Source organism: Peromyscus maniculatus, chromosome 19 (genome assembly GCF_049852395.1).
Source record: "Peromyscus maniculatus bairdii isolate BWxNUB_F1_BW_parent chromosome 19, HU_Pman_BW_mat_3.1, whole genome shotgun sequence".
NCBI lineage: Eukaryota > Metazoa > Chordata > Mammalia > Rodentia > Cricetidae > Peromyscus > Peromyscus maniculatus.
The window spans coordinates 39,560,537-39,632,625 of NC_134870.1; positions in this window are offsets into that span (position 1 = coordinate 39,560,537).

Below are 72,089 nucleotides of genomic sequence, written 5' to 3' on the forward strand. Positions count from 1 at the left end.
TGTGTGTGTGTGTGTGTGTGAATGTGTGTGCCTGTGTTGTGTCTGATATGTGTGAGTGTGGGCACACATGTGCCACAGTGTCAGTGTGGAGGCCAGAGGATAATTTGCAGAGATATTTCTCCCCTTCTACTGTAGACTCAAGCACAGAACTCAGATCACCAGATTTGAGATGGCTTACCCACTGAGCCATCTCAACAGCCTCATTTTTTGTAGTGGACTACGAATGATTGTTCTCATCACTGTAGCAATACTGTACAGCGATCAGTTACCTTATTAACTAAACTTAACATATTTTAATATGTGTCCATTCCAACTATCTAATTATCCTCTTAATTGCAACCTGGGTTAGAAGTAGCCTTTGTCCTTCAGTGCATACTGCAAAATCTATTCTGAAATCAGATGAGGTGATTTTTTTTTTTTTTTTGGTGGTGTGTTACAGCCAGTACCACTGAGAGTGCATTTTTGCACATTTCTGTTCCACTTCATATTAACAGTGTTCTGGCAACTTGAAATTGACCACAGTGGGAATATTTTCATCATAGAAACAGGCAAATACTATGAATGAGACATTTCTGTTCTTGATGGCCAGTTTTCAAAATTATACCAATTGACCACTGATTTTCCTTTCTCTTTTCTTGACAGGCAACTTGGTGTCCTCCTAGCTCTTCCCTTTGCTATTGAGGAAAGGCATGGGCATGTGGTGTCTACATTAACATAACCTTATAAACATAAGATGTTCACAGTGTCAGATAAGCCTCCTGAGACACAGAGATGTAGAACACAAACGACATGGTTTTATACTTTCATACTAGATGAAAGGAAACTAAAAATTTGTAGGGATGTATATTTCTCTCCCTATTCAATATCTGATGGTGTCTACAACCAGTAATAACTCAAAATATACAAAACCTCTTTCCCTATGTGGGCCTATAGGGTTGTCCATTTGGAATTAGCTCTTTCCTCCTATTATTCCTACCTGCTAAGTTGTTCTTTTACACTTGTCTCCAAAATGCTAGGTTATAGCAAATCAATGATTAAAACAGTCTTAGTGTTAAATTGTAGTGAGCATATTTAACCATTAATGTTTATTCACTTCACTTTAGTGATTTCTTTTTAATTTTCCAAGTGGTACCAAAAGTTACACTCCATTTTCCCTCTCCTCCTTAATTTAAATAGAATTATGAAATAAGTAGGAATTTCTCATGGGATTGCTTCCCCTTTGCTCCATTATGCATGTCAGAATACATATGATTTATACTTTTCTCCTTAAGTCAAACAACATTAGCTTTTTTTTTTTTTTAACATCTGGCTGGCATCTGGGAGATCTACTCCGTGCACTATTAATCAGAATATCACTGTGAAGTATGGGTAATGAGCGATGTGAATAGAATGTATTTATATGGAGAAAAGTCGCTTTATTGATTTAATACCACTCAGCATCCTGGATCTCCTCAGTTTTCAACACTGTTTAAACACATTGCCAAAGCTTTATTTATTTAGAACTTAACATGGTATTTTTCTTTCAAAGTACTGGTGCTCTATGGTAATGGCAACCAGGAAATTTTGAAAAGGCCACTTTGTCTTCTGTCTTTAGACATTTACTCTGAGCACTTTCTTAGGAGCTGACTTCAATGCCTGAAAGCTGTCTGGTTTAAGGTTTACTATATTCTAACCTCCCCGCTGTCTTTCCTAATAGTTTGTGTGTTTGCTCAAAAGTCTGGCATTGTCCAATCCCTGTTTTCTCTGTTTCTGTCCTCCCTTTCTGTGGCTGTACCCCCTCCTCTCTTCTCTTCTTAGCCTACATAGATAAAGGAAGGCACTCTTTAGAGCTATGTTGTCTCAATTTAAGAATGAGAACATATAGTAACATTAAGAAACTATAGCAAATATGTATTTAAATTCACATAAAGCTAAGGGCCTTTGGTGTTTAAATTATTTGGCATTTAAATTCATTTTATACTGGGAGACAGACATATTTAGTCTTGGCACTGAGGTAGCTGAAGCGGGAGGAACACTTGACCTCAGGAGTCAAAACCAGCTTAGGCAGCACAGCAAGACCCCAGCTAAAAACAAAGGAAAGATTTAAAAGCTATTATTTAAACTGAAATGCTCACCTTAAAATTGAGAAACATACCTAAACGTTCTATCATCCTCAATTTCCATAGCTTTCCTATTTCTTGGCTCTCCCTCTACTCCTTAGCTGTTAATCTCCAAGTGGGCAGGGAAGTGTTTATACCAATTTAGGAAAAAAAAAAAAAACCACTGTGCAAGATGGACAATTTATGTTTCTGCAATTATTAAAATAAGTATCACATGTTAAATAGTTTTGTTATTATATTCGTTTTACTTAAAATCTCAGCAGGATGAGCAGCAACTAGAGAGAATTCCTAGCTTCAGTTACATGACGTATCTCTAACAGCCAAGAATCCATTTGTGTGTGTGTGTAAAATTCTGATTCTAAGTGTAGAACCAGTAGCTTCTACTAATTCCCCGACTCCATGGCCTGGAGCCACCAGTGAGCACTGCTTTCTCTGCTTCGGAGATCAGTCATTTTCTCAATAGCCTGGAAAATAGAATGGTGACTGCCATAGTTTGTTTTTTATTTTATTATTTAATTTAATTTTACCTATCAGCCACGCATTCCCTTGTCCTCCCCCCTCCCGCCCCCCTTTCCTCCAACCCACCCCCCATTCCCATCTCTTCCAGGGCAAAGACTCCCCTGGGGATTGAGTTCAACCAGTGCCCTCCTCCCAGGCTGAGCTAAGTGTCCCTGCATAAGCCCCATGTTCCAAACAGCCAGCTCATGCACTGAGGACAGGTCCTGGTCCCACTGCCTGGATGCCTCCCAAACAGTTCGAGTTAATCAACTGTCTGACTTATCCAGAGGCCCTGATCCAGCTGGGGGCTCCTCAGCTATTGGTTCATAGTTCATGTGTTTCCATTTGTTTGGCTATTTGTCCCTGTGCTTTTTCCAACCTTGGTCTCAACAATTCTCGCTCATACAAACCCTTCTCATTCTAGCCAATTGGACTCCTGAAGCTCCCCCTGGGGCCTGGCCATGGATCTCTGCATCCAGTTTTCTTAGTGATTGGATGAGATTTCTAGCATGACAGTTAGGGTGTTTGGCCATCCTATCACCAGAGTAGGTCAGTTTGGGCTGTCTCTCGACCATTGCCAGTAGTCTATCGTAGAGATGTCTTTGTGGATTTCTGTGGACCTCTCTAGCACTTTGCTTCTTCCTATTCTCATGTGGTCTTCACTTACCATCGTCTCTTATTTCTTGTTTTCCCTCTCTGTTCTTGATCCAGCTGGGATTTCCTGCTTCCCTAAACTCTCATTCCCTCGAACCTTGCCCCTCATTACTCCTACTCACCCTGAAAAAAGAAATTGAAGAAGATGTCAGAAAATGCAAAGATCTCCCATGCTCATGGATAGGCAGGATTAACATAGTAAAAATGGCAGTCTTACCAAAAGCAATCTACAGATTCAATGCAATCTCCATCAAAATACCAACACAATTCTTCACAGACCTGGAAAGAATAATACTCAACTGGAAAAACAAAAAACCCAGGATAGCCAAAAGAATACTGTACAATAGGACTGCCATGGTTTTAAACAGAATATACTACCCATTTCTATGAATTGTCTATAAAAATAAAAACTTAGTGTTTCTGTCCAATTTCTGTCTAACTTTCCAAGTGACTTTGCCCTATGATGCCCAAGATTGTCCTGGGGTGTGGCTGCATGTACCGCTGCCTTCAGAATTCCTTTATAGGGGTCTGGGAAGTGCCCTGGAAGTTGGCACCATAAAAGGTGCTTACTTCTATGTTGGCTCTGTAGATGAGACTCCAGATTCAGGTACAAGAGGCCTAATGAGCTGAACGTGAGTGCCAGGTGAAGGCACGCTATGCACTTCGCATCCTACGCATCTGTAATGAGAGAGCAGCTGCGGATCCTGCAGACTGGAAGCAATGGAGCAGTCCGTTTTATCACTTTCTATCATTGTTTTAACAATTGAGTTTAGCACTTAGGAGGTCACGAAGCCGTTCTGTAGCTAACAGCTGCCATCTAGTAAAGTAATTTAAACAGGCAGTTCTTCTTTATAAGCAAAACCAAGGCAGTCTCATGCAAAGAATTTATCTTACAGATAACGACTTAGAGAATTCAAATAAAGAAGAGAGATGCAAAGGCACAAACTGGGGCTGACCTTTGCTTTTTCTCTAAAAAAGCCCCACAGTGCCTATTCTCTGGTAGTCACTTGGGCCATTATGATGCCTGAGAGGAGGCGTATCTTCAGGTTTCTATTACTGTGATAAAATGCCATGACCAAAAGCAACTTGGGAATAAACAAGTTTATTTCGCTTATACTTCCATATCACAGTTAATGTTCATCACCTAAGGTAGATGGGGCAGGAAACCAAGCAGGGCAGGGCCCTTGAGCCAGGAATTGATGCAGAAGCCACGGAGAAGTGTTCTGCCCTTCAGGTTTGCTTAACGTGCTTTCCTATGGTACCCTGCTGAGATGAAGCCATATATACACAGCCAAGAAGAATGGACAGCTGAATTAAAAAACTGTCAACAATTTCCAGAATTTAAAATCCTGAATCATGACAGGACACTAGTGGAATTCAGGTGTTTCTGGTACGTGGACTGCTCTCACCCAATGTGAGGTTGAACTGTTGACCTTGTGTACATCCTACTTCACAAATGAGTCTGTCAGATACACTAAGCCTATAGGCTGAAGATGATGCCCCAACACTGCGGAGAAACCTCAGGTGACTGCCCAGGCAGCTGGCTGTTTCTGTCAACTCACAAAATTTTTTGGAAGTTGCTTGCATGCACTTCCTGTTTTTATTTTTGTTAGCTAATATTATTCCCTTCTTGGGTCTCTGAGGGAGTTGAAGATTAGTTAGTTATGGTTGAAGATTAGTTAGTTATAGTTGAAAATTAATTAGGATAGAAAGTACATTAGATACATCTTGGAATTATCAAAATAGGATAGATAATGGAATTATTTTCTCTGATTCGTCAAATACCTGTTTAGGTATTTATTACTTGTATATATTGTATATAGTTATTGTACTTTTGTATATAGTTTTTCTTTTGTTAGTCATAACCTTTTGCTTTTTTTCTTTTTATTAAAATAGAAAAGGGGAAATGTGGTAATCTAATTGTATTGAAATATTATTTTGATTTGTACTGAAATATTAATTTGATTGTATGTTAATAAATAAAGTTGTCTGGGGGTCAGAGCTATTAGAGCCATAGCAAGAGTGTGGCGGTGGTGGCACACGCCTTTAATCCCATAGATATCTGTGTGTTCAGGGTCAGAGCTATTAGAGCCATAGCAAGAGTGTGGCGGTGGTGGCACACGCCTTTAATCCCATAAGATCTCTGTGTGTTCAGGGATACAGCCAGCATTGGAGACATATGCCTTTAAGACCTAGGGGGCTGTACATTCAGACAGTGACGAGGCAGTCATGTGTTTGGGTTTACAACCAATGAGAAGGCAGAACAACATACTTTAAAAATACGAACCGAGAGGAAGTAGGTCTTTTTTCGCGAAGCTGGGACAGCAGGAGGAAGGGTGAGATTTTAGCTCTGAGCTCTGACCTCTCGGCTTTCTCTTTTACATTGTTTCTGTGTTTCTTATTTAATAAGACGGTTGGTTACATCTACAGTACCCAGAACCAGCAGCCCAGGAATGGCATCACCCAAAATTAGCTGGGCCTTCCCACATTAATCATGAATAAAGAAAATATACTACAGAGTGGGCCACAGGCCAGTCTTATGGAGGTATTGTCTCTTTTGACATTCCTTCTTCCCAAATGTCTGTAGACTGTGTCAAGTTGACATAAATTGAGCCAGAACAAGGGGGCAATATGGACAGATTATTTTTCTCTCTTCTATGTTGAGACACATTTTTTCCTGCACATGTACACTTCTGAATATACACATAGACTTTCTTCTTGCCTATGTTTTTTTTTTCTGGAAAATTCTACTCCTGGGATGAAAATACTAAAAGCAAATTCCAGAAAGAAATGCAACATGAATTTTTGAACTTTGCAGGAAATACCCACTCCCATTCTGAGAGAGTTCCAAAATCTGATTCTCTTGGGGTAGTAGGGGTCGTGCTGATTTAGTGACTTAACTCACTTCACAAGCATTTATTTGAGTTAAAGACTTAAAGAAAGACAGAGTCAGGAGATGAGGAAAAGAGAAAAAAAATCCGAAGTATTTATAAAACTGTACTATGTGATTTTCAGAACAGGAAGATGGATGGAAGTGGCAAGAAATAAAAATATTTTGGGGAAATGAAACCTTACCACTATTCTATCAATCAAAGTTGGATCAGGCCCACACATCTGTGAGCAATACAATGGGACACACACAGATATAGACACAATACCAATGTGTGAATGTCACTCTTCTTTGCTCCAGCTTCATCACTTGGGTCCAAAATCACTGCTGTGACTGTTGTGACTCCATACCAAATACTCAAGGGGGTGTGGTGGGAAGGAGAGAATCATTGCCAAATCATGCATTCTTGGTCTGAGTTCACCAGCATACTCTTGTATTCCCCAGAGAGCTGAGTTGGCTAACAAGGGGGCGGGGGCACACCTCATCTTGATCCTTTGTTGTGAGCTGTGGACAGTCATGAACTTTTCATTTTATGGGGTCTCTGGATCTCATGGGAAAGGGAAACACACACCTGCTTGACTCACACTAAACTGTACTTTTTCAAACCTCTAAATACATAACAGATGTACCAGTGAATTTCATTCGAAGAGGAATTTACTTATAAATTCAGACAGTTAACACATCCCCCCTAGTCACAGCCCTGTCCCTTTGCTACAATTATGGTAGCGATCAGGGAGAATGGCACTGTGTGTTCCTTGTAGAAATGAATCCAATATATTTTCTACATACTTGTTAGATATGCTCAATAAAATGCACTGCATGTCAATTTAAAATATGAGGCAGTTTTATATATGGTACTGGAAATACAACCTGGTTAAATATTTCTGACAGCAGAAATGCTGAGCAGGTGAGATTCTCCTTGCAAGTCTTTCCAGCACTTTCCATCTAGGGCAACCAAATCCTTCAGAGCAGTCTGAAAATCCACTTCTTCCAGGAAATTTCCCTTAACTGATGAGAGAGTGGTGTTGAATCTCTCACTCAAGGAGACTCCACCAATCCTCTGTCCCAACCATCCTGTGAATATACTTGGTCCTACCTAGTCCAAACTTCTGTGTGCTTTCTGCCTGTTCTCTGGGCTTTTTGCGGGTAATTATTCTGTACTATTGCCCATTTTTGAGACAGTATGTTCCTCAATACAAATTCCCTAAACTTCCGGGTAGTATATTGTTAATAAAAGGCTCACCACATACACATACCAACTGCAAGGCAATTTATGAAATTCACAAAATGACTTACTTTTATATTACAAGGTATTCAAAAAGTGTTGTGTTGCTACTATCAATGCACAACCAGCATTTTCATAAATAGGAGATAGATGTAATGGTAAATAAATAAAAAAGAAAATAATGTAATTAAATTTTAGCTTTGGAAATTTGGCGTCTGAAGCCAGTTCAATGCCAAATTTCCACTCGATTTTAAGGGAAATAAATGCATATTAGATACCAAGTACTTAATTGTACCAAGCTGAGACTTTTCTCGGATGTATGCAGAGTGAATATAAAAATTAGAAATTGTTATTAGAATAAGAATTAAAGTAGAGTATCAGAGAATAATTAAAAAGTGCACTAAAGCACATCAGCTCATTGAACAGTCTTATGTACCACCAATGTGTTCAGTCACACACATAGGGACGCTGCCTTGTTCGTGTGTGATATTACATGCCTTGTAAGGCATGCAGTATTGTGTCTTGACAAGTCTCTAAACAGTAAAATTCATTTGAAATTTTCGTTTCTGTGAACTTAACACTTTAATGCTCGGTGATGGGAGACAAACGTGTTTACGATTACAGGTTACAAATGCTTGTGGCTTTGCAAAGGCTTCTGGGGGATTGATAATGTTAGTAGTTAGACGTGTGGGTATTCTCACTCTGTGAAATACATCAGGCTTTATATGTAAAATATCTTCATGTTCTTGTGCTGTTGTATGCTTCAACAGAATATCATGGCATATAACTGTCAAAAGTGCAATTTGTCACTTGCAGGAAGGATGGCTTGATGGTAACTTGATTCTAGAATATACTGAGATGGCTCATACTTGCTTGGGAGGGCCAATAGCTGGCTAGAGCTGGCTCTTAGACAAAGAATTGCTAATCCGATTATCAAAACTTGTAACCAAATAACATACCTTTAAAAAGAACAGCAAACCTGTCGTTTCCTACTAATTTTGCTATCATCTCTACTCTTGTAACTGCTCACATTTTTAAAACATTCCACAATATAGAGACTAGCTAATGTTGAACAACTTTCTGTCTCTTCCCAAGTATTTATTAACCATCTTGCTTTCTTGATTCATTAGGATGGAATTATTTATACCACAGAAAAGCAAGACATACTAGAGTAATTGATGACCACCCTTAACACTAGAAAGACCATAGGCAAGCACTCATAGCACAGACCTAGCAAACTCAGTCTTGGCCAAAATATTAGAACAAAAAGATGTCTGTAACAAACACACCTGAAAAATGACTATTAAAACACAGAAATACCTTCAAATTAGTAAAAAATTAATATCCAAACAAAATGTGCAAGAAAGTAAATAGAAGAGATAAAAGTGATTTTATGGAATGTCTGGATGTTGGTATATCTACAAAAGAAAAAAATCAATTAAAATTAGCTCTCAAGTCAAAGAACTAGAAAAGAAATATATTTTAGAAGAAAATATATAAATTTAGAATTAAAATAAAGACTACAAAGCAATAAAGCATACAATGAAAGTAAAGTAAGATTATTTTTTTGGAGAGGATAACATCTGCAAGACCTTAGATAGACTAAGGGACAAGAAAATAAGACGACTCAAAAAGAAAGTTTATTAATAGCATCCTAACGATTGCAAAGGAGAGCCACACACACAACAGGGTGGATTTTGGTTGGAGAAACCACCATTGCCCATAAGACAGAAGGACCTCTCAATTTCACCTTTACTGTTCTGCATAGTTCACCAGATGAACTTGCAATACCCAAACTTTAGAAATGAGGACAGTCGCCTCAATGATACAAATAAGAGTGGTCTCATTATTCATGATAAACCTGCCATGATTAGGCCAGTGAGATATCACAGTGAGTAAAGGCCCAGACTGCTAAACCTGATGACCTGAGCTCATTCGCCAGGAACCACAGGGAGGAAGAAGAGACCTGATTTCTGCACATCATCACTTCTTGACCTTCATTGGCATGACCTGGCACATGCATACCCACCCACATACATACACATATTACATAAATAAGTAGACAACTAAAAATAGTTTTAAAATCCACCAAAAGTGAAAGAGAAGGTATTCTAATGGGTGTCAGATACAAAAGGGATCATAAAGACTGCTATGGACTATCATGTACCAACAAATGAAAAAATCTTGAAGAAATGAACAAAGCTCCAAGAAAGCAACTATCTATTAATACTCAACAATTACCAATAGAAAACAGAATAGAGAAAACAAACTAAAAAAAAAAAACCAAAAGAATAATCATAATATTCCAACAAATATTCTGACAAATCATGGCTGAGATTTGTGACTTAGTTTATCACACATTAAACATTAACCTTCTGTAAGTTCTTCTAACAAGACAGAAGTTGGCCACCTTCAATCTTATTTTATCTTTCTAGATTTACCCTACTTCCAAAGTCAGTTAAAGACAACACAGAGAAGGAACAGCTAACTACAAGGCAATAACTCTGGTGGTCATGGATATGCATCCAGGCTAACTGTACTCAACAGCATGGTAGAAGGAGGGTGTACAATGAGTGAATAGACTTTCAGATCAAGGACTGCTTAGACATATGAAAATTAGTCATTGTTGCATACCAAACTAACAGGGTAAAAGACAAAAGGCATGTGATAAAACAATAGTTGGAATAAAAAAATATATTTAAGAAAATTAAATTCATGATTTTAAAAAAGGCTCAATGAACTAGATTTTATAATGAAATCATAAAGTACTTTAAAAGATATGTATGGTTTTCATTTTTGTTTTTGTCATTTGATATATGGTTTCTCTGTGTAGCCCTGATTGTCCTGGAACTCACTCTGTAGACCAGACTGGCCTTGAACTCATAGAGATCCATCTGCCTCTGCCTCCAGAATGCTGGGATTAAAGCTGTGTGCCACCACTACCCTAATGCAGGAAAAGGAAATCCATGGATTACAGATAATGAATCTATTTATTAAGGGATTATATGGGTATCAACTCACTAATACAGGATATGGCAATTTCAGACACAGAGTCCCTGAAAGCCTGAGAATTGATCCTATGCTGTTTCATACCACCTGGCCCAGTCTTCACCATCCAAGAGTGCAAGTGAGAGGTGCTCCCATATGAGCTTCACAGGTCTTAAGCTAGCCAAGAGGACATACCCTAGGGGCTGGTACCCTAAGGTCATTAAGTGGGTGGAATACCCCCTACATCACCTGGTATTAAAAGATATTTTAAAAGAAAGAAGCAACTGGAATCTGCCCCATGTTCATTAGATTGAGAAAAATAATAGTGTCAAAATATGTTGTTCTCAACAGTGTCCAGAACAATGAAGAAATGCTGGCTTCTTCAATAAAAAAACACCAAGAAACTAGACACACATACAGAAAATGAGCATGGACCCCAGTATCATGTTGTAAGTGAAAATTAACTCAAAATAGTTGAAGATAGAGCAGAAAACTAAAAAAACTACAGAACGTTCAGAAGCAAGAGAAAACTTTCTCACCGTTGCCTTGACAATGATTGTTCGAGTCTGACACCAAGCATTACAGGTAGCAAAAGAAAAACCAGACAAATAACATAGCAGAGCAACACAGAATGAAAAATCAACATGCATGATGAGGAAATACATCCCAGAATGTTGGTGAACACCTATAACCCTAGCATTTTGGAGAAGAAAACAGCCAGGCTAGGACTTATAGTCCAGCCACAACTAAGAGGCCACCTGGGCTACTTGAGATGCTGTGTCAATCAATCAATCAACAAACAAACAAACAAACAAACAAACAACAAACTAATGGAAAATATTTACAAACTATTTATCTAATAACAGATTAATATTTGCATTGTACTAGGAACACTTGAAACTAAATAGAAACTTCTCAAAAGAAAAAATTGAGAATGAAACAAAGAACTTACAGTTTGAAATCATTATTGAGATGCACATCAAATCATAGATGCCACTTCTCATGTGTCAGAAGGGCTGTTAACATGCCAACAAAGACACCATGTCTTGGAATGCAAAGAAAAGAGAGCCACTATACATAGAATGGAAAAGTCAATTAATACAATTATTATAAAAACAGTATGGAGGTTTCTCAAAATATGAAAAATAGAATTATCATATGATCCATCCATCCCCCTGTGGTATGTACATTCCAAGGTAATAATATCACTTTCCCAAAGTGACCATGGCATTCTCACATTCACTGTAGCATGATAAAGATATAGAAACAATATAAATTGTTTTATGAATAAAAGCATACAAAAGCAAACCTACAATTTACTACAACATGGCACGAGGTAGAAAATATTATGGTAACCCAAGAAAGTAAGACACAGACAGAGAAATGATACATAATCTCAATTGTATGTAGATTCCAATACAGTTCTTCAGGGTAGAAAGTGGAATTGTATATTTCAGAACCAGGGAATGGGAGAAGTTTTTAGTAATGGTACTTGACTAAGTTCTGGTGATAATATCCATGCATGGTGACAATACTTTATAACACTCTAGAAATGAGAGAGTAGGGTTTAAATATCCCTAAACACACGAATGGCAAATGTAAAAGTGATAGAAATATTAATTAGCTGCCATATGGGGATCATTTCATAATGTATATGTATATCAACGAATAAATTTCACAACACCTTTACCTAATCTTCACACACTAGTTTTAAAATTTCAAATAACTTTAATAGATAAAATGTATTATATAATACATTTTAAAAATTAAAATATGCAGGAATAAATATATTAGTTGACACAATAACATAATTGGATGCTGGTGAACATTTTGTAATGCATTCAGCTTTATTTAGGAGAAAGAAAATAATGCTCAATTATTTAGACTTTTTCCTACTTAATATTTTAATATGAGCACCAAATGTGTACATTACTACAACAGACTGATATAGGCAATTAAGTGATTTCGGGAAGTTAAATAACACAAGTCACCATACCATGAGCAAAGAGATCTGTAAAATCATGATAGTTCTTGGGAGCTTTCCAAACAAAACAGGTTACAGTATTTCCTGATTTTTACAGAGGTTGCATGTCTGGAAAATTCAATATATATTAAAGCTTACTCCCAAAGAAATAAACCTTTCCAGCCCTGTCTCTTTATATGCAAGATAGAGTTAAACTTGGGGTTCGTAAAGTAAAAGATAGGGTAGTTTCTACGATAATCACTAGGAAAGATTCCAAAAGTCACACAGAATGCAAGTTGTTTCCATATTGTGCTCTGCGGTTTTAGTGTTAGAAGTATTAACCCTATCCCAGACCCCAGCCTAGGGCTAAACAGTTAAACTCAACAGTGACTTTCAATACTCTTGGTAACCAGAAACATCTCCCAAGGACCTCCAGAACATTTCCAAAAGAATCTGTAATAGGCATATAACTGTATCAGGGATTGCTAGGCTGGAAACACATGGCTTTGATTCTCCCTTCTCTCTTCTATTAATTGTGTGGCTGACTGATGTTAATTCATGGCATTGGTTGTCTTTTCTGAAGCAAGAAACAGCACTACATGGTATTATTTATTTTTATTTATGTATTTTTAAATGATGTAGTTATTAAGTATGGGATAGATGCCCCCAATCATTGTTTGCTTCCTGCCCTTCATTTCTTCTCTTGCTTTCTGAATTATTTCACAGTGCTCTTTACATAATCTTTATTTCCCAAGATTATTGCCACAAAGGGAAATAATACATAAAAATAAGCTTGAGTCCAGTGTTGATAACAGCAACCATATATAAAAACACAAAAAGATATAGTCAATGATATTTTATTTCTTACAAAGGACTAGTGGAATAAGTCAATTTGATTACTCTGATTTCTAAATATTAATTCATTCTTTAGTTCTTAATATTTGTAAACCTAACTAAAAATTTCATTTGCATCAAACTGAAAATTATTCAGACCACATAACTATCACTTGTCCTTACTATCTGTAGAATATTGTTGCAGGATGAGTTTTCAAAATAATAATGATGGAGCCTGGAACATGGCTCAGTGGGTAAGAACAATGCCTCACATGCATAAGGGTTTGAGTTCAGATCTCAGCAGCTATGTAGAAAGCTGTGCATATCTGTTTGCACACCTGTAACCCGGGGGCTTAGGAGAATGGAGACTGGAGGATTGCTGGAACTAAACTTGCTGTTCAAAAGCATAGGTCTGGGTTCAGTGAGAGTTTGTGTTTTAAAGAAGTTGTTCTCAACCTGTGGGTTGCAACCCCTTTGGGGATTTACTTACCCTTTCACAGGGGTCTCATATCAGATATCCTGCATACCTGATATTTACATTATGATTCATATCAAAAGCAAAATTATAGTTATGATGCAGAAACAAAAATAATTTTATTGTTGGGACTCCCTACACTATGAGGAACTATATTCAAGGGCTGCAGCATTAAGACAGTTGAGAACCACTGTTTTAAAGGTGGTTCTTTATAGTAGAGAGCAATAGAGCAGGATGCCTTATGCCCTCCTCCAGTGCTTTTGTTCATTGATTCATGCACCTGTGTGCACACACATGGGCATACACTATACTACACACACACACAAATACACACAAATAACAATCTCAACATTAAAAAAATTGGATAAGAGCAGGCAAGCAGGCTAGAGATATACCTGCCAGCACCGACACCCCCAACACCCACTAGATTCTATTCCCCAGAGGCCCAATCCACCACCCAACCCCACCCATTCCATCATCCTCCCTGTGGCCAGCTCTTCCCCTCGACTCCAGCAGACTCCATAGCCACACATACAGCCCATACCAGATGAGTGACTGGCTACCCACCTGAGCTGCCCAAATCTCCAGACCCTAAGCCCCAGGAAACATCCCATGGCCCTCCCTTCCTAGCTCAACACCAGGAAGGCAGCTGGCCTTGCGCCCAACTCTGGTGGAATTCCACTGCTCTCATGCAGTCCCCCAAAGCCAGGAAGCAGGACTGCTGGTACCCACTGGACTCTGTTTCCCCAAGACCTACCCTGCATCCCAACCACACCTACCTCATCATCCTCCCCGTGGCCAGACCTTCCCCATAACTCCAGAAGATTCCATAGGCCGATGCGGCCAGGCTAGATCTAGGCAAATCCCCTCAAACCTCAGCTGAGATACTGTACTGGACATGAAGACCTGTCAGACACCAGAACCCTTGGCCATTTAGGCCAGAAAACAATAAAGGAGACAGAAAACAAAGGGAGAAAACACCCATCCAACAAAGACAAACACAAAAATCAACACCCAGACCTATAGTCTTCCCAACTTCTGATGCCTAAACACCACTGTAAAAACACATTCAAATAACAGAAAGGGCAATATGGCACCACCAGAACCCAGTTATCCTATGACAGGAAGACATGAATACTCCATTGCAGCTGAAGCATAAGAAAATGACCTTAAAAATGATTTTATGAAGATGATAGAGGACCTTAAAAAGGAAATGAAAAGTTCTCTCAAAGAAATCAAGGAACTGACAAACAAAATAATTGAAGGAAACCAATAAATCCCCTAAAGAATGCCAAGAAAAAAACTATCAAATGGGTCAAGGAAAAGGTTCACAATCTGAAAATTGAAACAGAAACAATAAAGAAAAGACAAGTTGCAGGAATTTGGGAAATGGAAAATCTAGGAAAGTGAACAGGACCTACAGATGTAGGCATCACCAACAGACTAGAAGAGATGGAAGAGAGAATCTCAGGCATTAAGATACCATAGAGGTAATAGATTCATCAGTCAAAGAAAATGTCAAATCTAAAAGATTTCTAAGACAAAACATCCAGAAAATTGGGGATACCATGAAAAGACCAAACTTAAAAATAACAGGAATAGAAGGAGGAGAATAATACCAGGTCAAAGGCACAGAAAATATATTCAACAAAATCACAGATAAAAACTTCCCAACCTAGAGAAGGACATACCTATAAAGGTACAAGAAGTTCACAAAACACCAAATGGACTGGACCAAAACCACAACTTCCCTTACCACATAACATTCAAAGCACTAAAAATATGGTATGTACTCACTCATAGGAGGATACTAGAGGTAGAACAAGGGTGACTGGACTGCTACTCACATCACCAAGAAAGACATGAGGATCACCCAATGATGGAGAAATGGCAGAGATCTACATGAACAATTTGGACATGAGTGGTAGTAATGAAGGGCAAGGGTCAAGGGAAAGAGAGCCTGTGGGAGCGGGAGATCCCAGCTGGATCAAGAACAGAGAGGGAGAACAAGGAATTGGAGACCATGGTAAATGAAGACCACATGAGAAAAGGAAGAAACAAAGTGCTAAAGAGGCCCACAGAAATCCACAAAGACACCCCCACAAAAGATTGCTGGCAATGGTCGAGAGATAGCCGGGACTGACCACTCTGGTGATGGGATGGCCAAACACCCTAATAGTTGTGCCAGAAACCCCATCCAAGGACTGAGGAATCTGGATGCAGAGATCCATGGCTAGGCCCCGGGTGGAGCTCCGGGAGTCTAATTAGTGAGAAAGAGGAGGGTGTATATGAGCGAGAATTGTTGAAACCAAGGTTGGATAAAGCACAGGGACAAATAGCCAAACGAATGGAAACACATGAACTATGAACCAAAAGCTGAGGGGCCCCCAACTGGATCAGACCCTCTGAATAGGTGAAACAGTTGATTGGCTTGATCTGTTTGGGAGGCATCTAGGCAGTGGTACCAGGTCCTGTGCTCATTGCATGAGTTGGCTGTTTTAAACCTGGGACTTATGCAGGGACACTTGGCTCAATCTGGGAGGAGGGGACTAGACCTGCCTGGACTGAGTCTATCAGGTCGATCTCAGTCCTCGGGGGAGGCTTTGCCCTGGAGGAGGTAGGAATGAGGGGTGGGCTGGGGGGGAGGGGAGGGACGCAGGAGGGGGGAGAACAAGGGAATTCGTTGCTGATATGCAGAACTGAATGGTATTGTAAAATAAAATAAAAGGAAAAAAATACAGAAAAAAAAAGAATATTAAGAGCTACAAAAGAAAATGTCTAAGTAACATATAAAAGCAGTTTTTTTCAGAATTATACCCAAGTTCTCAATGGGTACTCTAAAAGCCAGAAGGGCTTGGACAAACATTTTACAAATACTAAGAGACCATGGATGCCATCCCAGACTACAATACCCAGCAAAAGTTACAATCACAATAGATGGAGAAAACAAGACATCTCATGACAAAACCCAAATTTAAACAATACCTCTCTAGAAATCCAGCCCTACAGAATTTACTACAAGGAAAACCCCAACCCAAGGAAGTTAGCTGCACTCAGGAAATTACAGGCAATAGATATTCTCACACCAACAAAACCCAAAAAAGGGAAACACATACACACACACACACACACACACACACACACACACACACACACACACACACACTACCATCATGAACAAAAATAACAGGAATTAACAATCACTGGTCATAAATATTTTTAATATCAATGGACTCAATTCACCAATAAAAAGACACAGGCTAACAGAATAGATGTAAAAACAGGATCCACCCTTCTACTGCATACAAGAAAAACACCTCAACATCAAAGACAGATATTACCTCAGAGTAAAGGATTAGAAAAATATTTTCCAATCAAATGGACATGAGAAGCAAACTGGTATAGATATTTTAATATCTAACGTAGATTTCAAATTAAATCAGTCAAAAGAGATGGAGAAGGACATTTCATATGTATCATGATGAGGTCTCAATTGTGAACATCTATTCCTTAAATACAAAGGAACTCACATTTGTAAAAGAAACATTACTAAAACTTAAATCACACAATGAATCCCATACATTAATATTGGGAAATTCCAATATTCTGCTTTTACCAATGGAAAAGTATTCCAGACAGAAACTAAACAGAGAAAAAGGGAACTAAAAGATGTCATGACTCAAATGGATTTAACAGATATCTTCAGAACATTTCATCTGAAAACAATATAATATACCTTCCTCTCAGCATTTCATGAAACCTTCTCTAAATTTGAACACATAGTTGGCTACAAAGCAAATCTCAACAGACACAAAAAAATTGAAATAACTCGTATCTTATTAGATCACCATGGGATAAAGTTGGAGTTCAACAACAACACAAATTGTAATAAGCCGGAAAACTCATGGAAACTGAGCAACTCTCCATTGAATTACCAATGGGTCAAAGGAAGAAGTAAAGAAAGAAATTTAAGACTTCCCAGAATTCAATGAAAATGAACCAACAGCATACTGAAACTTACAGGACACAATGAAAGCAATGCTAAGAGGAAATTTGATAGCACTAAATAACTACAAAAATAATTTGAAGAAAACTTACACTAGAGACTTAACAGAGAACCTGAAAGCTCTAGAACAAAAAGAAGCAAATGCACACAAGAGGAGTAGATGACAGGAAATAATCAAAACTAGGGTTGAAATCAATAAAATAGAAACAAAGAGAAAAGTACAAAGAATCAATGAAACAAAGAATTTGTTCTTTGAGAAAATCAACAAGGTAGACAAACCCTTATCCAATCTAACTAAAAGGCAGAGAAAGAATATCCAAATTAACAAAATCAGAAACAAAAAAGGGGGATATAACAGCAGACACTGAGGACATCCAGAGAATCATCAGGCCACACTTCAAAAGCCTGTACTCTGACTAGGTTCTGGTGATGCTGTATTGTCTTCATTTTATAGGCAAATGGATGGATCTAGAAAAAAATCATCCTGAGTGAGGTAACCCAGACTCAGAAAGACAAATATGGTATGTACTCACTCATAGGAGGATACTAGATGTGGAACAAGCATGACTGGACTGCTACTCACATCACAAGGGAGGCTACCTGGAAAACAGGACCCCAAGAAAGACACAAGGATCGCCCAATGATGGAGAAATGGCTGAGATCTACATGAACAACCTGGACATGAGTGGGAGCAATGAAGGGTGAGGGTTGAGGGAAAGAGAGCGGGAGATCCCAGCTGGATCAAGAACAGAGAGGGAGAACAAGGAATTGGAGACCATGGTAAATGAAGACCATATGAGAAAAGGAAGAAACAAAGTGCTAAAGAGGCCCACAGAAATCCACAAAGACACTCCCACAATAGACAGCTGGCAATGGTCGAGAGACAGCCGGGACTGACCACTCTGGTGATGGGATGGCCAAACACCCTAATAGTTGTGCCAGAAACCCCATCCAAGGACTGAGGAATCTGGATGCAGAGAATCCATGGCTAGGCCCCGGGTGGAGCTCCGGGAGTCTAATTAGTGAGAAAGAGGAGGGTGTATATGAGCGAGAATTGTTGAAACCAAGGTTGGATAAAGCACAGGGACAAATAGCTAAATGAATAGAAACACATGAACTATGAAGCAAAAGCTGAGGGGCCCCCAACTGGATCAGGCCCTCTGAATAAGTGAAACAGTTGATTGGCTTGATCTGTTTGGGAGGCATCTAGGCAGTGGTACCAGGTCCTGTGCTCATTGCATGAGTTGGTTGTTTGAAACCTGGGACTTATGCAGGGACACTTGGCTCAATCTGGGAGGAGGGGACTAGACCTGCCTGGACTGAGTCTATCAGGTCGATCTCAGTCATCCGGGGAGGCTTTGCCCTGGAGGAGGTGGGAATGGGGGGGTAGGCTCGGGGAAGAGGAAGGGGAGGGGGGCAGGAAAGGGAAGAACAAGAGAATCTGTGGCTGTTATGTAGAACTGAATAGTATTGTAAAATAAAATAAAAACAAAACAAAACTAAAACCTGTACTCCACAAAATCAAAAAATCAAAAAGAAATGATAAATTTCTTGGGAGGTACCATATACTAAAATTAAACCAAGACCAGATAAACAATTTTAATAGACCTATAACCCTAAAGGAAATAGTGGCAGTCATTAAAAGTCTCCCAACCAAAACAAACAAACAAACAAACAAAAAACAAAAAACAAACAAACAAACAAAAACAACTAGGGCCAGATGGTTTCAATGTAGAATTCTACCAGACTTTCAAAGAAGAGCTGATACCAATAGACTTCAAATTGTTCCACACAATAGGAACAGAAGGAAGATTGAAAAATTCCTCTTTACAGGTTACAGTTATCCTGGTATGAAGCTACACAAAGAGGCAACAAAGAAAGAGAATTACAGACCAATTTCCCTCACAGACATTGATGAAAAATACATAATAAAATACTGGCAAACTGAATCCAAGAACACATCAAAAATATTATCTACCATGATTAAGTAGGCTTCATCCTAGAGATACAGGAATGGTTCAATGTATGAAAATCTGTAATGTAATCCACCATATAAACAAACCAAAAGGAAAAAAAAACATGATAATCTCATTAGATGCTTAAAATGCCTTTGACAAAATCCAACCTGCTTCACAATAAAAGTCTTGGAAATATTAGGGATCCAAGGAACATACCTAAACATAATAAAAGCAATATATAGAAATCCCACAACCAATATCAAATTAAACAGAGAGAAACTCAAAGCAATTCCACTAAAATCTGGAACAAGACAAGGCTGTCCATTTTGTCCATACCTATTCAATATAGTACTCATAAGTTCTAGCTAGAGCAATAATACAACAAAAGGAGATCAAATCAGTTTGGAAAGGAAGAAGTCAAAGTATTGCTATTTGCAGATGATATGATAGTATCTATAAGTACATGTAAATATTTCAACAGGAAACTCCTATAGCTCATAAACACCTTCAGTGATGTGGCTGGATACAAGATTAACTCAAAAAGTTCTGTAGCCCTCCTATATACAAACGATAAATGGGCTGAGAATGAAATCAGGAAAACAATACCTTTCATAATAGTCAGAAATAATATAAAATACCTTGGGGTAACTCTAAACAAAAAAGTGAAAGACCTGTATAACAAGAACTTCAAGTCTTTGAAGAAAGAAATTGAGGGAGATATCAGAAGATGGAAAGCTCTCCCATGCTCATGGATCTATAGGATTAAAATAGTAAAAATGGCCATCTTACTAAAAGCAATCTACAGATTCAATGCAATTTCCATCAAAATTCCAAAACTATTTTTGCAGCTCTTAAAAGAACAATACTCAACTTCATATGTAAAAACAAAAAATCCAGCATAGCTAAAGCAATCCTATACAATAAAAGAATTGCCAGAGATATCACTATCTCTGATTTCAAGCTCTAATACCGAGCTGTAGTAACAAAAACAGCATGGTATTGACATAAAAACAGACACATAGATCAATGGAATCCAATCAAAAACCCTGACCAAATCCACACACCTATGAACACCTAATTTGTAATACAGAAGCCAAAATTATAAAATGGAAAAAAGAGAGAATCTTCAATAAATGCTGCTGGCATAACTGGATGACTGCATCAGAAGAATGCAAATAGATAAATATCTGTCTTCCTGCACAAAACTCAAGTCCAAGAGGATCAAATACCTCAACATAAATCCATTACACTGAATCTCACAAAAGAGAAAGTGGAAATAGGAAGTAGCCTCAAATTCATTGGCACAGGAGACAACTTCCTGAACAGAACACCAATAGTGCCAACACTCAGATCAACAATAAATGGGATCTCATGTAACTGAAAAGCTTCTCTAAGGCAAAGAACACTGTCAATAAAACAAAAAAGACAGCCTAAAGAATGGGAAAAGATATTTTCCAACCCCACATCTGACAGAGCGCTGGTCTCCAAAATATATAAAGAACTCAAGAAATTAGATATTAAAAAACCAAATAATCCAATTAAAAATGAGATACATATCTAAACAGAGAAATCTCAACAGAAGAATCTCAAGTGGCCAAAAGTTACTTAAAGAATTGTTCCACAACTTAAGTAAAATATAGCTCTCCGAACAGATGAAGATAGGTTTCTTCTGTATCCCAGAATCGAATCAATATTTATATGGATAATTCAGCTATTATTTGGCTTAAAAGTGCTTTTTGGGAAATGTTATCATTTTTAGTATTTTCTACAGAGAAAATATTTTCCACTTTCAAATAACTCTGGACTTTTGAATTATAACTTGCTTTTATGTTCAAGCTATCTCTATGTTATTTCCCCTGCAGTTGTAAATAAAATGATTTTACATTCAAAAAAAGGACAAATACTATAGAATTGTATTACATAAAATACATAGAATATACAAATTCATAGAGACAGAAAGATTAGATTTTATCTCAAGCTGGAGAAGAAAGAAATATAGAGTAATGATTTCCTACGTACAGAGTTTCTGTTTTGTGTGATGGAAAAGGCCCACAAACGGACAGTAGTATCAGGACATAATATCATGAATGTAATTAATCAATACAATTAATGTAATTAATGAATATCATAAATATAGTTATTGAATGAATACTGCAAATGTAATCAATGAATACCACAAATATAATTAATATCAAGAATATAATTAATGAATATCGTGAGTGTAATTAATATCTTGAATGTAATTCATGCCCCTGAAATGTGAAGTTAAAAATGGTTACAATTGCAAATGTTATGTTCATTAAAAAAAAGAAGGTGAAATGTAATTGCTGTACATTATATGTGTGTATGAAATTGAAGACAGCAATGTTCTAAAATAGAAAGTAGTGATGGTGTCATGGGCCTATGAGGATGCTAGACTAAAGTCTATCAAATGGTGCAAACAGGCAAATTGTATCCTTTGTGACTTATTTAGTAAAGGTTTTATAAAATGTAAAAAAAAGTTCTATATCCTTAGCCATTAGGAAAATGCAAATCAAAATGACTCTGAGATTCCATCTTACATCTGTCACAATGGATAAGATCAAAAACACTAGTGACAAATTCATTAAAGAGCAAGGGGTACACTCCTCCACTGTTGATAGGAGAGCAAACGTACAGCCACTTTGGAAATTAATATGGTGATTTCTCAGACAATCTGCCTCAAGACCCAGCTATACCAAATCTTGGGCATATTCCCAAAGGATGCTCAATCATACCAAAAGGACCCTTGCTCAGCTATGTTCATAGCAGTGTTATTTATAGTAGCCAGATTCTGGAAACAGATAGATGTTCCTCAACTGAAGAATGGATAAAGAAAATGTGGTACATTTACACAACGAAGTGTTACTCAACTGTTAAAAATAATGACATCAGAGAATTTGAAGGCAAATAGATCGAACTACAAAAATCACTCTGAGTGATGTAACCCAGACCCAAAAATACAAACATGGTATGTACTCACTTCTAAGTGGGTATTACTTATAAAGTAAAGGATAACCATGCTATAATCCACAGCCCTAGAGAAACTAAGAAAAAAGGAGGACCCTAAGAGAGATGCATGGATTGCTGTGGGAAGGGGAAATAGATGAGATCTCCTGGGTAAATTGGGGGTGGGTGGGAATGGGAACATGAGGAATAGGGTGGGAAGCAGAATAGAGGGTGAGTGTAATGAAAGAGACGTTTCAATAGGGGGTGAATTTCGGGGTCAGACATATATGCCAGGCAATCTCTCACAAATCTATAAGGATGACCCCAGCTAAGACTCCTAGCAATAGTGGATAGGTTGCCTGGAACTGGCCATCTGTAATCAGATTGATGACTACTAAAATTTGTCAGAGGGCTTCCCTCCAGTAACTAATGAAAACAGATGTGGAGATCCACAGCCAAGCACTGTGCCCAGCTCTGGAAATACTGTCAAGGAGAGCAAAGAAGGATTGTATGAGCCAGGGGTTTAAGGACATCACAAGGAAACCCACAGAGACAACTAACCTGGGCTCATAGGAGCTCACAGACTTGGGACTGAAAGCTAATCAACCCACATGAGACTGACCTAGGCCCTCTACATATGTGTTATGGTTCTATAACTTGGTCTACTTATGGGACTTTTATCTATAACTGAGAGCTGTGTCTGTCCCTGATGATTTGTGAACCTATTCCTCATACTGGGCTGTCCTACCAAGCCTTAATATGAGGGGAGGAGCTTAGTCCTACCTCAACTTGATATGCCATGCTTTATTGACACCTATGGGGGGCCTTCCCTTTTCTGAACAGAAACGGGAGGAGTGCATTGGGAAGGGGATGCAGAGGGAGATGTGGGGGAGGGAACGGGAGGAGAGAAGGGAGTGGAAACTTCAGTTCAGATGTAAAATAAATGAATAAATTTAATTTAAAAAATGAAAAGAAAATTGACTAAGAGAACTACCCAAACTCTCCTGAAAAAAAAAATTGCATTGATTATTTCAGTGATTGTACATGGAGCTATTAATTCTTAAGCATCATTTTATTGACAGCTGTTAATTTCAAATCGTGCAAGCATGAAGATATTGCGTACAATTTCTTTTTACGTTCCTTAGTTGAAAAATCAAGATTGGATAAGATAAATAAGATTCCTTTTTGAAAAAGATGGAACACCTCCTGTGTTGCCACATGGTGAGGCCGTCTGTGATTTGTTGCATTTACCTTAGGTCTTCTCCATGGATGGCTATCACACTTGCAGGCCTGAAAGATGTGAGTGTATCATACCTTTTCAAAGTTACCAATAAGTCCCAAAACACTTTTGATTCTAAATATTATCAGTAGTCACATCAGAAAATTTCCAATTATTCCTTCATTTCCTCAATTATTTTAACTTAGACAGTTTGTTCTTGTGTTTTATAAAATCCAAGCCAGGCGGTGGTGGCGCACGCCTTTAATCCCAGCACTCGGGAGGCAGAGGCAGGCAGATCTCTGTGAGTTCGAGGCCAGCCTGGGCTACCAAGTGAGTCCCAGGAAAGGCGCAAAACTACACAGAGAAACCCTGTCTCGAAAAAAAAAAAACCAAAAAAAAACAACCAAACAAAATAAAATCCTACATATAAAATATATTAATTATATATTAAGTACAATATGACCAATTTTAGAAGGCTATATTCCTAACCATGGCATCATTACTAATATTTCTAGTAATCTATCCTTAATAATGGTGAGCTAGTTTCAGCAATCCAAATGTTCTTACATTTTTTGTATGTTTTAATAAAATTCTGCTTATCTGATAGAGTAATGAAAGATTAGTTTTCTTGCTTTTAAGGCTTATTTTGAATAAACTGTTTAATATCAAAATATTAAAATTATATTCATTATATAAGAGCTCTTCAGTCAGTGAAAGAAACCGCAATATGAGGCTCAATAGAGAAACAATAGATTTATAGTTCTTTAGAAATGAATTTGAATAAAAATGCATAAAATGATGTTGATATGTACATAAAACATTTTTGAATCACAGAAAAATATGATATTCTAATAGATGGAAAAATATTACCACTTCAGTAAATGTTCTAATGTTCATCTTTAGAAATTAACAGATTTGTTCTAAAATTTATATCGAAGTATAAACATTCCCAATTAGCCAAGAACATATTAAACTGAGAAAAGAACATTGTTTTATACATATCAATTATGTTTAAAGCTGGATAATTAAAATTATGCTGTACTGAAGAGAAAAAGAAGAGTAGATCAACAATACAGAGAATTCAGAAATGTAGTCATATACAACATACATAGAAATAGAAGAGCAACCATTACCAGTCACGGCTGACAGCTCCTGGGCCATATCATCCTCCTGCCTCCTCATCCTCTGGCATCCTCATCTTCCACATCACCACAGTTTTAAACATAGAACTGCCATCACTGATCCCTTATAAGCATTTCATGTATTTTTGCTAAGCATCAATGCAGTTTAAATGAATGAACTAATTAAATCAATATATTAGTTTGAATGGTTCTCAAAACCAGAGTGCTTGCATTTTTAAAAAACCCATAAATGGAAAGATATAGCCACAATACTAGAGTTTACATAATACTTTGAAATAATCAAACTATATTGAGTGTGTGAGTGTGTACTTATAACTGTAAAAATGGCCTAAAAGACTTCATTCACCGCTTGCTACATTTGTTACTGCTCAGAGAAGGAATGATCAAGGCAGGGAAACTCTCAACTAATCCATTATGCTTTATTTCCTTTCCAAACCAGACTAGTACATTCCAGCAATGGTACATATCAATTATCATATGTTTTAGGCATCTGTTCTTTATTATTTCAGAAACACAAAGTTGTCACTAGTGAGGATTCCTTCCAAGCAGCTCTAGTGACCATGATTTTCATAACATTAAAAAGCTAAACAGTATCACTTACAGAAAATGGTGTTCAGAGGACACATATAGAAAAGTAGTTGTGGGAGTAAGGATTTAGGATCTGCAAATGGCCACAGGCCACTGTGTCACTCATAGTACACAGACCAGGATGGAGACCTGAAGTTGTGCTCATCCCCTTTTTAATTGTGGTGCTTTCCCAGAGCATAGGAGGGGGCATTATTAAAATTAAACGCAGAAAATTTCATGACAGTAATTTACACTTTTACTATAACTTAGAGAATTGATTTCCAGATTTGGTATTTCTCATCATAAACTCCAGTAGGTGGTATTCTTTAAAAGTTATATTCTGTGAACCAGTAAATTAAAAGATTATAATTTATCATATATATATATATATATATATATATATATATTCCTAAAAACTATTGACCAGTCAAATGTTTTAGATCATAAAACTCTCTTCACTAACACATCTGTACTTACCAAAAGTTAAAATATTGTATACTTGGTTGTCAAAAAATACAGATGCTTCTGAACTGACAGATTACATCACTCACAGACTCTGGCTAAACTGTTGGCATTTGATTTAGGCACAGAAGAATTTCTTTTCATTAGATACTTTTAAAGAGAAAAAAAAAGAAAAGAGTTTCATGTTTAGGCTTCTAACAGTTGTAAATCTCAGTAGCATTCACCTTGTAAATCTCCAGTGCATATGAAATTTCATTTGTCAAACATAGCGTTTGTGATACCCCACCGCAGTGCATGATGATCTGCACACAGCATGTCTAGTTCACTTGGCAAAAGAATCCTATCTCTTAGCCTGTCACAGTCACTGAATGTCAGGGCCATCTGAGTCCTCAATTAAGCCTTTGCTTTCTTCATCAAGAGCTATAAAACAGACGAGAATGGCTAGGGTGAGGAGAATTAGGAAGAAGAGGTGGAGGAGGGTGAGAATGAGGAGGAAGCAAGAAAGAAAAAGGGGCTGGGGCAACAATATTTAAAGGGATAACAAGTGAGTGTGGGAAAAAGAGAATGTCTTACACTTTGTGTCACTTGGAAGGAGACAATGTTTGGAGAGCTCTGAAGGTGTGATTTGATTCTCACATCTACTCTCTGAGGATAGATGTTTATCCAAGATCACAAAGCTGGAAATTAATCTCTAGGTCTGGGCACCATAACTCTATCGTCTGTAGTTTTAATTGTTATACTGAATTGTTAGCACCACCACTCCAAGTTGTAAAAGGGTGCTTATGATTTCACACCAATGTTTCTCTAGAGGAATTTGAAATATTTTATAGCAGTTTTATTTTTTTTCCTCACCAATACTTCAGATTTCAGTTTTGACTTCTCATTGCTTGGTTTAGTAAATGTGACTAGAATTTGTGCATTAAAGTCAGAAAATCTAGATTCATTCCATGTTAACACTTATAAAAGAATTTCTGTTGCTTAACCACGGGTCAAATCCCACATTTTTAATTAACATTTTTAATATGCAGACTAATTTCACTGTGACATTTCTATACTATGTATTCTCTTACTTTGCTCATATTTGTCAACCCCATTTTCCTCACTGTAGCTTGCTGATTTCTTTTTCTCAAAAGTTATCAACTTTCATGTGCATATATATGTATACACACACACACACACACACACACACACACACACATACATATTTCACTGCTTTCTCACTTGCCCAGAGTACTGCTATTCCACCATGGCATGCAACTAATTAAAGTGCATACCAATAAAATAAAGTGTAGGCAGATCTCTGAATGCATATCAGTGTTTCTGCATTTATGTATTCAATTTTACTTTCTGTGGTTACAGTTGACCTATTTTTTTTGTAGTAGAACTGTGATCTCAATTCAGACACTGATACTTGGTGTAATGTTCCCTTCACCCCTCTAGCCCTTACAGTACTCTGAGCTCTCTGTCTCTCTGTGTACATAATCTTATGAATGGCTCTGCTGCAATCCTTGGCTTTATTCTCTCTGTGTATTATCAGAAGTTTTAGGATACAGTTTTGAAGAAGACTATGTTATTCTCAAGTCTTCAAACATTAGCAAAAACTGAGCTATATTCCTGGGACGCTTTAGTTAAGTCAGTACACAGGCACTGAGGTGGCACCTAAGAATTCCAACTGAATAGCGTGTAGTGAGACATACAACTATTTTCAAAGCTGCCTGCAAATGAAGAGCTTTGAGAGAGCTTTACAAGTTAATTTGTCTCCTTTTGAAAATGCATTCTTTCTAACTTCTGAAGATACGCAGGAAAATGTTGGATAAAATGTTTAAAGTGCGGTTGGTAGATGAAGATATTTCCCCTCTGTGAGAAGTTCTCAAAAAGCAAATGTATGTGCACTTTCATCTGAATATCAAATTTCTGTAATTAAATTAATTAGATCTTCCTGTTAATAGCACTTCCAGTCACATGGGCGTAGGAGGAAAGCAGAGAATAACATATGCAGGGCACACTGCAGAGGTGACAGGGTGGTGCTTGTCCAGAAAGCCCAAGAGCAGAGTGATGGGGTATTGGTTAAAATATTAAGGCCATTCCATGTAGTTAAAAGGGAGGTTTATTTTGTGGGGTAACTTACAAGTGAAGGGATAGATTACAGGGTCTGGGAAAGGTATAACGCAGTCCGGCGGTGTTGTCTGGAGAACTCTGCTTGGGTCTACCTCCAGCGTCCAGGGTCCAGGAACCAAGAGAGCTCCCACATCTGGATCTCGGGTCTGCAGGGGTCCTCATCTCTTGGCTCTGCCTTGTAGGCGTGATAGTTATAGAAGCCTCAAAGGGGGTGGTATTTCCAGGTAAAAGCTGGAACAGCTATCCACTACAGTGTGGTATACAAGAGAACTAGGAAGTACCAGGAGCAGAAGGGGCTGTGTGTTGACCCCCGAAGATTCGCTACTGTTTTGAAAATACTGGAATCCATTAGAGGGGGGTTCATGCAGAGAATGCTGTGAATGGATTACAATTTTCAGCCAGTTATTGGAACATCAAGGAGATAGCTTACATAGAAGGCTCCACTGCATGAGGCCATTACAGGGGCAACTAAAGAAAACAGCCTGACCAATGGCCCTGAAGTCCAAGTGTGGAAGATTCAATGTCAGGGAAAGGAATGAATAGGATGACACATGTTTTCACAGGAATTGGAGTCATGATTACCTTCATTTGCTATTGCTACTATTATAAATTTCTACAAGCTTACTGGTTTAAAATAATACAAGTTTGAATGGTTTCAGCTCTGGAGATGAGTGTGTAGAGCTGTGCTCCTTCTGCAGGCTCTATGGCATATTTGTTCATCTGCCTTTTCCCATTGTTGGCAGTCACCTGCACTCCCTGCCTGTTTTCATTTCCTAATCTACCTGCACAGCATCTTTTATTTTTCTTTTCTTCCTGACCTCTGTTTCTTGACATGGCTTCCCTCTTATACTCAATATTATTTATTATAATGGACCAAAGTAGATTATTCAGAATAACCTTCCCATCTCAAGAGAGGAATTTAAAGACATCTTCAAATCCTTCTTGTTCCAAAAGACAGTGCATTCAGAGGTTCCAGGGACCAGCATATGTCATCTAGGAGAGGGCATTATTCTGCCTACCACAGTGATGAGTTTAAGGCTGAGCTGTAAACTGCCCTTCATGCATTTATCTTGGGAAGAGATAGTTGAGGATACTATTTACTGATATAAAGAATGAAAGGGAAAAATATTGAGGTGAAAAATGAATCTATTTGTGTGGAAAATTAAGTTTAGCTAACTCAAGAGGCACAATATAAAGTAAACCATTAAAAAGTTGATTATAATACTAAAAAGCTTAGGTGAGGGGGTATTATGCTAACATAATCTATTAATTTCAGGATTATCAGAATCCAACTGAAAGAATTCTACTTCAGGCTATGAAGGATTAGTTGGTTCTTGCTATGGATATCATTTTGTATAAATAAAACATCGATTGGCCAGTGGCCAGGCAGGAAGTATAGGTGGGACGAGGAAAGAGGAAAATTCTGGGAAGTGGAAGGCTGAGTAAGAGAGAGACAGTGCCAGTTGCCACCATGACAAGCAGCATGTGAAGATGCCGGTAAGCCACTAGCCACGTGGCAAAGTATAGATTAATAGAAATGGGCTAAATATAAGATTAAGAACTAGACAATGATAGGCCTGAGCTAATGGCCAAGCAGTTTAAATAATGTAAGAGTCTGTGTGTTTATTTTATAAGTGGGCTCCGGGACTGGTGGGACTTGACAGGAGCTGGAGAGAAATTCTCCAGCTATAGGTTCTGAACAAACTTTCTTCCTACGAGCATCAGTAGAACTTGGCATACATGCCAGGTAGTTTTTTTTTTCCAGAAAGTACATAATGGAAGTGCAAATTTATAGTCCTTGGGCACTAGAAGCCTTGCTCAGTTATTTCAGGTCGTTGTATAGGTACAGTATCCTAACAATATAGCAAGGAAGTCTTCCATAAGCAAAACATGCTGATCTCATTCAATGAAAATATAGAAGTTACAATTCAGAGACAAGTACAAGGGAGGACAAGAGTAAGTACATGAGGTTCTTGAAAGCTATATGGAGGTTCTCTTACACTCAGTGTCTGTAGCATTGGCTATGTAACTGAGGAGTAAATTTTCCCGGGAGCCAGGGTCCTTAGAGTGGAGAGAAAACCAAAATGGTGTCAATAACACAAGAAGGCACTGATGTTCTTTTCCATCCAGACAATGTTTCCTAAACTATCTGAGGATCTCCCCTTAGAAATAGGGAAGATGCCCCTATTCTATGGAGAAGGTGATGATTAGGCAGGGAAAAGGGGCAAGTGCAGAGAGAGAACTAAAAATAAAGGGCATTTGAAAAGCCAAATGGAAACCTACTGCTGTAGAAGCTTTCTAAAATATGTATATATATATATAAAGGAACTTAAGTGGAATCACCATATAATGGGGAGATAATGCCACAATTGACATCTTAGGCCACCAAGTAAAACATCCAGTGCCAGGAATGGCTTACATTTTGATAAGTCATTAGCCAAAGGGGCTTGTACACTCCCAAACATCACAAGATATTGCCAAGGCTATTGGTTACTCTCCCTAGCCTGGTAGTAAGCGCCTTATTGTTGAAGACACAACTTACTTATGTGACCAAACATGAAGAAATTAAGTTCGTACCCAACTGGAAGCTTTACCTCTACTGATTAGTGTTCATGGTGCTGGATGATACATTGCATGCTACCAGGGGACAAAGTATTTAGCAGCATTCCCTACTACAAACTCTGAGACCTACAACAGTGATCTGCCTTCAAGATATGTTGACATAGCCGGGCGGTGGTGGTGCATGCCTTTAATCCCAGCACTCGGGAGGCAGAGCCAGGTGGATCATTGTGAGTTCGAGGCCAGCCTGGACTACCAAGTGAGTTCCAGGAAAGGCGCAAAGTTACACAGAAAAACCCTGTCTCGGAAAAAAAAAAAAGATATGTTGACATATCTGATGCAAAGTTGGCACAAACTTTATGGGAGTAACCAACAACTTTCTAATGGGACTTAAGGTCCACTCCATGAAAGGGAACCTGTCACTGCTAAGATGATCAAGAACCCAAGAATAGGTCATGGACCTAGGGGAAAATCTATCTAATAGTATCATTATGCCAAAGGAACACATTAATAAAATGACTCCTAATGCCATACTGCTATACCCATAGATCAGTGCCTTGCCCAACCCATATCAGACCATATTTTTGTGGTATATGGGAATTAACACAGAGACCCACAACTAAATGATGTGCAAAGAGTGAGAAACTTTGGAGCTCTCTGTCTTAAATGGGATGTTTCCCTTTCAACCCATCAAGGTTCAGAGACCTGTGGAGAAGAGAAGAGGTGGAGAGATTGAAAGAACCATAGATAATGGTTGACAAAGAAACAGTATCTTCTAGACACAATTTGCCTGATACATATATGAACTCACAGAGATTGTGACAGCATATACAAGATCTGCACTGATGGTGTCCCAGCACTGAGAACAGAAGTGGACACAGGGTTCTACCTCTAACCAAAAAACTATCTAAAATTGATACCTGATAGATAAAGGGGAAATCAGTTTTCTCCAATGGGGTGCCACTAAGTATATCAACCACACTTCAGGTCTGGCCCATGCCCAGAAGGAGTTAACTAACACAAAAGGAAGTCAGCGGAATTTTATGAATATTTTGTTTCATTTAGCTTTGTTTTGTTTTCTCATAGGTCATTTGTGGCTTGTTTGTTTCAATTCTTGTTTTGTGAGTTTTTTGTTTCTTTTTGTTTGTTTGATGTTTCTTTTATTTTAAGAGGAAGAAAGAGAACATAAAATTGGGTGGGTAGAAAGATGAAGAGAATCTAGAAGGAAATGGGGGAGGGGAAAGCAAGATCAAAATATATTGTATGAAAAAAATAATGAAAAAGAAAAATCTTCAAATTATGGCAAATTTACTATGTATTAATTCAAATGAGAATAGAGAAACTAAAGAATAAAATAAAAGACAATATGGTAGATGAAAGTTCATATACACATCTAAAGCAGTGAAATAATTTTATAGTGTTTAATGCATGTTAAAGAGAACAAATTATTTAGTGTTAACTAGTAATGGGAATTGATAATAAAAACTAAACTAGGGAAAGAAGATAACAGTGAGGTGTGAGTCTTACCATTTTGCATCAAACAGCTCTTTAGGGAAGACTTCAACAAACTACAGCCTGATAAATTGAAGAGCAAGTGACTATAAAAAAATGCTGATAATAAATAAAGGAGAGGTTTATGTGGTTGATGTTCTGTATACCCACTGAATTCCTGGGGAAAGAGAACAAATTAAAGTGAGGATAAGTATTTACAAAAGTATGTATTGGCAAAATTCATGTAAGAGATCATATAGACATTGGAGGACAACAGCAAATTAAAAAGTGAGTTGACTGAAAACATGCATAAAATTGATAAAACCCTAGCACAATTTATACTAAGGAAAGAGATAAAAATATAACAAGCCTTGCCTGGGTTACAGATCAGTGTTACAGAGATTGCCTAGTATTCTTAAGGCCTTGAGTTAGTCTATGGTCAGAAATAAAAACAAAACTAAAATCTACAAAAATAACCATTATAAGAACTAAAAATGAGCATTTTATATCTGCTGGACATAGGAATGAAACATAAACAACAATAGTTTTTGTCTTAATATTTTTCTTATCCTGAGATTTAGATTAAAATAAAATAAGCTGACTCTCCATAGGAGGTCATACCTTTTTGGAGGAGGGTTGGGGGAAGGGCTGGGGGGAAGGCTGGGGGATGAGAGCGGGAGGAGGGATGGGGGGATCTGCAGTTGGTATGTGGAATGAATAAAATTTTTTTAATAAAAAAGGAAATAGATAACATTTGAGTAGAAGGCATTTTAGAATAAATACTCTACACTCATTTTCACATGAAGCAATATGATCAGGGCTTTTTTCAGCCTTGTGTATATGTATGCCTGTAATAGGATAGGATCTCAAAACTATGAATTTGGATCATATATATCTTTCACCATTGCTTTTGCCATCCTTGTCTTGTTTAACTTCTGAAATATTTGGTCTGTGGTAATTTCCTCCATTTTCAAAGCATATGCCTCCAGCCTCAGTTCTGTCCTCATCAATTCCCATGCTAGCTTGGATCCTTCCTTCAACTTCCTCTTGTAAGGAAGCAGTCATGTCTCCACTGGTCTGCCTGGATAACCTCAGGCAGCTTTCCCATCTCAAGAGCCTTAGTTTGTTCACCTCTGCAAAGTAGGTTTTGGTAGGTTAAAGGAAAAGTCTTCACAGTTGTCAGGAATTGAGAATCACTGGAGAGAAACCATTCAATAAAATACCATAAACAGAGGGCTGGAGATAGTGCAGTGATTAAGAGTGCTTAGTGCCTTTGCAACAGTACCAAGTTTGGTTCCTAGTACCCATACTGGGTGTTTCACTACTACCTGTAACCCTCTTCCAGGAAAACTGCTCTCTTTTGTCCTTTACAAGTACCTCTGAGAACCTGTTAGTCATATGCACACCCAGGCACACATACATATACATAAAATAAGTAAACAAATAAATAATACAACAAACAACACAAATAAAACAGGCTACAGTGGGAGTTACATCCATCATTTTCTAAGACTGGGAGTAGGGGAATGCTCAGTATGGTGTTCTGAAGGCAGTCATGCATCTTATAGGCAATCTCATGGTCCCCCGTGAGATTCTTGGTCTTGATGATAAAAGCCACACAAGCATCACTACATCTTTCAGCATCATTTTTCAAGTTCTCTGGACTGTGTCAACTCAGATCAGGTAAAAGAAAAATACCTTAATCTTTCAACTGAAAACATACTAAAGTAGATAAATAAATAAAATATTTCTATCTATAATCTACTATACTACTCACCATCTTCAACTTGATATATTCTTCATAATTTTAGTAAAAATCATAGAAGATATTTGATACTTTTATAGAATCAGCAAAATGATTCTAAGGCTCAAAATAGAACTGTTCAATTTGGAGGACATACACTCATTTCAGAATGTGGGGAAACTCTAGTGGAAGACTACAGGGTATTTCAAAACAAAGGACAGAAATGCAGGCTTCTGTTTGTATGGCTTATTGGTTTTCAAATGGAGCATTAGCATGATGGAGGAAAATAGTATTACAAACAAATGGTGGAAGAAATCCTGGGCAATAGTGCAAAACCATGCACTGGGTAGATCAAAGCTCAGCACAGACTAAATGCAAATTCACAAGCATGACCCTTGTGAAAGAAACAGAAGATCTCGTTCTGGCTTTCAGAAACAATCATGGAGCATTAAAAAGTAAAAGCAGACTTGACTCATCTCAATAAAAACCTACTACAAGTGACATTTGAAAGAAAACTAAACTAAATGGTATAACGCATACAGTGAGTAAATGTTGAAAGATATATGCTGCACAATTTATTTGTCTCTAGAATACAACTTGATATTAGTAAGGAACACAATTACAATGAGCAGACAATGTTTGAATCAACAATCAACAATGATCACCAAGCACATGAGAATTCCCATAGATCACGTTCATTTGGAAAATGAAAATTAAAACTTTGATGAGATGCAGCTTCATAGTCACCAGAATTTTAAAAAATTAGAGAAAAATAGTGATTTGTCATTGAAAATGCAACTGGAGGAGATATAAAAGACAATATTTTGGTGATATCTTTTTCTTTCCTGATAAACTCCTACAGATAGGTCAATCCATTGTTTTTTTTTTTTTTTTCTCCTAGGAATTTAGAATACAAGTGTGTTATGTTTACAGCTGCTTTATTCATAACATGAAACATCCAACTGATGTTCATTTAATGAATGCATTGAATGTGTATTTTCAACTATATAACAATAAAGTAGAAGAATCTAATAAAAGACACATAACATAAATATATCTAGAAAGTGTACTGAAAATAGTGGAAATGAGTGAGTATTTTTTGTATAATTTCCTATATATTAACTGTTAGAAAATGCAAAATGATGAGATATTTAGTACAATAAACCAAGCTAATAAACTGCAAAACATTGTAATCAGATAAAATTTTTCTGGCTTAAATGTAATTAAAGTATGAACAAGAATATGGAGGAAAATGCCTAAAAACATAGAAATCAAGTAATACTTTTAAGCAATCCATGAGCTAAAAATGACCTTAGAGGAGACAGTATTATCAATGGAGTGATAATGAAACCACAACACTCCCAGATATATTGAATGGTGATAAAAATGATTCTTAGAGAAAAACTCATAGGTTTAAAGCTCCGACGAGAAAAGGTTGTCAATCAATGATTACATTTCCACCTTAAGAAGCTTGAGAAGGAGAACAAAAGAGAAAAAAGGAAAGAGAAGGAGGAGGAGGAGGAAGAAGGCACAAGGGTGAGGGGAGGGAGGACTAGGAGGGGTATAAAGAACCAAATTAATAGAAAGGAAACAAAAGCCAAAGGACACCAATCAATATCATAAAAAACATAAGTGAAAAAGCATGGACCAAGCCTTAATATCATAGCTATTCTCTGCTCACATCCCTTTCCAGATGAGCCACTTATCCATCCTCATCTGTAATCATAATAATATAGTTGTAATCTGCATGTGTCTATGGGTCTTATGTTTTTAACTTGCAAGTGCTGCTAACATATATGGCTATTGAACAACTATTATTTCATTCTTATGTTCATGTCTGTATCTGGCCGATACATGTACAGATTCATGTGGGAAAGTTTTAAGAAACCAATTCAGTTCTGCATAAGTATTGGTATATTTGGTGTTTCTTTTGTTTCCCAACAGTTCCAGAAACTTCTATGTTTTAAAGAATTGACTTCCTAATCACTCATAGTGATATTTGTCCTACTTTTCCTGTTGTTTACTTATTATTTTAATGTCTGGTACATACTGTTAATTGCCTATTATCTCAATCTTTCTCAAATTTACTTTATAATTGATGCACAAAAATATAAAAATTAAACAGGAATAGGGTACTGTGTATTGCTTTGACACATACATACATTACATAGTTTTTAAATCATATTAAACATGCCAACATCCTTAAGCATTTATAATTCCTTTGTGAGACATGTGCATACTGTGATTATTCAGAATAACCAGTGAATGTGAAGTGGTACACCAGGACCACTTGTTCCTCTTTTTGTTATTGATCCATTTAACTTATATTTAGAAGTAGATAGATAAACTTTCTTTTAATATAATAGCTTGGAGGTGATTTAGAAAAGTCCTTAGGGTATGCACTTGAAGATTACTTTCCCATCAATAATCAAGATTATCAGCACGAGATAACATATTACCTTTCAAATCCTCTGTCACTATTGAACTAGTAAAGACTGAAATGAATTCAGTGCAGCAGTTCATTGGATAAGCCTGTGTCCATTCCTCATCTCTTTATGTCAGATGCACCACACACATGCTGATCCCTCACTGGCCTTTGAGGATGAAGATTGGATTGATGGTGCTTGACAGTCAAAGTTCTTCTGGTTGATGCAAGTTGAAGATGTTAAATTTTGTAAATGTAAAGCCAAAATGAAAATTCAGCAAAATAACCTCAGTAGATAGTATTTCCTGTCAAGTAGGAATGCAGCTCCTTGTGCCAAAAAGCCTTTCCTAATCCAGCATCACTTTATCCTTGTAAGTTCCATTTTTTGTAATAATGTTTTAGTGAATTCCATGCAACCACTGTTAATGGTACATGGCTTCTAATTCCACAACATCTGCATTGGAGAGGACACTTTCACTGTTACATGTATAACTTTGAACATGATCTAACAAAAAATAAGAAAAGGTTAAGACATTGTTCTAGCAGGTTAGTAAGCAAAGCATTAATACTGATTGTTTTCAACTATGACAAGAGGATAGTTAACAAGAGCAGAGAGTCCATCACAGAGGTTATGATTTGTGAGGAAAATACAAACCACAGAGAGGTGGGATTGAGGAGAGGAAACAAAACTGGTCGGAGTGAAAGTAAAGATAGAAAAATGTCACAGGATATAAAAAAAACAATATGCACACAGATAGGAGGTGACAGAAAGACCTCTAAATGAATAAAACACTGATATGAAATACAGAGACCATTTTTTAAAATGCTAAATTTGCATAATTTATATGTCAAAAATAGAGTTGGACAAAAGTCATGTTTTTAATTTTATCTTTTCTTAAATATAATATTTAGGATACACCTACTTGATAATATTTAAGAAGCCTTAAAATATTGGCTAATTTTCAACAGAACAATAAATGATTATGAAATACCATAATAGATAATTTAAAGTTGTTTAAACTATTAAAATGCATAAGAGAGCAATGATGGATATTTTTAATAGTATTTTATCTATTATTTTTCTGGATTATATGATTTTAAAACATATTCGATATAGCAGACAATAGGATCAGTCTTAAACATTGTCTATATGTGAATAATTTTACTCACAGAATAAGTTCAAGCCATAATGACCTATGTTATGTATTTTTTATAACTTTTCATGTTAGTATTTAAGCTGTCTGAAAACAAGTCATTTTCTCTCAAGTCTGTCCAGACTTTCTGTCTATTGTCCCTTCCTAACCTTCATTTCTATTTGTTACCCAGTGCTTCTGACAATCCTTTTCCACTTTGGGCTTTATTTTCATGGACTGGTACCAGAGCAAAACAAAACAAAAATAGATGTGTCAGTTCCTGTGTACAGACATGTATCAATAACTAGGGTCAAAGCTTATATATATGGGCAGAAAACATGGCCATGAAGTATGGTGTTTAGAACAAACACATATCTTAGTGACTTTTATTAATGCTGAATGATGTCTTGCTGTACGCTGTGAATATATGTTGTTCCCCTTGGTTAATAAATAAGCTGCTTTGGCCTATGGCAAGGCAGCTTAGAGGCAGGGAGGAAATCTCAGCAGCTATATGAAGAGAAGAAAGAAGTAGAGGGAGAGACACCAGACTGCCATCCCAGAAGCAACATGTAATGGGATGCAGGTAAAGCCACAGAACATGTGTCGATAAATAAATGAATAGTTATGGGTTGAGTTAAACTATAAATGCTAGCTAGCAAGAAGCCTGCCATAGGCCATACAATTGGTAATTAATATTAAGCCTCTGAATGATTATTTTATGAGTGGCTGAAGGACCATGGGGCTGGGGAGGACCTGAGACAACTACTGCTCCACAATAATCCACTCTTATTCTTTGAAGTGCTTTCTTTACCTTTTTTTGAATGTAATGTTTTTATTGATTCTTTCTTTGAAAATTTCACATCATGCACCCCAATCCCATCCACTCTCCAGCCCCTCTATGTCCACCCTTTACGCTTATAGCATCCCTCCCAAAGGAAAATTTAAGAAGAAATAAAAATAAAATAAAAAGTAAAAAGTAAAAAATACAAATAAAAATATTCAAACAAACAAACAATCAAAAACCCCCACTTCACTCCTTTGTCTTTTCTTCTTCTCTATCACCTCTTCATTTATTTGTCTTAGTGGCATTGGGTGCTGCTGTGTGTCATTCAGTAGAGCTTTTTGTCCAAACAGGTTTACTTGCAAATGTTCATTGTGTTCAAGGTCTCTGGTTTCTGGTATACCATCAATACTGGACCCTCACCAAAACTCCTCCCAGATATCCTGCTGTTGTCCTGAGAAATGGAAATCCTGAGGGTATGGCTCTGCAGGACCAGTCCCTTCACATGCTGACTCATGTCATAAATGGGGCAGTACTGGGATGTGCCAACTCAAAGCCCGGGTTGTGTGCCTTGCGGGGTAGCTGAGTTGGTCAGTCCTGACTGCTGGGATCACCACCTTCAGGCAAGGGGTAGAGCCAGCTCTGTGGTGAGGGGTGGGGCCAGCTTTCCAAAGTGCAGGGGTGGGGGGAGGCAGCCCTCCTGTCCTGTTGTGCTGGGGTCATTGGGGTAATTTCTATCCCAAGGCCAGTTCAGCACAGCCCTCGGCTTCAACGCACATGGTTTGCATGGGCCCCTCTTGTAACATTGACAATGGACACCAACACAGATCTCAGTTGCAGCAGGACCCAGAACCCAGACATACCCTTCAGCAGTACCTTGGGCCCAGATGTCACTGTGGCCCCAGGTGGCAGTGCAGGTCACCCAGATTGGCATGTCCCCTGCTGTGGCATGGCCCTTAAACTCCAACATGGCTATAGGTGGTGGCCCAAGTCCTGGGCATCGATAGGGCCTTTGGTAGTAACAGGAGCCACAGACATCAACATAGACCATGGCTGTGGTAGGGCCATAGACCTAGACATGGCCCCCAGCATCAGCCCAGTCCACACATCAATCACCACGGCCCTAGGTGGCAATCAGGCCACCCATTTCAGTCTGTTCCTCATCGCCTTCAGTTCTTCAGATTTGTCTTTCTCCAAAGCACATGAACCTCTCTGCCCACCTCTCTCTCTCCCATTTCCCCACCATATATTCCCTTTCCATAGTGGCATCCGGAGGCTGAGGTTGTCTTCTCCCTACCAAGGCCAAGTGGTACCAGGCTGATGCTGACATGCGGCACCTAGTGGTGCTGGGCAGGCCCATGGTTGTCTCTGCCTTTTTTAATGAGCTGTCTCTACTTCTATCTCTAACCTGGTATAATCTTTTTGCACTGAAATAAAAAAGACAGGAATTAGGTGATCCTTGAACTCAGACCCATGGCTTGGCACATGTTTCTCTTTTCCTTTTTTTTTTTTTTTTTTTGGTTTGTTTGTTTGTTTGTTTTTTTTGAGACAGGGTTTCTCTGTGTAGCTCTGCGTCTTTCCTGGATCTCACTCTGTAGACCAGGCTGGCCTTGAACTCACAAAGAACCGCCTGCCCCTGCCTCCCGAGTGCTGGGATTAAAGGCATGCGCCACCACCGCCCGGGTCCATTTTTCTTTCTCTTTAACAGAAACTTTCCAAAACCTACACAAGCTTTCCCTAACGCTCTGGGCTTCCTTACTCTTTCTCTGGCCCTAATGTCTAACTTAGGAAGCATGATTTTTTTTTTCTCCATCTTCCTTCTCCTGATAGCTGTTGGGATTTCCATCTCACCTGTGCTGTTATTTTACTCTCAACCTTTAATAAAACTGTTCCAGCTGAGTCCTTTTAAAATGATTTAATTAGTGATACGAAGAACTCCAGAGGAGATCTAAGTTCCCCAATCACAATAACTAAGCCAGGAAGAAAGAATATTTAAGGAGACATTTGAAATAGTCGAAACTACCTCCACAGTTTTGCTTATGTGCATATGATTAGAAAAATTTTAACATTAAAACCATCCTGCCATCTTAATCTAAACAGTGAATTTATCTTTGAAGGCTACTAAATTAACATTGTGGCTTGAGATTGTATTCTACATTGGGTAGTCTCACTGTTTTTTAAAGGAATGCATTTCCCTGAAGTCTTGAAACATTCACAATATTCAAAAGGAAAAGTTGCAGTGTTGACACTTGAACTATCTAATGGGATTCAAATCATACCAAGGACCCAAAGCATAGTAGAAGCAAGAGATATCACACTCTCTATTTCTATTGTGAAAATAAAGGAATGTGCCCAAACCACAAAATGGAAAACCAATTCTCCACAGCAGAAAGAAACAGAATTCAAAGCAGTGTTTTGTTTTGTTTTGTTTTCAGTGCAGTGATTTACAGATGGGTGTGATCAATGTATGGATGAGGACTTTGTACTTGGATACTTAAGAAGAGCACCAACATGCCCCGTATATGGCCTCAACTTTAATCAGAGCTCTGGAATCACAATGTCCCGCCTGTAGTTCTCTAAGAGCTTGTGCTCTGAGTCCGGCTGTGGAGTAGTAGTATCTGCAGTGCACACCAGCACTGTTGTATTGAAATGGTTGAGAATGTAAGGAGCATTGAGACAATAGTTTAACAAAGCCTACAACATAATAAGTTTATGGTTACTTGCCTATTGCTGTCTTTTATCATGCTGTTTGTAATTCATATTGTAAGTTGTGGGTCAGATTTTTATTTTTATGAATTACATCAAATTACAGAAGTGAATAAGATGTGCATTGTGAATTAGAGAAAACATTCATGGTTTTCATGAATCCTTCAGATCTTCAAGTGAACTTATTAAGAATCCTCTCTTTAAACGATAATACTCAGAAATTATAAAATGCTGAAGAGTTCTTAGAGTGAGATCTGAAATGTTCCATTTATGGATTGGTTCAGCTTTGCTCACTCTTCCTGTGGCTTATTAACTTTGTAGGTCATATTGATAATTACAGAGGGCCATTGTATAAAGGAAATGGAAGTTAGGATATGAGAATAAGGGACAGAGGAGATATGAGGGGCTCAGGGGAGAAGAGGGAGAACAAGGACAAAATTAAATGTATGGGAAAGCCAGAAAATGAGCAGGAAATGCAAAGTGAAAAGATTAAAATTATTTCTTGGCCAAGAATTTTGTGAGATCATGATGTTATGCAGAGGAATCGACTTCTGTGGTGTTCTGAGTCTAGGATGTGACAGGTGGCTAATGTCTATCTGATACAAAAGCCCCAGTTCCAATGATGGATTGGATTCCTGTTATGCTTTGTGTATTTTTGTTTATTTTTTCTAAGAACTCAAATTCATCAATGATAAGGTGGAAAGAAAAAATAAAGTGGAGAACAGATAGTATATCGACTAAAAGACTATCCAGATTTATCACATTTTCATACTTTGGTCATCTGCATCCCAATCACACATTTTATTTATGGTGATTTCTCCCTTGAGTTTACTGAAACTCACTCACTCAGGAAGCAAGAAAATTATTCGAGCTCATCTCTGTAATTCAGTAACTTAATATATTAATATTTAAGTTCATTTTGAATCAGATTCAGGTTAAACTATATTTGAAGTTATACAGCACATTTAAAAATAGGGTGTGGCATATTTGGGAGAATTAACTTCTAATCTACATGAAATTATTTCTGGCCCCAAGAACAACTGTCAAAAGATTAGGGCTCTCTAATAAGGGAATGTTGGTAAAATGGGTACAAAGATAAGTGTGTCTATTTCTTTCAACACATTCAACACAATATATATCTAAGGAATTACATGAATCTTAGCCATTGAAAGGCTATTTACCAACATAGAATAATGCTTCACAACTGAGCTACATTAGCCCCCCCTATAATGCCCAGGAGAGGTATCAGAAGGGATCACTGTGAATGACTGAATGAGGATAGAGTTAAACTCAATGATATGTTTATTTTTTCAATGCATACACATCTATTTCAAAAGATTAATTTAAAAGTTAGAGTTAGGTGCAATAAGAGAATAGTAAGCATAAATAAAACAACATGTCATAGTAAAGGATGTAAAATAAGGATGACTTCAAACACAAGCAATGCTCTGCCAGGATGCTTGCTTGGTTCAGTGAGAACAGCTCAGTTACTGAGTGGATAGTGGACACTCAGGTCAGATGTGGACAGGCAGGTCAGAACTGTAACTTATGTGCGAGTGAGAGAGATTGGCATGGACTGAGATGGAATGAAGTTTCACTATCCTATTTCGATCAGATATGTATTTATGCAAGCTAAAACATACTACTTATTTATTTTAAAAAATCATTTAATAATTTCAGACCTTGGCTGACTATTTATACCTTAAACCACAGAAAGTAAACCATGTGTAGGTGACAAGCGTGCATATTGTATTTTCCTTAGGGGAATCAACTGAAAACTCCTTGATAGGAAATGATGACAAAACTGTTTAAGGTATTTTTGTTTCTGATTTTATTCCAAACATATGCAAACATGGGTGCAGGGCATGAAACCAAACCCACAGAACTCAACTAAAATACTTAAAAATCATATTTATCATTGTAAAGATTGACAACTCCTTAGAGCTATAATTCAGATTTAAAGACAAAATGCCCAAGAGCCAAAGGCAGTTTTAAGATAAGAAGGTGGATCTTGTAGAAAGTTCTTTGTGTTCCTGGAAATAGTAAGCTTACAGGTTTTACTTTCAAACCATATAGACAGATGATTAAGCTACTGACTGGCAGAAAGTGATTTCTTTAAAGTAAAAAAGCTCAAGGAATTGTGGCAATAGTTTGGCAAGGAATTTAATATGCACTTGTCCCCATTTTCCTATTTTATTTTCATTTAGAATCTTTAAGTATATTGTTAAAAGGTAGTCTCTCACTGTCCCAATGTGGGTGATCATTTTCCTTCCACTTTAGTTCAACAACAACAATAATCTAATGTATTTGTTGACACCTATTTTCATTGATACATAAGAATCTTTATTCATTTTTGGCATGCATATTATTCTTAATAATTTGTAATAGCACTGAGGTCAAAAGAGAGTATATTTGAAAAAAAAGCAGTGATTTCCACTATTTTGTCTTATGATGTTCTTGTCCAGACTAAGATCAGTGGGAGGTATTTGATAGTTTACTCCTGGCAGTCATGGTTCTGGATGGAAAGGGGACTGCTAACTTGACATGACACTATTTAACGGTTTCTTTCTATTTGGTAGTAACAACAATAATAGTAGCATAATTATGTAATCATGTAAAAAGTGTAAATATAGTATCATTATATCTAATAATAGGATTTGCAAATATATTGTAAAACCATATACTCAAAAATGAGTAAGCAAATGAGTAAATCTAAAAGTACAGTGATTGATTTTTATATATAACTTTTGTCTCTTTAATAGATATTAAGATCTCTGTTTTGTAAAGGAGATTAGTTACAGCTTGAGAATTTATGACTGAATTATTTACAAAAGCCTTAGTAAACAATAGGGACATACATTAAGAAAGGTTAGCTATCATTAAACATATGGAGAAATTATTGCTGGTTGTCAGTTGTTTCAACTGATTCTTCCCTGAGCAGTGCTACGATCCTAATCTATATGTTATAGCTTTGTTCTATATGTTTATTTCTTTCCTATGTGAATTCAACTCAAGTCCTCTTAAAATGTCTGATATTTGTGGGCAAAGATGTCTGCAGGCTGGAAAAACAAGTTTACTATTACTTTGAACATAGTACAAGGTAGAGAGCACATTTATTGTTTCTATTCTTATTATAAGACAGAGACTACTAGGTTATGAGACACATGCATCTGTGTGTTCTAGTTCCCCTAATAAGGTTACCTTCCATTTTATGTTTGAGTCAATGCAAATAATATCTTCAAAAAGGAAAAAAATTAGGACATAAGAAAAGCAGCAAATCTTTAATGGTGATAATCAAGGAAATGATCAAAAAGACTCAACTAGGTAAAATTAGAGATAAAAGTGAAAAATTATAATTGACATCTCAGAAATATAACAAGACCACTAGAAATCATTTAAAGTAATTATATGTTAACAAATTTGATAACCTAGAAAAATAAATAAAATTCTGGACACACAAATCTCTGCAAGATTGAATTATGAAGGAAGATGTCTGAAAAGATTAATAACAATAATAAAATTTAATCAACAACAACAAAAACCCCACATCAAAGAACAATCTAAAACCAGGTGCCTTTATAGCTGAATCATACCAAAGATTAAAAACCAAAAGCATGTCTCTTAAGTCACTAAAATAGAATGAAAAAGAATTCCTGCAGACAAATTCTCTGTAGCTGTTGTTACTGTAATATAAAGGATTTAGAGTTACATGTGTCTTGTTCTTTTGTGATTGGTATCTCACTCCAGTCTTTCATGTTGGAGCCAGATGTGTCAAAATACCAAATGGCAGTTCCATTTAATTATTACAAACGTTTACTTTCCTTCCTTGGCTTATTTTTTTGATACATTTCTTATTTTTATTTTATGTGCATGGGTGTTTTATATGTGCATATGTCTGTGTACCACATGCATGCAATGCCAGAGGAGGCCAAGAAAAGGTGTCTGGTCCCCTGGAATTGGAGTTACAGAAGTTGTCAGCTGCCATGCGGATGCTGAGAACCAAACCTGGGTTCTCTGGAAGAATAGTCAGTGCTCTTTACTGCTGAGCCATCTCTCTAACCCTTATTTTGCTTTTTTTTTTTTTTATGCCTTACTACTCTAGGAATATTCTGAACTATGGAGGTAATAGCTCAGATTTTAGGGGACTTGTAACTCTTCAATAAGCTAGTCCTAACTTGCATTTCATGAATCCTCAAACCAATGTCAAAGATGCCTAAAGACAGGTACAGGAAAGGAATGTATACCCTGAGGTGGTCTGATAAACTATTGTGTTAGGCGACAATGGTTTTATTTGTAGCATTTGCCAATTTTTATGTTGTAAATATTTCTACCATGCCTAGTTGATACATGGTTTTCAATAGTCCCAAATAATTAACAATCGGCTCCCGCATGCTATTCCAATCTGGCTTTAGCAGACGCTCTACAATCATGTGTTTCCCAGGTGGGGAGCAAATTGACCTCAATATTGCCTCATTTATCTATTAAGATTAAGTAAGCCTAATTACAAAGAGATCAATTCCCGACTGTTTTTTGAGCAGAAACGATGATGAAATCGTACCTGTCTGTTTAGTTGTTATGTCATTAACCAAGCCCCTGGGGTATCTCTATGAGCATACATAGCATTGACCTTATGTACTGAAGCAATGCTGAAGTCAGATACACAGAGATCGAGCCCAGAGTGGGTTGCCAAAACAGAGGTGATTATAGTTTCAAAGTAACAGGAAATAAAGAATTGTTAATAACAACAAATTCCCCCACCAACTCTTAGAATTTATTCTTTCACTTAATATCAATTTAGATACTTACAGCCTGTGTATTGTTGAGGAATACATGCTAGCCAATGTATAAGCAAAAACACACATAAAACAATCCCAGACAGCCAAAGAAACAGCAAAGATTAATTAAGTCAGTGGGACAACTGCTCTGTTGCTATGTCCAAAGCAACTTGGAGGAAAATGGTTTATTATAATTTCCTATCATAGTCCATCGTGATGGGAAGTTAAGCCAGGAACTCAAGGCAGGAAACTGGAGGAATGAACTGAAGCAGAGCCTATGGAGGGAGGAGTGCTGCTTATTAGCTGTTTTCCATGGCTTGCTCAGGCTGCTTTCTCAGAAAACCTAGGACCACATCCCCAGAGGCAGCACTGACCACAAGGAAGTGGATGGACTCTTCCACATCTGTCCTTTCTAAAGAAAACACCCCACAGAAGGGCAAGCACACACCAATCTGATGGAGGCAAGTCTTCAACTGAAATTCTGTCTTCCTAAGTTGCTGTCAAATGTCCAAGCAGTAAACAATCACAATATCAAATGGCTTAATAAACATTTTATGAATTAACCACCGATTTACCCTGATTTACAATAAACTTATTGTCTCCATATGTCTGTACAGTCTAAGTTTCAGTGATTAGCCTAGGAATGGAATAAACCATTTTTAATTAATCTGAACTTAAAACCTTACAGAGATTTATTTCTTTATAAAATTTTTAAATGATACCTTATGAATTATTTTGTTTTAATTACACAGAGTTTTAAATTAGAGATTGGGTATGAGTTACATACTAATGTGCCTCCAAATTAATTAATATAACTTACAGTGATAAGCTGTTCTTGCAAGATAACTTGCCTCTGTTGAGATTTTTGACCTTGTCACTTAATTTTAATATGAAGATGTTAAAATACAGTAACTATCGTATGATTTTTAAGAATGTTTTTCTCTTTATAGAATAACTTTTATACACATCTAGAAATTATATATATGTTGATTTTTTTTGCAGGTAAGTGTAAGCTTGCAAGCATTTCAAATATTTACCAAAAGTCAGGGGTGCACATGTCAAAAATGGTAGTGAACTAATTTCATTATATTCATAATTAATATGCAATAATTAGTTGTTGGCAATAATTTTCAAGGAATGTATGAAACATAGAAATATACAAGCTAGTTTATGAATATGAAATATCCTGAAAATATCATCTATATAAAGAGATATGATATAAAATGGACTAAAGTAGAGCATAAGGCAATCTATATGGGTAGAGGAAATTAAGAGGGAGCAATGAAATATTTATGACATGAAAACAGACTTGGAGGCAAATGGTTGGGAGGAAAAAGACTATGGAGTGGGACGTGAAGATTAAAATAAGTGAAGTATAAAGAAATACATGTGTGGATATGGAATATTGATATCTATCACTTTGGATGCTAACTGAAAAATTTAATTGATCCCATTTAAATCCTCGAATTATTCCATAAAATGGTAAAAAAATAAAATCTATGACAGCGAAGTCAAAATTCCACATTGTTTGATATCTGCAAACAATAGATGACAATGTGCTCTTAACTCCTAAAATGCAAGAGGATGAATCTCATGGAATCTCCAAGACTTGCATGGTTACCAGGCTCTATGCAGGGTGACTTCAGCAAGCAGAAGCTGTGTGAGGGATTCAAAGGTAGCTGAAGAAGAAAGAGATCCATCTGGGTGGAACTCAGAATGTCTGCAGTTCACAAATTGTTTTAAAACAATTTACCTTTATTTCTATATTATGTGTGTGGATGTTTATGGATGTTTTGTCTGGGTGTATGTCTGTGCATCATGTGCCCTTGAAGGGTAAAGAAGGTGGCAGATTCCCTAGCACTGCAGCTTCAGACAGCTGTGAATCACCATATGGATGAGAGGAATCAAATTCTGGTCCTCTGGAAAAACCACTAAGTCATCTCTTCTTCCCTCTCACGGATGTTTTGAGTCTAATTATTTGAAGCTCCTTTTAGGACCAAGTTGTTAATTACTAAAAATAGCTATGGATGTGAGTGTTCATAGTTTTATTCTCTACTTCTGTATGTTTTAAACATTCTTTAGTAAAATACTTTTAAAAGCAAAAGTTAAAATTAAAACAGACCATCTTTATATATTACTTTTCACAAGGCTAAGTATTTTGTAAATTACAGAATATTGTTTCATTATGACATTCATATATATGTACATACACACACATATATGTACATACATATATACATATATGCGTACACACATGTTACTTTGGTGATGTTTGCCTGTAATTATCCACCGTTGTCCCCTCATATAGCTAATCTTACAGTTAACTATTTTTTGCATCAACATTTTGTAGAGGTAATATTGCTAGAAATAGTATCTTGAAGTCCACAAAACTCAATGCACATACTATTTACTGCAAAGATATGATCAGGCTCAGGGGAGGAGCAAGAGGGAGATATTAGGGAAGGAGGAGGAAGAGGAGGAGGAGGGAGATCATAATAGGAGCAGGAAGAAGACAGAAAAGAGGAAAGAAGAAGAGGAATCAGGAAAGGAACAAACGTGGGGTTGGTTCTGTTGTCCTTGGCTCATTGCCTGAATCTGGGGAGCAGTACTGACTCCCACCCTTCCCAGCCTGAAAATTCCAACTATGCTGAAAATAAGACATGAATACTTAGCTCAAAACGCTATGGTTCTTATTGTGTCTAGCAGATCATTTTCCACATGTGTGCTGCCAGATTAATTGTAAGTAAAGGACAATGGGAGGATTACATTACATAGGCTTATACAAAGCTCCTCTGTTAGATTCATTCAGGCTATCTGAACAACAGAAAATACATTGTGTGGAACATCAGGAATACAGGGGCCAACTCTCAGAGAAGAAGAGTAAAATCCTAGAGCTCAGAATAACCAGCCCACACAATAGATTCCTGGAGTATGAGACACACAGCTGAACAGATTGTTTTTGTCAGCTCCCCAGCAGCACAATTCCAGTGCTCGACATGACACCTGTTTCTTTACCACCAATCAACTAGACCTCTCCAATGTTCTGCTTAATCCCAGGTATATGTTTCCATAATCTGCTTTTCCAGTGAATGCACGCTTTCACAATTTGAGCATGACTTTGGCACTAAGAATTCATGAAAGCCACTATAAAGTTGTGTGTGAGTATCTCCACAAGGCTAGTCATACATGTTGCTCCTGTCCAGGAAGCCAGGGCAGGAAGGAGGCTGAGACAATGGGGGCAGCAGATGCCCTTCCATGTAGACCTTGAACATTGTTGTTAATGTGCTATTTAGCTTTTGCAATGATCACATTTTTGAAAAGGGATTTAAATTACAACTCTGCTTGCTCCCATCTTTCAGTGTCTTAAAATTTAAGCACTACATTCATGGGAAATTAAAGACTCTATAAAGAATAAAAAACTGTAAGAATTTATCACATTCAAAAATGAAAAATTAATGAACTAAATCCCTGGACATTTGAATATGTTATTGATGAACATATGAATAGATAATTGATACGCTATATTTCACAAGCCCACCAAATAGGTCCCCAGTCGATTTTTGCTCTTGTACCTTATTTTTATAGGGCTTTAGTAAGGGAAAATTAATTTAAAAAATGATCACAGTACTAGAAGTGAGTCTATATTGGACATTAAATGGGGCTGTCTAGTCTATGTTAAATGAGAGATGCCACATTACTAAGTATGCTGAGGGAAGCTAGCTCTGATGGGCTCAGAATCAGTGCAAGAAAAGGGAAGGGGAAAAATTCTCCCAAAATAATAAGAGTCTCCACCTGTAGTGTCCAGTATTGTTTTACCTCATGGTGGTGAGGATAAATATGACAGTGTTTTAACCTCAGTCTTGACCCAACTCATTCTGTACTCTGGATAAATATAGCCTTTACTTTCCAAGGAATGGGTGGCATTTTCTTTACCCCTTGATTCCTTAGCACCATGGCAATGTGTTTTCAGGAAGTCATTTTTTGGCTTTCTTGAACTGCTCTGGATTAAAAAGAAATTGCCACCTGGAGACAATATTTCTGAACAATGATGGGATATCACGTACCATGAAATTATACTAACAGCAGCTGAACATGGATCCATCTGGAAACTTTAAACAATGCATCTGGCAGTTTGCAGGTAATAATGCACCACATTTGACAGAGAAGGTTATAAATAGCCCTGATTATCACCAACTAGGCACCTGCAAGCTCAGAGCCAGTACATATAAATCTAGGGCTTATATTGGCTGGTTGGACTGAAAGAAACACAAAGTCAGCTAGAATTTCAAATTTAAAAAAATTCATAAGCACAGAAAGTAGACAAAATGATTGTGAATAAGACTCATCTCTGGGATGGTAGGTTGTGGGTTAGATGGCAAACATTAAGACTCGTCGTGGGATAACCATAGATAACTATTTTCTGGATTCTTCTGGAGGATGACAGTTGCCTTGTGGTATTATTTGTGATGCTTCATTTTGGTATGGCATTTGTTCTTGCCCTTAGTTGAGTTGAAAGAGAAGTTGTCTCTCTAGCTTTACCATACCGATCCTCATTGCCATAGATTTGCAACTGTTACAAATACAGGTAACATAAAAGCTGTTAATTTGACTGAGGATGCTCTGGCCTTAGTATCTCCTATGTTAAGATTGGTCTGATCTGACCTTTGAAGGAAGCCTCTAATAGTATAAGCATAGAAGAATTAGATAATGTGTTACACTCACATAATACACATATATACATATAAATTTATTATACACAAATATTAGGCATATTCTTAGATGTAATAATCTATAACTGTACTGAAGTAAGATGACCTGCTAGCATTTTCCAAATCTAAAGCAATGTAGCCATTTTATGAAAGTCAGTAGAAGTGTTTTTATACATATTCTAAAATCCCGACATAAAAAGGGAAAATACATTTATAGAAAATGCCAACTCAAACCTAATTTTGTAAAGACCAGGAATAACGATAGATATTGAGCATAGAAATTCAAACTTCAGCTAAATGGAATTAGCTTATTATGATAAATTCTGGCAGAGAAGATTCTCATCACAGTATCTAACTGGAAATAAGATTTGCAAAGAAATGCTTTTGAATTAATTAAACTTCAATAATATCTCTTGAGCACATAGCCTTTCATTGTGTTAAGCAACAGTTTCTTTTAATTATGGTTAGTTTCCCCTTTCCTTTTTTAATGGAGCACTTACCCATGATTTGGAATTTTGTGTATTAGATACCATGTTCAACAGAGTGGATAGCAGTTTCTACAGAACTGAAACCAAATCATTTAAATCTCAGGATATAATTAGCTGAATAAATTGAATTAAGCCACTGAAAAGAATTAGGTGAAAATTATTCAAAATTAATTTTTCCTAAAGCAGATTATACAAATTGTCTCAATTGCAGATTTAGGATAGCTACAGGAAAATGGCAAAGTTTAAAAATAATCTGTAAGAAGACTAGACATTGGGTTGACTTTATTCAGAAGTATTTTCTTTGCAAATATTTTTTTTTCAAATTAGATGTGTGATAAAGATCTCCTCTACCAGGATTTTCATATTAAATAACTTTAGTGAGACGTTGGAACATATATGCTAAAACTAGAAATTTACAGGTATAGATTACAATTTTAATACACAAAACATCCTATTAGCCATACATGAATACATTTTGATTGAAGGCTATAGAGGTGGTGAAAGGAATGAAGAAAAATCCTAACAAATTGATTATTCTTTTGCCACCATTAAACAAACATGTTAATTATGATCACTCGTATAATTAACACCCTAAGACACCCATGTAATTACTGAATTTCACAAGTTCTATTTTTTTTTCAAATATTCTTTCAGGGAAACAAAACTGGAAAATGTATTAAACTATCCATAATTCACACCAAATGCTATTGCAAGCTTTCAAACTACCATCTTCCCCTGAGAAATAAAAATAACTTGTGAAGCACAGCATTGTTTTATTTTCCCCTACTAATTCAATGTACAGTGACATTGCTTTAGAACCGTTTTATTTTGTCTCTGTACTCACACTTATATAACTATGATTCTTTCACTGGCAATGTAATGAGATCAGATTTCACTCATCCAACCTTATTTTGTTGTACTGCTTGCTCCCAGGGCATCTTTGGGGAAGGGTATTGTCTTTTGAGGGGGAGGGGAAATATCCACAAAACTTGAGTTTAATAAGGGTCTCTGAGTCCTGTCTTCATTACTGACAAGATTAAAAAAAAAAACAACCTCTTGTTAAATAGAGCTACAGAAATTCAACTCTTGGCTCTGACATCCCTGTATCTCATGTCTCCAGAAAATGCCAGGTCTTGAGATCACAGCAATTAGAAGAGCTCTCTCCCAGTCAAATAAGTAGGTGTTGTGGGACTTAACTACTAGAAGCCCCAGCTCTTGAGTTTGTCTTCTTAGAGATAATATCTGCCTTTCCTCACCAAAGACACGCAAGCTAGATTACATCTATTTCCCTGAAGGCTATTCTTAACTGTCAATGTAAAATTCTAAATATCTGCAAATACATATTTTAAAGATTATAGCCCAGCTCTGTGCAACTTTTTGTAGAATATTTGTGATTTTTCTACCCTTTAATATTGCGAAGTAATCAGTCCTAAAAGGCAGGGTTCATTATAATAGAAATCTTTCTAGACATTAGATCAAGAATGTTCCCTCCAGGTGCTAGTTAGCATAATTAATCTGAACTTCATTCACTTTTCTCCTCAAGGCAATAGAGAGAGTTTGTTTTCTAAGTTTAATTGTGAATTAAAATATCTGGCTTAATTTTATAAAATGCCTAATTTTTTTTCATATAGCATCAGTCAAAATGTATAATTATAATAAAATACTATTCTGAGTCAGCAAAAATTATTCACTGATCCCATTCCTTTGCCGCATCACTTCCCCCTTTATGACCTAATGGTTCTGGTTTCAACTGATCCTTGTACAACTTGCAACTGTCTCTCAAATTGTACTTTGTGAGATAGAAAGGCTTGGGTAGAGTAGAATGTCTGAGTGACTCAGACCTCAGTGTAAATCAATACTTCTGGTTTTGAAATATAACAGTTGTTTTGACCCTCAGTGTTAGGTTTACTACCTACAAGTAAAATAGTGTGATTCTGTTTTAAACTTTACTAAAACTAGACATCATATGCTACCTATTAAAATTCCCAGTACCAGTAATGGATTACATCTTTTTGAGTTGTTGGTCAATGGGGTCAAATAGACCACATCAAGCAATACTGGCTATTGGTAATGCTTTTGGTTACCTTCCACAACTTGACAATCAGATCCTATTGCTGGAGACACATATTTATGTCACAGAACATGGAGAAGTCTAGCTGATACTAAACTGGAAGCTTCATTCTTATTGGTTAAAGTAGTCACAGTCCTGGAAGGTCCACAATATACAACCACACTATTGGAGGAGATTAATGATCATTCTCATTCAGCTATGAACACTGTGAGCTGTAATAATGGGTTGCGTGCACGGCATGCCCATTGGTATGATGTCAGATTGAATGTTATGGGAATAACTAACCACTTATTATTGGATGTAAGGCCTACTTCATGAGATGGACCCAATACCTAACACTGCCAATGAGGCCTAGAGCCTAAGGCTGTGTAAGTCACAAACCGTATCAGGAAACATAATATTATCCTACCAAATAGGTATAGCAAAGTGTTCCCCAAACCATAAAAACAAAAACAAAATACAACTTTAGAAACATGCCTCCTAATGTCATATTGTTATATCAACAGATCAGTTCATCACTCAACACTCTTCCAAAAAGCTTCTTTTTTTTTGCAGTAAACAGTAATTAACACAGAAACCTACAGCTGGTTAATGTGTAGAGAACAAGAGATTTCAGAATGCTCATTCCAAACTTGGACATCTATGTTACTTCTTTCTCCCCAAGAGTTAGTGATCCATGTGCAAGTGAGGACAGAAAAGTTCTATGAACCAGAGGTGGTAGTTGATTTCAAGGAAACAAACAGCAAAAACAAACAGACAAAGAAACAAACAAATGTTTTCCAGATACACATAGGAACTCACAGAGAAGATAACTGCATTAATAAGTCCTCCTAGTATGGAGGAGGAAAGGTGGGTATGAAGACCAATCCACAGACAAGGAACTGATCACAACTGATAGCTTCTGAGAGAGGGAAAATCAGTTTTCTTTAATGGAGTGACTCTGAGTATGTCAATCACACATCAGAGCAGGCCCTGTGTTCAGTAGTCAACCAACACAAAATCTAGACCATGTATTTTTTGTTTGTTTTCTTTTCTTTTTCAATGAGAACATGAAACGGGTAGCCAGAAAAATGGGAAAGTTTCTGGAAAGAGTTAGAAAGTGGCATATGATCAAAGTACATTATATGAAGTTCTTAAATAATAATTAGTAACACTATTAAATATTTTAGAAATAGATGAAATAAATACTTAAGCCACTTCAATGTCTAGCATTGGTAGGTATTCAATCAGATTTAGTGTGTTTTTTCTCCTGCCTCATCAAGCACATATATCTCAAATAATACAACTACATGTATGTCAATGTACTAGCAATGAATTGAGAGCTTAATGTCTTCACATTTCCCTAAGAAACATGAGAGTAGCATACAATAGAAGCTAAAATATCTAATATTTTCTACATTTTAAGCACAGTTTAATCTTACTTTTTCATTTTCCATATAATGTTTGTATATTTATATTTAAATACTTGATACATGATCATTTTCAAATTTTGGAATTGTTACTTTCGATATTTTTCATACTTGCAGAGCTGTTTCATTTGTACTTGTTCAATCTCTCATTTACTACTATTGAAAACATAGCACTTTCTAAAATATACAATAATAAATAATGATGCTATGAAACACTTGGTTTATAAGATTGTATCTAATGACTGTAAGAAGTGAAATGGCTGACCCAGCATGGGTAATTGCTTCCTACAAATGGCTCTTAAGAGCAGTGTGTGAAATTGCAGTGGATCCTAGGGACAAGACCTCTGCCTATATTCATAGGAATGACGTTATAACTGGGTGAAAAGGGCTGGAGAGATGACTCAGAGGTGAAAAGCACACTGATCTTGCAGACAACCTTGGTCTGAATTTCCAGAACTGACATGGCAGCTCACAATCATCTGTAACTCCATTTCTTGAGGACTTGGTGCTCTCTTATAATCCCCACAGGCAGCAGGCACATTTATGGTGTACATATATACACAGAGGCAAGACATTATGCACATTAAAATATAGAATTCTGTTGAAATGGTTTTCCATTGACAGGCTTTAGTGGATCATCTTAGAGGAGCTTGACTTATCACCCCATGAATGAGGTTGAGTGTTTTACTATGAACTTTCAAGTAAATTGTGGAGTAAACACGGGATTGCTCTACAAATAGTGGATCTCTATGTACAGTGGGAGATAGCTGTATCCCTAAAGGAGGATGGGAGTACCAAGAAAGAGTAACAAAGGGCAGAGGTTTGGAATTGAAGGAAGCAGATGGCACACATTTATGAAAACATTGAAATGAAAGCCATCATTTTGCACAGTGAATATATACAAGTTAAACATAAATACATTTTTCACCTAGCATAAATAACAGTGCTTAAAGACATGATCAAGAATGTTCACCTAAGAACATAAATTCTAAAGAGATTTCTAAACAGCTGCCTTCCCAGTCTAGAAAGAATGCCTTCATCTGCAAAGTATTCACAGGTCTTGATTTGGTTGCCGCTAACACCTACACTTTTATTTAAAAGGTTTGGCATCTTCCTAATGATAGGTTTTTATGCAGAGTTTCAACTCATACCAAACACAGCATTTTCCCCTAAAAAGATGAATTACCCACTTAGTGTACTCATTTCATTTCTTTGCTGTGGAGTGGCTGTGTTCACCCCTGTTAGGATGTGTTTGACTTCTTGCTGTTGATTTATGTCACATTCTTTTCTCCTCTCTGCAAAGTCCTCTCGCCTTCCAGCCTTTCCAATTCATTTGAAGCTATGAAGGTCTGATGCAGGTGAATTGGATCCCTGAAGACAAGGAGTTTGACATAGATTTTAGAAAACTTTGCTATAAAGGTGTATATCAGAAGAGGAGTTGTTAAAAGAAATAGGTGCCTAGAGCATCTCATTTCACATTACCCGGAGAAGGAGGATTTGTCAGAAGCCATCATACTGCTAGGTGAAAATACACTGCCTAGCACATTCACCAGCAATGCATTATAGATGCCACTTCCATGAATAATTTAGGTCATATCCCACAGAGTTCATATTATTAGTATTCAATTGAGTAACATGATAATAAATTCAGAAATATTCACTCTGAATATTTAAAAACAAGAATTTTATGGCATATATTTTCACAGCGAGATACTGTGTTTTAGTGAATTAAGGAGCCACACAAGGTATGGAGAGTAGTCAAGCTCACTGTTTCCACTTTGCAATTTAAGAAGCAGGAGACCTGGAAACTTGAGATGTTACTAACAGAGTGTGATAATTGAAAGCAGTAGCATTGTAGACCCTTCTTGGGTTCTGCAACAGGAGGATACTGACCCATTCTGTTAGAAAAGGGGAAACTATAACGTTTAAAGTTTGTTTAAAGATTCTTACCGAAGTTGAAATATCTAAGTTTCACATACAAGACTTCCCATTTAAGACACAGAATGGCATTGGCGCCTCAATTCCCCAAAATTCGTTAAAAATTAGATTGACTAGAAGTTGGTAATGGAAGGATGGTTGAGCAGTGGTGGGTTCTGGAAAATTTCCCTTGAGATTCAGGTCACGAGTCTATAAATTCATGTAGGCTAGCTGAAGCGCATATTATTAAATATCTTATCATTTCTCATTTTGTCTTTGACCTAATTTTGAAGCATGTTGTAACTTGCTATGAAAAATTCAAAGCTGAAAAATTTTAAGTAAGCCAGTCATTCAAGGTAATTAAAACAACTCTTAATATCAAAAAAACTAAGTTCATTACCAAATATCTCTATTTTAGTACTTTCAATAAGCAGATAATGTCTGACATCCATTAATTTGAAAGTATGTTTAAAATGTGAACACAGGAGGGTTACTATCTCTGAAGTAGAAGGGGAAGAATAGGAGGGGAGCAGGAAAGAACAATTAGGGGTGAATATGCTCACACTATATTACACTTATGTAGGAAAATGCCATGATAAAACCCATCATGTTGCCCAGCTAATATATATGTTAACAATATTTTTAAAGTGTCATTAAAAAAACTATCTTAGTTGATCTGAGGGTCATATTTTTAGCCCAAACTAAATACATAGGTAGTAATTTTAAAGAATCTTACAGTATCATAAACAAAGTTACCTGCACAGTGAAGACATATAGATAATTGGTGTGTGTATACTGCGCAGCATGCATTTTATTTTAAAGAGTTTTTTATCTGCCCATATAGATTATTGAATTATTTACCTAGTAGTTACTCATCTGATAACTTCCAATATTCCAGACTATAGCTGACTGATTGATATATGTATCTTCAGTATCTGCAGTATATTGGGTTTTCTTTATTCATTCATTTAATATCCATCTAGCCATTCAACTATGACTAGCTTGGTATCTTCTATGTGTTAAGCTCTGTTCTACTAGGAAGTAGGTATTTAGTAACTAGTTTTTGAATGAATGAGATCAGCTAAAAATAATTGCCATGGAAGGACTTAGAGAACAAAATATGACTTGACAAAACATATGATCAACTTCTTTATTAGAATTCAATGCTGTTTAGTAATACTTTTGGGTGAATACCTTGTAAGGTGTTATTGTAACAAATATTAGCAAATGAGGCAACTTTTGCCAGGAAGGAAATGAGTAGGTGACAGGTAGGTAATTAGGAAAACAGACAGACAGATATATAGATACGGAGAGATAATATTTGTGTGTTAGATTCTTTCCCATCTTCAATAGAGCACAAAACACAAAGCTAACTTTTCTGGTTCAGAGTTAATTTTGGAAGTTAACATTTATCGAGTACCGATGGGCTACTTTCTACTTTTCTCTATGTAATCACTTTTCTGAACTCAAAGCAGCTTCCTTTGAACCTTGTAAGAATTTACATGCAGCAAAGATAAAAAACATTAATAATAGTTCTTTAACATTCCAATCAAATTCATGCAAGAATCCTTCAAGAAAGACTTAAGGAATTTGTCTTGCCTGGCTAAAATAAACAAAACAGCTTCAAAAAATTTAAGTAGGAATCACAAAAGATTTGTAAGGAAAAATTCAATACTTGTGATTTTTTTATGTCTGTACTTATTTAAAGTACAGCTAGCTTCAAGTATCTTTAAAGATAAATCACATACATTTATAAGTTAACTCTATATCATATGCAAATGCACTTATACTTAAAAATATTTTAAAATATATTTGTCGAAACATTTCAATAAATCTTACTTATATTTTTCTTTTAAAAGATGCCAATATAATACACAGCATCTTTGAAAAGCCTTACTAAATGCTGATTTAAAACAGTAGTTCTTCAAATACAGAGACCCACAGCCAAATATGTCTTAGAGGGTGAGAAGCCTTGCAACACTCAGTGCTAAAAATGGGATGTCTCTATCAAATCCCTCCTCCTTCAGTGCTTAGAGAATCCTGTAGAAGAGGAGGCAGAAAGAGTGTAAGAGCGAGAGGTTATGGAGGACACCAAGAAAACAAGACCCTCTAAATCAACATGATTGATGCATACATGAACTCACAAAGACTGAGGCAGCATGCAAAGGGTGTGCAGTGGTCTGCACCAGATGAGGTCCTAGAGCTCAAAGGAGAAGTGGATATCTTCCCTCACCCCTAAGACAAAAACAATCTCTAATTATTGATAACCACTTGCAAATGAAAATTTAGTTTCCTTCAAGGGAATTTCACAGGGAAACAGACTATACTTTAGTGTAGGCTGATGTATGAATTATATGTCACTGTGATTAGTTTAATAAGGAAGCTGACTGGCCAATAGCTGAACAAAATGAGGTTAGGAAGGAGGGCTAACTAGGAGACTACTGGGAGGAAGAAGGGCAGTCTGGAGTCGCCAGCCAGATGCAGAGGGAGCAGGAGATGAATGTGGTATGCTAATAAACTGCCACATGGAAGAGTGTAAATAAGGAATATCAGTTAACTTAAAATGTAAGAAAGAGCTAGTTAGCAATAAATCTAAGCTACTGGGTGACCATTTGTAATTAACATTAAACCTCTGAGTGATTATTTGATAGAGGCCTCGCGACAGGAAAACTCCTCCTACATAGGACACCTGAATGTTCCACAGGCATTTCTGCATAAAACCTGAGAAACCTTAAAATAAAACAAACTTCTAAAACAGAGCCAGACATGACTTCCTAGTCTTGTGTCTCCCATGCCTGCTGTGGTACAGAGACATATCCATATACTTCTCCCCTCTGTGTCCCAATCATTGACCTTCTGTCCTCTGTGTCCCAACCATTCCCCTTCTGTCCTCTATGTCTCAACCATTACACTTCCTTCCTCTATGTCTCAACCATTACCCTTTGTCCTCTGTGTCCTAACTGTTACCCTTCTGTGTCCCAACCATCACCCTTCTCTGCTCTATGTCCCAACCATCACCCTTCTCTCCTGTGTGTCCTAACCATTACTATTCTCTCCTGCGTGTCCTAACCATTACTATTCTCTCCTGCGTGTCCTAACCATTACTATTCTCTCCCGCGTGTCCTAACCATTACTATTCTTTCCTTTATGTTTCAACCATTACCCTTCTCTGCTCTGTGTCCCGACCATTACCCTTCTATTAATTAGAATTAGTTCAGCACTTTTGAATATCTATAGGTTTTTCATCCAATTCTGTATTTATGATTCATGTGTGTTCTTTCCTTTAAAAGTCATTCATCTACTGTCACTGCTTTTTGGTACATAGGTATACCAAAATTTATGCATTTTATTTCAGATAGACATTTTGCCATTTTTAGGTTTTGAGAATTATGTTTCTCTTTTTCTGGGGTGGGCAGAGTACACAAGCATATATCTTTTGATTAAATGTATGTACTTCTATTTGATATAAATATTTGTATAAGTGTATACATACATATAAGACTGGAAGTGGTGAATCATTTTGTATAATATATCATACTTTTGTTTTGAATTGAAAATGTGATTATGTTCCTTTTGCATTTATCTTGACGCTCTTATTTAAAAATCCTTGTCTTGCTTTTCCAAGAATATAGAGAATAATTCTCATCCTGTTTTCATTTTCTCTCTCCCCCTCTTTTCCTGCAATCCTATCTATCTATCTATCTATCTATCTATCTATCTATCTATCTATCTATCTATCATCTGTCTGTCTGTCTGTCTATCTGTCTATCTACACATCTATACATAGATGTACTCCTTTAGCCTAGCATATTGATCACTGTCTGTCAGCATAAATTATCCAATGGTGTTGTCTTGCTTAAAAACATGATAATTCTGAGTTTTGCCTAGTTGTTTAGTTTACAATTAACCTTACAACTTGTAAGGAAGAAATGCTTGGCTCTTTTCTAATTGGTCTCAACTTTTAAAATGTAATTTTCCCAATTTCTTTCCATGAAACTCACTTGTGAGGACGCCTTGACTTCTAACTTTTTCAAGTTACCCAGATGTGTAAGCAAAAGCTTCTTAGTCTTTCACCCTATCTTCCAAAACACACAACTTCTATGCATCCACTAAACTTCAGAGAGCAGCAGGAAAAGCTCAGTTCTTTTTTCTCTGTTGTTTCTCAGTAGCACTGCAGGCATTTCTCAGCGGATACCTGGTATCATTGTTTCTACATGCCCAAAGAAATGGCTAGGTTAATATAACTAATGGTATTTATTTATTAGAAATAGTGTTCTTCTATGCCTTAATGTTCCAGGTTATAGTCTAGCCTCTGAGAAACATCCAGGAAAGATAGAAGAAATAATTTAACATGGAATTAATGTTAGGTTAGAAGTTGACTCTGAATGGAACTGTCTATGAAAATATCACATTCATATAAATCAATCAATTGGCTATTAAGTTCCAAAGCATACACTAAAGAATATCTCTGGTACAAAACTTTCCACATGTGAATTTTTGTGTGCATGCCAAATGCAGGCATTGAAACCTGGTACACTTGCCTACTTCCTTTGAAGATTTCTTGGTTTCCCCTTCCTATGTGCACTATGCATATTCACTTAGTACACAATATATTTTAGGCACAATTATACTTTATGCCAATTATTGAAAGATAATTGGCATAAAGAATGTATATAATTATTGCACAGCTTGCTCAAAAGGAGTACATCACTTAAAACAATGGGCATCATTACAAATTCCATTAAGGAGCATTAAATGATATATTATGCTGCAAGAAGATGCAGTTATATGAATATCACTGAAAAGATGATATCTATTTTTAGGTATGAAATATATTTAGTGTTTTCACATAGCAAATATTCAATATATATTCTATTCCTTATTATAACATTTTAAAGTACCACGATGATGCATAGATGATGTTTAATATTTAACTCTTACAAAATCAAAGTAGACTATGCTCAGGTATGAATAAATTTAATTATTTTTTTGTCTCATATATATAACATATTGCTATCAATGGGGACTTTTATAAAGTGATGGAATGATAACTCTGATGAAAGTTTTGATCATATACTCCTCTCAGAAATATCTGAATAGATTTATAACTACACAGAAATCATAAGTAGCTTGCAATCTAGTATTATTTCTCTGGACCAGTAATGTTTAAATGTAGATATGAGTTGAAATTCTGGGACAAAATAGTCTTCATATTATAAATCCTTGAGTATGCCTGCACCAGCCCTTCTCCCCACGCACTTTGCTGAGAGATTGCCTGGCCACTGTAGTTGTCAGGAGTGCCTGCTTCCTTCAAGCAAAGACTTAGATTGTATTCACTGGACACATGTTCTATTCCAAGTGGGTGCAGATCAATTCAGTTGCATCTGAGCCACTGGGGGTCTAATTAAAAGGTAAAGTTTCCTAGCCTTCTCCTCTCCCATGTTGTAATAAACCAAGGGAATTTATAAACATGCACAAAGGCTCTCCAGTCTAAAAGGATGTATCCTAGGTCATCAGTTTGCATAGCTATCTCTATGTGAAAAGTAGGAGAGAGGATATTTGTTCTCTATTTTGTTATTAAATAACTCGTGGGTATTTTCTCAAATATTTATTCTTCAGTTCATGTACATAACAATTAGAGGCCTGTGTTGTTTAATCAAAAGACAGGGAAGACATTCACTACAACCACCAGCCTCTACTCCAAAACTGATAATAGTTTGACTTAGTTCTATGTGTTTGTAGACCCCAGCATCTATCCTGAGCCATGTATTAGGCCACCAAGTGGAGTAAGAATCCTTCTGTGCTACAGTCTGAAGCATCTGTTTATGGCTTCCTACTGATAGTATTTGCCCAATAATTTGCCTCTATTTCTCCCACGTTTCTTTCTATGCAGAAAGTTCTTCAGATGTCCACATTTTAAACTTAAACCTTGTAAATCAGTGGTTCCTATCAGAACTTCCTGGTGAGTCCCTACTGCTGAAGATATTACACTTTGATCACAGGACCTAGAAAGAAAATGAAGCAGGAAATGAGCTAGAAGCTTCCTCCCTATCCTTCCTCCATATGTGCTATCTTTCATACTGTTTGAAAGTGTGATGAAGGCTTCCAAAAGAATAATCATCAACATTGTTTTACTCAGCTGTGAATCCTAGGAAAGATATGCCCTCTGTTACATACAAGGGTCATGGATGTTATGAGGATAACCAACCATTTCTGATTTGATTTGAAGCTCATTCTACAGGAGGGAACTCATGATTGGTTCTATAAACCTGGTTAAGAGCCCATAGCTGGGGAGATTATAGGTCTTAGTGAGAAACCAACTACTACTGTGTTTCTAAATGATCATGTTGTCAAACTGTCTTGTACACATTCTGTATATACACTCATAGAGTAGTACTCTGCTCAGCCATCATCGAAGACATTTCTTACTTCTGTGAGTATGTGTATCACAGAAACCTATGACTTCCAAACAGACTGAAAACAGGTAACAGTAGAGTGATAAAGCCCTACAGCATCATCTGTATTACCACATTCATAGCTTTTGGGAACATCCCCGAAGAGAGTAAAAAAGATTTTAAGAGTCAAAGGATGGGGAGATGTGCAGCAAAAGACATCTTCCATACATGAAGGAGCTGTTGCATGCATGAGCTCATTGCAGCTGTGGTTATCTGCACAAGGCTTCCACAAGATTCGGTCTGTCAGCATTGTATCATGGATTGAGGAAGGATACATGTGGCCTCGCCTCTTCCTGAGGGAATATTGGCAGTTAACAGTTCCTGGGGGAAGAGATGTCATTTTCTTCAATGTTGCAGCAACTGATAAGCTGCCCATGTTCCAGTAAATAACTTCTCACCCCTACATCTGCAAACAACTATAATTAAACTCAGTGGGTCACACACAAAAAGAAGACATGAAAGTGCAGAGAGAACTTGTTGGGAAGAAATGGTTCAGCAGGAGGGAGAAGGGATGAGAAAGGAAATGGAAATTGGAAATGACTCCAATTCATTATATACATGTATGAAACTGTCACATTATTTTAAAAGGGGAAAACAAACAAAAAGATCTTTGATGTTAGAAAGAGGGGCATTTTTTCCCAGGGAATTTTATTTATTTTTTTATAGAACAAAATAAAAATATTCTTATCAGTTTCTGTTTCTAAAGAATTCAAGGTCAATGTACCTGAACACTTTTTCAGAGCACTCAAACAAAGAAAAACAGAAGAACAGCTCCTCATAATAACCACAAAAAGCATACAAAATATGGCTCTTGAATGATAGCCTTTATTCTGAAAGTCTTCTTACATAATGAGATGTATTCCTGTCTGTCAGGAACATGTGAAAATAAATCTAGCTGCATTTCATCCAAAGCATCAGTTAAATCATATCAGGTGGAAAGAGAATTTCCCAGCTAATAATACTCTCCTGTTTTTATAAAGGAAAAATCTAATGATTACGAATTAAAAGGTTATAAGATGAATATTAGGTGCTTCCAAGTAAGATGACAGAGAAGAGGTCTTATAAGAGACCTTGAAGGAAGAGTTTCAGAAACAGAAACATGGACTATATACAACAAAGATAGGAAGAGTCCCTGACATCTACAAAAAAAGTGAAAGGATCAGAAAGGAAGATGGAAAATGCAGAGGAGGAAGCCAAACAAAACTTTCACCCCACAGCTTCCTGGAGGAAAAGGAGAAGCTGAAGATGTTTTGGAAGGGTAAGCCAAGTGAGACATGGGTAGTCCCACCACAGGGCAAGGCTAACTGTGCTCACAAGTCTCAAGCCTAGTTGTATGTGGTGGTATCTCCTGGGAACAGTAGTTGGAGAAAAGTCATTATTTCACATTGTATGACTCAGAGGTAGCAGTTTTGGGGATCTTAAGAAAGACTCTCTTGTTAAAAACTGAGCCATCCTGGAGGTCTGAGATCAGGAAACAGGCCAGGAGCTGAATTTTTCCTGTCACCAGCCCTGGGTAAGAGAAAGTACAGTGCAGGAATTAGGAAGGCCAAACACTAACAACCTCAAAGAGTGTTGGTGAGGAAAGGCTTGATGCAGCATAAGGTACAGAGAAAGACAAAGCTGTCCTTGGTAGTCAGAAGCAGATCTCCTCAATTGAGAATAACTTTGGCGCTTGATAGCTGAAGATGAATGCTCATCTCTAAACACAATATCTCTATCACTCCCTTCAAGCCTCAAGAAATATCCTAAATGAGGAGGTGAAAAGGATGTAGGCATCTGTGAAAGTTATGGGGTGTTTTGGAATATTGTTTTCTTGTAAGACATAGTGGCTGCTGAAATCTCAGCAGCTGTGGTTACATATAAAAGCTCAGGCATATTAAGATACTATGGTTTGGGGAAAGATATCATGAAGCACTACTACTCCTTGAGGGTCTATAGGGAAAAAAGCATATATTGTTTATAAAATTCAAGCAGTTCAATTATGTGGAATGCCTCTATTTATCTAACTTAAATATATTTATAATACATCATTGTTTTTTATGTATAAGTCAAACTCGAAAAGTACTTATAACCATTTAAAAGGATGATGAAATTTTTAAGATGCTGAAACCTTTGAACTAGGTTTGGTTTCATAATATGTTAATATATTGTAATATGAAAAGCCTCTGAAGATCCCAGGAAAAGTAACCAGAAATTTGGAGACTCAAAAACAAATAGGATCCCAAAAACAGATTGCATAAATTTACTTATAAGGATAAAAAGAGACACATGGAAAACCATTTTCTGTCTAAGTATGTAAACATGAACACACAAATGTGGTGTTGTGTGTTTATAATTTCAGCACTTAGAATACTTTGAAAGGAAATTATGAATTCGAGGTCTTAGTGGCCTATACAGTGAGACTGTGTCTCAAAAAGCAAAAGAAAGAGGGAGAGGAAGATGGGGAGGATGGGGGAGGATGAGGAGGGAGATGAAGGGATGAAGGGAAGGAACAGGCCAAGAAGAGACTACACTTATTCCAGGCCCCATACGACAAACAGGAACAGATTAAGGAGGTAACCCTCTGTTCTGCATTGAAGTGAGATGCCTGGAACTGCTGCCATTCCTTCTGAGCCGGGCTTCCTCTGAAAGCCAGCACACTTTAAGAAAGGGCGGGATGGCTCCAGCTAAGAACATAAAGGAGGCTTTCTATTAATAACGAGATAGGTTGAGAGGATTTTTATTTCAAAGTAAATTTTGCTTCTCCTTGACTCTCCTGTCTCTTTTGAGTTCATTTCAAATGTCTAAATTTAGACAGCTAGGCCCCCAAGAAAGCCATGATGACCAAAGAATGATAGCAAGTATTTTTAGCACCTTGTGAAGGGAATTTAAACTTTCTGGAGATGAGAGCCGTGGTCACTTCTTATTCTCAGAGCATGTGGGAACAAAAGGTATTTTTTCCCCCTGTAGTCACATTTCATTACCATCCGTATTTCAGTACCATCATGCTCAATTTGAAGCATACAGATTTTATTATATTGATATAATTTGGGAATATTTAATTGCCCAACAATATTCATAAAGAACTCTTGAATGACTATCTACATTGGCATTTACACCTCCTATTGCTTGAGCACTAAAAATAATAAGAGTACATAAAATTTGTTATTGTTGTGCTCAGTGGTTATCTCCTCCTCCTCCACTTCTAATTTCTCTTGAAGAGTTTCAAAATATAAATAGAAAAATCACAGAGCAGGATGAGGAAACAGATGGTTCTGGTGATGACAAAATCTATTCGATCCATTTGACTGATCCATCTCCACACTGGGAGATGGAGAGCTTGGTTAATAGTTGGTCAGTCAATAAAACAATATGAGAAGAAAATGATTTGGCAAAAATGTATCATCAATGGGTATAAATATCTCATAATTACTTGCTTTAAATATTTCTTGGGAAATCAACTTTTCAATATGTGTTCTGTCTTCATCATATTTAAATGAGCATAAAAACATCACTAGCATTACAAAAGAACATGAGCTAATATGTGTCTATTTTAGCCTCATCTACTGATTAGGCTAAAAAAATTAATTAAAACTTTCCTTGTCATTCTTCAAATGCCATTACCACTTACTGCTGTTATGAAAAACACAAAGGATCAGAAAAATCTGCCCATACAAAGTGTTCTGAGAATAACAGAATTTCAGAATTGGGATGGCTGTGTTTAATCTGGTGTGGTGACTCATGCCTGTGCTTCTAGCTTTTTGGTGGCCAAGGCAGGAGTTTCACCATGGGTTCAAGAACAGCCTGGGCTACATAGTGAGTTCAAGGATAATCTGAACTAATGTTGTATAATCTACAGGGTAAGACTCAATCTATCCAAGAAAGAAGAAAAAAAGAGGGGGAAGAAGGGTTTTTGGTTGTTTTGTTTTTGTTTTGGCTTACAATTTAAAAATAGGACATTGCTGATTGTGGCAGGGGACATATGGTAGCAGAGGTGTAAGGTAGCTGTATTTATGGACAGACAGGAGCTAGGACCATATTCTAAAACCTTAAGACCCACCCACATGATTAATTTCCAGCAAGGATATGCCTCTTAAAGATTCCACAACCTTCCAAATGAGTGACAACAGATGGGGACCAGGTGTTCAAACATGACACATTTCATATTCAAACCATAGCACCACATGTTAAACTACCTATGCCTACACTTTTGCTCTATGCCAAATTAGACAGATTATCTTTGCTCCATACTAAAACTTCCTCTTATGGCTTGGGTTGAAATTTGGCAAACTGGATAATCCAAATAAGTATAGTCCTCACTGTTCACATTAGAGAAAATTTCTGTATTTCATACTTTCTTAAATATGAGACAAACTATGATTTATTTGTATATTCACTGAATATTATATTAAAGATATGTCAGTTTCACTGTATGTAAAATTGCCTCCCTAAAACTATCTACATAATGCTATTGAACCCTAGTTGACCATGAGCATGCTGAAGAATTTTGAAAGTGGACTAATTTAGGCAATTTATTCTGAAATAAGTAAAAATAAAAAGACAGATGCTTATACAATACATATGCTTACACAATACATATTCAGCATGTTATAAAAGCAGATGCAGCCTAATATTGATGCAGAATACATGAAGCCTAGATATGAAGGTTCATTATGACTTTGGCCTAGAATTTTGAACTTCTGAAGTTTTCTTTAAAAGAACTAGAAAATCTTAGATATGTGAAAATTCTGTATCATTATTTTAGAATTTTTGTGTCAATCATCTGAGGCCACGGAGAGACTCTTACATTTACAGTATTAAACATACACTCAAATTTTAAAGACACAAAAGTCTATGCAACTAATTTGAAAATTTAAGAATTGTAGCCCTAGTGTGAAGGACAAATCTACTTCAGATCAGGTATATTAAATATTCACCTGCTTCTAAATGTAGTTCAAAAGTACAAATCGTTGATAAAACGCCTAGACTGGCGTAACATATTTTCCTGTTGGCTGAAGGCATTTACTCATTTCCTCTTAAGAGCATTCCAGAAAGCCAGAGCTATCATCAACAATCTTGAACATTATGTCTTCTATGGCATAGAATACTGGCTTCTCAGCTATGCATTCATTGGTCATATTCTTGCACAGATCTGACATTACTTTCTGGAAATTCTTTGGTACACATTCAGGGGCAGTGTACTGCTCTTCCCTCAAGTGTAAACACTTGTCAGATCCTGAAACTTCTATCCTGGAATGTGAACCCAACCATTAGTATGCTATAAGAACTTCCCCACAGCACCAATAAAGCACAATTCAGCTTGGGAATATTTAATAACTGCTTTCTCTGTCAAGCTTCCTATAAAGCCCAAAATAGAAGGAGTACTGATACATAATTTTTACCAGAGATGCAACAGCTGATTTAGCTTGGAGCAAAATCAATCAATCAATCAATCAATACTGAGTGAAAAACAGCTAGTCTATGGGATTTCAACTTGTAATTCAAATGACCAAGTTAGGTCACCAGTTAAGTATGTACTTATATTATCTATTAAACTTTATTCTTGACTACACATGTTTAATGAGAATAACACTTCTGTCATAGCAATAAAGCTGACCTACTGAACATGCCATTCACACACACATGCACACACACACACAAACACTATAAATGTATATGTGTATATATGATTAACATCTTAATTAAAAGCCAAGAAAAAACTGACATTACAAAAAATTGTAATGCAAACTATCTTGGCATAAACATCCAAGAAAATTGAAGTGAAATAATATATTTAATAACTATAACTATATTGGCTTTTAATTTCTATTTTAACAATTACAAAATATGAGTTCTTTAAAAATGTGAAATCAGTTTTAGGAAGAGAAGTATAAAGATACCTTAAATATTAGTCATTTACATTGAATCTATATTTTCTTCCAAGTGTATGTTAAAGAATTTAGACTAATTTCTTGAGCTTTAATTTAATTTATAGCCTTAAGAGAATATACTTTATGCTATCTGACTAGAGAGTACTTTCTCATTATTTAAGGGTATGGAAAAATATACATTGCAAATCTATCAAAGTTTTAAAAATAAATAATTGAGATCATTTTAAATGGCCATGAATCACATCCATGTAGGCATTCTAAAGGCAGAGGAGGGTTAATTATGGGTACCAGTTGCTGATGAGATGGTCCTCACTGCATGTTTAACAACACTAAAAATTAGCTGTACTGTTTCTCCTAAAAGGCCCAGGAGGTAAGATTTGAGAAAAACTGGTAGTGTGTGTGTGTGTGTGTGTGTGTGTGTGTGTGTGTGTGTGTGTGTGTGTGATAATCACAGAGCCTTCTGTTTCTCTGTAGTGTTACTCTTGTTATCCATCCCCAGGTTGCTATGGTTTCTAATGAGCCTGGACATGGGGACCAAAGGAGAGGGCCAAGAGGAGAAACTGAGAGAAAGAAAAGGTATGATAAGAAAAAGACAGGAAGGAAAGAATGGAACAGAGGTAAGGAAAGAAGAGAAGGAAGGGATAACAGGGGAGGGGGGCAAACTCCAGAGATATTTTCATATATAAATTGAAAATCTTTTCAGTACTTTCATTCAGCATTATCCAACTACTATTCCAAAAGACAACTGCTGAATTATGTAATGTGCAACAATCTGAGTCCCACGGAAAATGCATTGCTTAAAAATAAATACTGCTGCCGGGCGGTGGTGGCGCACGCCTTTAATCCCAGCACTCGGGAGGCAGAGGCAGGCGGATCTCTGTGAGTTCGAGGCCAGCCTGGGCTACCAAGTGAGTTCCAGGAAAAGGCGCAAAGCTACACAGAGAAACCCTGTCTCGAAAAACCAAAATAAATAAATAAATAAATAAATAAATAAATAAATAAATAAATAAATAAATAAATAAATACTGCTGCACTGCTGTGGAAATATAAATGCACTGACCTCTGCCAGGCACTGTGATTTCATTAATAAATAAAATACAATTCATTAATCTAGAGAACACAGAGAATATGCTTTATTATGATATAGACATAATCCTTATTTCCCTAGAGTAGCTGTCCTTTAGATATTTTATTACTAAGGCAATCCTGAAAAGTCTCCTATCTAGGGCTAGAATGACCACTCAGTTGTTAAAACCACTTGCAAAGGACCCTGGTTTGCTTCTACATACCCACAACCTTGCACAACTCCAGATCCAGAGATTCCTATGTCCTCTTCTTGCTTCCTAGGTCAATGCAGTCATATGCTATATACACTTACATTCAGGCAAATCATACACATAATATACGAATGAACAAATGTTTAAAAGAAAAAGTATCCTACATCAGGAAGTGCAAGCTAATAGAACACTCCATGAGTTATACAGGACTGAAATAGCCACACTGTTTTTCACTTGCAAATGACTAGACTCAAACTACGTTTATTATTCTGGAAAATGAAAGACAGAACTTGCTTGTTGACTTTAGCATTTAATACATTTCAGAAATTGTTTTATGTATGATAACTAGCTCTGTGTTCATTAAAGCCAGATTATTTGCATCAAGAAAACATTAACAGGTAAATGTTGATTAATATAGTAGTAGACTTATACTTATTCTCAACCCAAACTTCTCAGTATTCCTGTCCATTTATTTCATCCATTCCTTCCTTTAATGCAAGATTATCAATATTTAAAAATTTGACTTTCTTTCAAATCATTCTTGGTATGTTTGATAAGTATAATATTAATTGAGAATTATTACCAAGTATTGCTCTTAAATGTTTAGATCATTTAATGATTGCCTGGGAAGAGAATGTGGTATCTTTTTCACATGAAATGATTGAATGAATAGTGAGAAATAAAATAAGTTAACAATAATTCATACTATATAAATCTTAGAGAATTTATGCTTACTGGGAAGTGAATCTTTCAAAAATTTGCCTTTTACTTCTCTTAAGTAAGCTACAAAACAACCAAAGCTAATGTACTGTATGTTAGGCACCATTCATGCACAGTCAATGTATTAACTATATCAATTCAATTTATCCTCACAGTAGTCCCCATTTTACAGAGTAGGACTGGAAGACAGGGTGAACAAGTCACTTATCTATATCATGACTTGTAACTGGAAAAGCTAGGAGAGGAACTCAATTTTTTATCACATTAAAAAACAATTTCTTAGTGTCTTGACATCAACACCTATAAAAATATTAGACATCATCTAGGCCTTCAGAATGAACTTATTTCATAACAGTGGAAACATGAGCAAAGTTTCACTCACTAAACTGTCTTATACTGAGTTTAAGACGATTACCAATTTAAAATCAAAATAGAAATAGACTTTTGTGTTTAGAATATATTTGAATATTTAATGCCTCTCATTATAGCTCATCTCATTCATTCATCTCCATGACTAAACATTGTGTGCTGTGTTATCCTGACTTTCTCTGTTCTTTCCTAAATAAATTTGCTGTACAGTCCTTTAAAGTGCACAAAGATATTTGGCCAAAAATCTCTGTTCAAATAAATTCAATTAATTAAAATTTTACTATGAATAAAACATTATATGTTAGTGTATTGAGAGTGGGGGAGAAAGAGATGAGAAAAAAACCTTTGGGGAAGTAAATATATGTTATACAGTCAGTTCACAAAAGTAAGGTCTACCAATAATGAGCACAAATTGTCAGATAAGTAGAGAAATGGTGAAGTTTCTTCTCATTTAGATAAATTTTCACTGAAGAAATGAAACTTGCCACAGAAGTATCACAGCGTGGGTTCTAATGACCCTGAGAAGATTGTCTTTAATAACAAATTTGGGGGAGGAAGCAAAAGACAGCAGCAGGAAGGCAGCTCTTGGGAGCCCAGCTTTCAGAGCACAATTTTCACAGAGTTCCATCCAAGGCTGCCTACAGGGTTTGTTGTTACTTTGGATGAAGAGCTAAGAATTAGAGTCAGGGGAAACACCTCTGAGTGTTGTATCTGACCTTCTTAATAGAGCCCTGGGGTTGTAAAGTGTAGCTCATGACTCCAGCCAGAGAAGCTGAAAGCATTTACCAAATTCTCCCTCCCTTATTGTCAGACTTCAGGAAAGTGGGTACAATACATTGCTTTTTATGGTGATGAATCAGTATCAGTAGTCAGGACACAGTGTGGTAATTGTTAGAGTGCCATTGAGTCTTTTTTCCCATAACCATAAAGAGATGAAGAGGCATGTGGCATCTGTGTCAAAGACAGGGCAGAAGAGCATGATCCAAACCAAGAAAAGTTGAAATGGAAATAAAGGAGACAAGAAAGCTTTTTTTTTTTTGCATAGCATTCCTATTTAATTTATTAGATTCTGTAGAATATTTTATAAGAACATAAATTAAACTGGCCAAGGAATTTTAAAGTGAG